Source organism: Momordica charantia, assembly GCF_013281855.1.
Source record: "Momordica charantia cultivar OHB3-1 chromosome 7 unlocalized genomic scaffold, Mcharantia_2.0 BLBB01000007.1, whole genome shotgun sequence".
Lineage (NCBI taxonomy): Eukaryota > Viridiplantae > Streptophyta > Magnoliopsida > Cucurbitales > Cucurbitaceae > Momordica > Momordica charantia.
Window position 1 is genome coordinate 4,947,465 of NW_028275165.1, and position 72,089 is coordinate 5,019,553.

The 72,089-nt window shown below is 40.4% G+C and overlaps 3 protein-coding genes and 1 long non-coding RNA gene across 4 annotated transcripts in view; 2 read left to right on the forward strand and 2 right to left on the reverse strand.

Annotated features, from left to right (window-relative positions):
- The first annotated feature begins 14,504 nt into the window (after window positions 1–14,504).
- Window positions 14,505–22,246, forward strand: LOC148210049 (uncharacterized). The gene is made up of 2 exons (XR_015792157.1): window positions 14,505–18,385; window positions 18,850–22,246. It is a non-coding gene; the product is annotated as an uncharacterized LOC148210049 (long non-coding RNA).
- Window positions 22,247–31,968: 9,722 nt separating this feature from the next.
- On the forward strand, window positions 31,969–37,220 carry LOC111021841 (uncharacterized). The gene is made up of 10 exons (XM_088126801.1): window positions 31,969–32,185; window positions 32,309–32,388; window positions 32,981–33,115; window positions 33,561–33,728; window positions 33,860–33,965; window positions 34,561–34,743; window positions 35,255–35,420; window positions 36,201–36,472; window positions 36,553–36,642; window positions 36,918–37,220. Exons 3-10 carry the CDS (start codon window positions 33,101–33,103, stop codon window positions 36,983–36,985), a joined length of 1,068 nt encoding a protein of 355 aa, XP_087982927.1. The 5' UTR covers window positions 31,969–32,185; window positions 32,309–32,388; window positions 32,981–33,100; the 3' UTR covers window positions 36,986–37,220.
- A 1,715-nt stretch (window positions 37,221–38,935) lies between these two features.
- On the reverse strand, window positions 38,936–42,683 carry LOC111021840 (uncharacterized). Its single transcript, XM_088126812.1, has 3 exons — window positions 41,945–42,683; window positions 39,373–39,862; window positions 38,936–39,253 (listed from the first exon to the last, which is right to left on the reverse strand). Exons 1-3 carry the CDS (start codon window positions 42,586–42,588, stop codon window positions 39,107–39,109), a joined length of 1,281 nt encoding a protein of 426 aa, XP_087982938.1. The 5' UTR covers window positions 42,589–42,683; the 3' UTR covers window positions 38,936–39,106.
- A 21,900-nt stretch (window positions 42,684–64,583) lies between these two features.
- LOC111021836 (uncharacterized) overlaps window positions 64,584–72,089 on the reverse strand; it is a 7,746-nt gene continuing 240 nt past the window's right edge. The window contains exons 2-6 of the mRNA XM_088126727.1: window positions 72,088–72,089; window positions 71,737–71,886; window positions 65,255–65,316; window positions 65,091–65,149; window positions 64,584–65,012 (exon numbers count right to left, since the gene is read on the reverse strand). The exon at window positions 72,088–72,089 is cut by the window's right edge and continues 72 nt beyond it. Of these exons, the coding sequence (XP_087982853.1) occupies window positions 64,995–65,012; window positions 65,091–65,149; window positions 65,255–65,316; window positions 71,737–71,813 (216 nt within the window). The 5' untranslated portion in view covers window positions 71,814–71,886; window positions 72,088–72,089 and the 3' untranslated portion in view covers window positions 64,584–64,994. The remainder of the gene's footprint in view (window positions 65,013–65,090; window positions 65,150–65,254; window positions 65,317–71,736; window positions 71,887–72,087) is intronic.

The window sequence follows — 72,089 nt, forward strand, 5'->3', positions numbered from 1 at the left end:
CTACTTCCACTAGGACGACGGCCTCCAACCCGAAGGCTAGGCCGTATGGCGTCTCGCCAGTAGATCGGCAGGGTGTAGTTTAGTAGGACCACAACACCTCTGGTAGCTCTTCTGCCCACCGACCTTTCAGAGATTCCAGCCTCGTCTTCAGACCACGCTTGATGATCTTGTTGATGGCTTCAACCTACCCGTTTGACTACGAATGGGCCTGAGACGAGCTGAGGTGGACTATGCCGAGTTGTTGACAGAACTGATTAAACCGGGCACCATCAAATTGTTTTCCATTGTCGATAATGATGGCGGTCGGTATACTGAACCGACATATAATGCTCTTCTACACAAAACTGACAACCTTCTCCTCAGTAATAGACGTTAGAGGCTCGGCTTCCACCCACTTGGTGAAATAGTCTACTGCTACCACGGCAAACTTCAACTGCCCATTCGCCGTCGGCAATGGGCCGATCAGATCTATCCCCCACTGAGCGAAAGGCCAAGGGCTTGAGATCAGCGTCAGCATCTCCGAGGGTTGTCTCAAGATGCTCGCAAAGTGTTGGCACTTGTCACATGTCTTGGTGAACTCCTTGGTGTCGCGTTCAATCGTCGGCCAGTAGTAGCTCTGGCGGACGACCTTGGCAGCCATAGACCGAGCTCCTCCGTGGTTTCTGCAGACTCCTTCGTGAATCTCGCAGATAACATACCTCGCCTCCTCTGGGTCGAGGTACCGCAGCAATGGTAGGGAATATCCCCTCTTGAAAAGCTTGCCTTCATGCATCAAGTAGTGAGTCGCTTGACGTCGAAGCTTTCTGGCCTAGCTCGGATCGTCAGGAACTAAGCCATTGATCATAAAGTTCTTAATTGGGTCCTTCCACGTAGGCCGAGCTGACTGGACCTCCATTACTTCAGGCTGGTCGATGGACGACTCGGCAAGTATTTCAACTGGAATCGTTCTCAGCAGGTCGGTCTCGTAGGCCCAGGCTAAGTGAGCAAGTGCGTCGGTGTTGAAGTTTTCGGACCTCGGCACCTGTCAAATCACATAGTCTTCAAACTGGGCGAGGAGCCCTCGTGCCTTGGCCAGATACTTCTCCATACGAGCATCATTCACTTGGTACTCCTCGGTAATCTAATTGACGATCAGTTGGGAATCATTGAGGATCAAGAGACGCTTCACACCCATTCCCCTTGCGACCTTCAGACCATTTATCAAGGCTTCATTGTTCGAAGCTCGGAAATCGAACCGGAGTGCGTACTCGAACCGAAGACCACATCGGCCGAGGAGTAGCATGCCTGCCCCACAATCCTTCTCGTTGGACGAACCATCCACATAGAGTGTCCACTGGTCACGGACATCGCCCCTTGCCTGAGTGGGGTCAGCTCGGCAACAAAGTCTGCAGCTGTCTGACCCTTCAACGCGGTTCTCGGCTCGAAGGCGATGTCATGCTCACTTAGCTCTAGGGCCCACTTCATCAGCCGACCTGACGTTTCGGGCTTGTAGAAGATCTACCTCAAGGAGAAGTTCACCGGAACGATTATTTTGTGCGCTTGGAAGTAAGGTCGCAGACGTCGTGGCGATGTGACTAGTGCTAGAGCCAGCTTCTCAACACAGGGGTAACGAGCCTCGGCCTCGGTCATCGACTTGTTCGTGTAGTACACAGGGCTCTACCGACCTTCTGCTTCCCGCACTAGGACTAAGCTCACTGCATTTTCTGACACGGCTAAGTACAGGTAGAGAACGTCACCAGAAGTGGCTTGGACAGCAATGGGGCCGTGCTGAGGTACTACTTCAACTGCTGAAGTGCTGCTTCGCAATCGTCGGTCCATTCGAACCGACCCTTTTTCCTTAGCGTTTGGAAGAAATGGTGGCACTTGTCAATGGAGCGAGATACGAAGCGATTCAAGGCTATCAGACGACCATTCAACCTCTGCAGCTGCCTAATATTCCTCGGTGCCTCCATGTCGAAGACTGCTCTTATCTTGTTTAGATTGGCTTCAATTCTGCGTTCGTGGACCATGAACCCGAGGAGCTTTCTTGACGAGACCCCAAAAGCGCACTTGCTTGGGTTTAGCTTCATCCAATACTTCCGAAGCACGCTGAAGGCCTCTGCGAGGTCGGCCAAATGTGAGCTCGTCTGCTTGCTCTTCACCAACATGTCGTCCACATATAGCTCCATGTTGCGTCCGATCTGTTTGGCGAACATCATGTTGACCATCCGCTGGTAGGTCGTCCCGGCGTTCTTCAGACCGAAAGGCATGACGTTGTAGCAATACTGCCCTTGGTCGGTAATAAACGTGGTGTGCTCTTGGTCGGGCGCATGCATCCGAATTTGGTTGTACTCGGAGTAGGCGTCCATGAAGAAGAGTAGCTCGTGCCCTGCTGTTGCGTCGACGAGCTGATCTATCCGAGGTAGGGGAAAGTTGTTTTTCGGACACGCCTTGTTAAGGCTCATGAAGTCAATACAGACACGCCACTTGCTGTTAGACTTTTTAACTACATTGGACGGCCACGCGGGGTAGTGAACTTCTCTTATGAAATTAGCTCGTAGCAACTGCTCGACTTCTTTACAAATTACATTGCTTCGCTCGGCGTCGAAAGGACGACGCTTTTGCCTCACAGGCCTATAGCTAGGATCTACACGAAGTCTATGCACTATTATACTTGGGTCGATGCCCGGCATGTCGTCGTGAGACCATGCGAACACGTCGAAATTTGCCTTCAGAAAGTCGACAAGTTCTTCCTTCACCCGAGCCCTCAGTCTGCTGCCGACGCTGACTTGCTTATCCGGCCCCAGCAAGGGGACAAGTCTAGCTCCTCGGTTGGGGTGCCGCGGCTAGGCTCTACTTCGTCGGTATGTGGTGGCGCGGTCGCTTTTAGCTCCATGATTGCCGCACAAGTGTTAGTTTCTTCCATCGCAGCTGTGTAGCATTCTCTCGACGTCTTCCGCTCTCCTCAGATTGTTGCGACTCCAGCCGGGGTCGGATACTTCAACACTTAGTGGTAAGTGGACGAGACTGCTTTGACGTCGTGAATCAGAGGCCGACCAAGCATGGCGTTGTACGCCGAGCTTCGATCTATTACCACAAACTCTGTGACCTTGGTCACCTGCTGATCTCCTTCGCCGACGGTGACAAGGAGCGAGATGCATCCCTCTGCGCTAACTGACTCCCCGGCAAAGCTGACCAAGGGTGTCGGGCTGTGCTTCAAGTGCTTCCTCTCTCACCCCAGTGCCGTGTAGGTCGAGAAGGACAAGATATTAGCCGACGCTCCACCGTCCATAAGAACTCTTCTGACCTTCACGTGATCTATTAGTGGGGCGATTACTAGGGCGTCATTATGGGGCATGTGCACTCCTTCACCGTCTTGGTCATCAAATAAGATCGGCACAACGGGCTCCCTCGAGTACGAGGTGCAGACCTCGTGCGCGGCTTCTTGGGCCAAAGCTTTCCTCTTCTGCCCAGACTGCCCCTCGCTCGGACCCTTGTGGATGGTGTTTATCACCGCAGGACTGTTGGGTGTGTTGCCCTAAACTTGTAGTTTGTATTTTGTAAAAACAAATATCTATTTAATAAAGTTTTATTCAATAAATTTGTTGTTAAATCATAGCTTTGCATTATCCAAATCCAATAAACTAAACATCCAAGGTTATTTGTGATGTAATCGGGACAGTATATATACTGGGTATATAGTTGATATACGGGGTATATATTTGATATACCGCTGATATATGAATGAATAATGTCCCGTGAATAACCTAAAGGGTCTATAGTATATGGATAAGGCTGGGTACCTTATCCTGGCAACACTATGGATACGGCCCACTCTGTAAAGGTTACAGACGACTCGATCCAGGTCGTTCGTGTGGAGACATGAGAGTGGGGGTATCTTATACAATGAGTTTGTATAAGACGGGACCACGAAATAGGCAATCTTTCGATGTAACACCATTAACTAATAGGTTGCTATTTCTTAGGATGACCAGGCAACTCATTCTCAATCCTTAGTAAGTTATGGACTCCTGCCCGTGAGGGCTCGTCCTTTGATCTGTATGGGTGAGAGTGGCCCGAGTCGCCGACTCAACATTCCTACCATTTTGGGGACGAGACCGAGTGGAGAGTTGGGAACATAACTTCACAAGATGGAATTCACTCCTCCCCGACTTTAGGGGAGTAGATGAGTGTTCCCTTAAATGCTGACTCCGGGACTTGAACAAGGGGCCCCACCCTCTCATTGGCCGAGAGGGACTTCCGGTTATTGGTTGGACCATAACCGGGTTGTTCATTAGAGGAGCAGTGGTGTTTAAGGAGTAAGATGTAACTCAGAGGTAAAACGGTAATTTGACCCAACTTGAGTTACGAACACTCGTGAAGGATTGACTCGTCATTAATGGTCGTACATCCATGGACACGAAAACATTCTGCAGTGAGAAGAGTGCAACTGCGGGTCTTTAGTAGAATGACCCGTAGTTAACGAATCTAGATTAACTCGGTCAATGAGTTTGACCGATTAATCTTGCATCGTTGGAGCTTCGGATCTGTAGGTCCATTAGGTCCCCTTGCTAGCTCATAACGGGTAAAACGAGGATCAAGGTTTTGGAAGAATTTGAATTGTTCAAATTTCTTAAGGGATTATATGTATATTGATACATTATAATATATAGTTAATTGTAAATTAAAACTATATATTATGAGAGAAATTATTTGAATGAGATCCAAATAAAATTAATATGAATAAGATTCATATTAAAACTATAGGTTAAAAATAATGTGCATAAGATGTACATTATAACTATAGGTTATACGAGAGAAATGTTATAGAATATGATTCTATTTTTGTGATAAATAATTAAGTGTTAATTATTTATTTGATTTATATATATATATATATATATATATATATATATATATATATTAATTATTAATTGGATTAATAATTAATAATTAATAATTAATTAATATGATTAATTAATAAATTAATTTTATATTTTAATTATATTATATATATATTAATTATTTATATAAATAAATATATATATTATTAATATTAATAATATTACACTCCCTGCAAAATTGCAGGGGAGTGGGAGGTTAGTACCCCACGCCACTGCTTTTGTTTTTTGGCAGTTCTGCAAAAGTTACAGAACACAGAACAAAGGTGTGGAATTCCCAGATCTCTCTCAAGGAAAAGCTCTCTCCCTCAAAATTCTCCCTTACGTTCCAAATTGACGCTCCCACAAGCACGATCCCGAGACCCAAGAGGATAGCTAGGAAGAAATAGTGGTGGTGTTCGAGGAAAACTAGTTGAAGAAACGTTCTTCAAAGGTTTGGAATTTCCCTTGTATTTCCTTCTTTAAAATTCGGTTTTGTATCCCGAAAATCAGCAATGAAAATCCGTTTCCGCTCCGGGATTCACATCCCTTCAAGGACGTTCCTCCCTTCGCCTAGGCAGCTATGATCTTTCTCTCTTCTCCTCCCGAGCTGATCCTTCTGGCTCAACTTTTTCTCTGTTGCCGACGTACAATAACCTCTCCGGATCAAATCCTCGACTTGCTCCTTTAAGTGGAAGCAACGAGAAGTGTCGTGGCCGTGATCTTTATGGAATCGGCAGTAGAGGCACTTGTCTCGCTTCCCAGAACGTCGGCAGAGCTTTTCTGGGGCTGTGAACAGCTCTTCCAAGTCGGTATCTTCAGCTACCGCGTAGATATCTGTAATTGAGGCGTTCAGCGGAGTGAACCTGTCGAACTTCGGCCCTCGATGGTCTGAAGAGACTCTCTCGTCGCGACGACCTCTATTCTTGTTATCGTAGGCCCACCCAGACGAGCTCCGATCATCACCACGTTGCTTCTTGGGAGGAGGGGACTTCTGGTCCCGATCTTTACCGTGGCTGCTCCGCCTGGCTCCATTGGCCTTCCATAGCTCCAGACCATCAATGTACTAGCGAGCTCGGGCGAGCATCTCGTTCAGGGAGGCCGGCAGAAGGCTTCTGAACTCTACCGTAAAATTCCTGTCGTCTAAACCCGTGGTAAAGTACATCATGGCGATGTCGTTGGTACAACTCACCACCTTGACATTCTCTTCCATGAATCGAGCGATGTACTCCGTCAGGGACTCATTATCCTGTTGCCTCATTGTTCCGAGGTGCAAGGGCGGCAACTTCAACAACTGCTGAGCTGAGAACTGGTTGATGAACAACCTTCTCAGCTGTTGATAACTGTCTATGGATCGGGGCCTCAACTGTCGGTACCATAACCTGGCCAAGCCTTTCAAGGCTATTTGAAATGCTCGGCACTTCATAGCATTACTTGCGGCCAAGAAGTCCATCTTTCCCTCGAACACCTCCGCGTAAGAGACTAGATCTCCAGACCCGTCATAGGAACCCATGGTCGGAGCTTTGAACCTTGGCAGGATGGGCGCGTCCAGGATAGCTTGGGAGAAAGGCGGCTCTTCCTGCCCGACCGGCTGATGTGGGTCTACAGGTCTGCACTGCCACTTGAGATCTTCTATCTCCTTCTGAAATTGGTCCCGGAGGAGGTCCACCTCGGACCGAAACGAGTGATCACCCTGGGAGGACCTCTCTCGATTGTTGACCTCCGGGCTTCCCTCCTGGTCGTCGATCCGGTACTCCCGATCCTCGGGTGCCACCAGTCGTCGTCTTGATGGCCCCTCACCTCGGCCCTAACGGGCGTGGTAGCTATCATATTATATTTCTCGACTCCCGAGAATGCACAAAGTTTTGTTATTTTGTTTTATTGAATATATTCTGTGTTACTGGCTCGTAATTGTCGTAAAGCTTTTCTTTAGGTATGAACAATTAAATTAAGGAAAATACTTGGCTTCTCACTAGTAAGGAAGAATCTTGTCCACACCACCATTTAATATTTGACAATTAAGAGAGACAAATACAAAAAAAAAGTGTTTTTAAAAAATGATGAGTTGTCAAATATTAAATGGTGGTGTGGACAACATTCCTCCCTACTAGTGAGGAGCCAAGTATTTTCCTTAAATTAAACCCAAGTGAATATTAGCACGAAACATTGAAGAAGGCTCAACAAGGAGGAGAAAAATGAAAATCTACTTCTGAAGATTCTGTCAGGTCAGTATCTTATACTCTCATACTTGGAACTACATTTTGGCTAGGAAAAGTTTCCAGTAGTGCGGTATGTTTCGTGGAACTGAGCTTTGGGCTTGGGCAGGTGCAGGTGCCTCTAGATATAAGGGAGCCAATTAACAAAAGTATAGTAGTAGGGTATATTGGATTTGTTGGGTTTTGACAAAATATTTGAATGGTAAACTCTAGTATATTAGCTATAGTTAACTGAGCGGTATTTAGTTTGAAAGAGTGTTTTGTGTAATTGGGGTCGGGGAGAGAAATTTGTGTGATTGTAATAATTTTTCACATAGTAGATTTTTTCCTGTGGGTCGTGATTTTTTCTCCGATTTGGAGTTTTTCGACGTTAATTAGAAGCAGGAGATATTTTTCCCACCAGGATTTGCTTAGACAAGTAGAGCAAGCCGTTTAATGCAATCAGTATCCCCAAGGATTAGGCATTAATGGTTTCTTGGAAAGCCATTAGCCATGTGTTTTTTTTTCTTTTCTTAATACCTTAATTGCCATTCTACATGGATATCAATTTAGAGAGAGGGTTTCGAAAGCTGTTTCATGGACTGGACAGAAATCAACTGCATTCAAGGCTGTGGGATGGGATCAGCTCAGCTCAGCAGTCATCCGTGGACAATAAGTGGGTCATTTACGGAATCATGTAAGTTTTTTTTTCTCCTCATTGTTGAGCTCGTGGATATAAAATAAAAAAAATAAAAAAATAAAAAAAGAGAAAAGATGTTGGGCCAGGAAGGCCCAACTTATTGTTAACCTACAAATATATGCAAATGCTGTGTTGTTTTTGGAGCAGCCGTGAAAACAGAAAAAGGGAGCTTCCAAAGAATTTTTCCAGCAGCAATTTTGGAGTATTTTTTTAGCAATTTCGGGGTAATTTGTTCTCGTGAGTTTTTCATTCTTGTTCCTAAACAAGATTAATGAATTACCCACATTTGAGTGGAAGACTGGACGTAGTCATTAGTGAACCAATATAATTTGCTGTGTCGTATTCTTGTTCTTTACTGTTTCTTCATATTATTGGTTGTGTTGGATATTTTCTGTAATAATTTTCCAACACTTTTCTTCCTTTGAATTAAATTATAATTGCTGACATTTTAGTTGAGGAACTATATTTTGGAGTGAATAAAAAACAAACTTCTCGTTGATAGATGAAAAAGATGAAAAAATATATATATATGTTAATTTCCAAACTTCAGAGGGACGGAAAAGAAAACCGAAAATTTTCCAAGTAAATCTCGACAAGCAAACGGGCCATATCCTCTCATAAACTGCTAAAGTTGCACACGATGCTACTACTTTAGAGAAGGAAAGAATACCTAGAAGCCTATAATGAGAGTTCAAAGTCGAATGAGAGAATGACCAATAGACCTTACTTAATTGACCAATAGATCTGTTCTATAGGTTGTACAACTGTTTCCTTGAGTTCTAAAGAATTAGAGAATGACCATTGCTCTAAGTTTTTTTTCCAATGATAAACCAAAAAGAGAACACAACATAACAGGCAAAGGTCGAGGAGGCCCTCCCCTAGAGAATTACCACATTACAGCTTGTCAATCATGGGACAGTAAAGCTAGACTGTAATTATAAAAGAGTAAGGTACCAAGTGGCCATAGTAATTTGTACATTTTCACAAAAAATATCAAAAGGGGTAGAGGTATCATTGAACGCTCTTTGGTTTCTCTCCTTCCAAATACTCCAAAGACACATCCTACTAACGCAGAACTCTAGTTTTTCCTTTTAGAGAACCTCCCTAGATAACTTCAAGTATCCAAATTGGCGGAGAAAGGCAACCCGAAAGGCCGCACTCTCTCATTAAAAAAGACCAACACCTTGAGGCAAAAGTACAATGGAGGAATAAGTGATCAATTGTCTCCTTATTTCCAAGACACATGGAACAGACCAAGGAGATAACCCTCAATTTTGAAGTTTTTTCAACAACTTTTCGTACATCACTCTAAATTAAAAGACATTGTTGGCTAAAAGGCTCTCTTTTTAAGATTATTAAGACAATTATTAAAAATGCATGGTTAGGGGTATTACTTGGTTTAATACCTTGTCTTATTCTATTTTAGTATTGGTTACTACAGGTTAAAAAAATGAATGTAGTTTGTCTGAAGTTAAGGGATTTTAATCAAACTTTACTTGTAACAGGATCAAAATATAGAATAAATGACAAAATCTTAAAAGAATTTAATAATAATAAAGAAGGGAAGATTATTATTTTTTAAAATCTAAATGCAATTGGGTTACTCAAATTTAATCTTAAAGTTTCAATTTCATAATTCTGAATATTAATTAATACTATTCTTGAAACTAAGCCATCAAATGGCAACTTGAATGGCAATAATGTGAGGTTTCTTGATCATATTGACTCAGAGATCTTAAGTTTAATATCAGAAATTCTTGATGTCTTCCGAGTCTAGGCTTTGTGACAGGCACGGGCGCCCTTGGACATAGGGGAGCAAAGCTCCGACTTTCAATTAACAAAATATAAAAGAAAAATACACATGTATATATCTACATCCAATCAACACAAATGCCGAACACAATCAAGAAAATAAGTACTTCAAAAATAATGTCGTTCAAGAAGAGCAATTGTATTTCGCCTTCTTAAAAAAACAACTTTGGCTAATCAAAAGTATTAATTTTAGGTTAAAATACTATTTTGGTTCTTGTACTTTCAGTTTTGGTTCATTTTGATTCGTGTGCTAGTCATTTCGATTTCTATACTTTTAATTTAGGTTTATTTTAGCCCCTGTACTTTTAGAATATTCATTTTAATCCTTGTACTTTTGAAAAGTGATCATTTTATATCTCTATTTGCAAAATTTTAGCACAAGTTCTACACATAATGGAAACCTAATTGTTGCATTTTAAAAAATATATTGAATGTGTAGTATCAAATTGAAATTGTGATAGAAAAATGAGATTAAAAGTAAAATTAAGGGACCAAAATGGTCACTTTTTAAAAATATCAGGACCAAAATAAAAAATTTTGAAAGTACAAAGATTAAAATGAAGCAAAATTGAAAGCATAAGAACGAAAATGAATATTTTGGAAGTACTAGAGTTCAAATAAACCAAAACTAAAAAGATTGAGAACTTATTTTAACCTTAATTTCACCGGTTTAAATTGGGAGGTTATTGAATAAAACTTTAAAAGTTAAATTTGTAGGCAAAAGATAAAAGTTTTGTCTATATATAATTCACATGAAAAGAATCACTCTTGGATCAGGATATAGCCAATCATAAAGTAGGCCAGCTAACCTAGGTGGAAGTTAAATTAGTGTACTTGAAGAGCATATTTTAAAATCATTCTGTTGTGGTCCCATATATATATTTTTTATAGTCGGGTTGGAGTTTTGCTCCCCTATATGTATTAAGCTCACCAGACGTAGGTTAGAATTTGAGACCTTTAAACCAGTATGACCAAAAGATCTTAAATCCTTGTAAATTGGACTGCCCCTTTGAACTTGTGATCCTATATATATATATATGTTTACGTACCATTTGTAATTAAGAAGGGACTGACTATTTAATGGTATTTTAACTTTTTCGGTCGGTGATATATGTTTTAACCAATTGAACTATGCAATACATATCGATTAATGCTGAGTTACAATTATAGTTATATGAGTGACTCTTATTTCACTCCCCACGCTTGCTATTTTTTATAGTAATGCGTGGATGCGAAGGTTGACGGTGAGTGAAAGAAATAGCCATTCATGTATTGAATTGCTATTTTTGATGGTAATGTGTCCAAAAAGTGATGGAAATAGAGGGTTGCAAATTTAAAATCAATGTTACTCCATCGATCTCACTTCCTCTCTCTTAGATTAACGAGACAATTCTCTCTCATATTTATTAATCTTGTATGTGATTATTTCTTATTTACATCTTTCACTTCTCTCATTCTCAATTTTTATTCTTTCTTCAAATTAAATTTCTTCATTTTGTTTCATTTTCCCCTTTTCACTGTTATTTATTTTATCTTATTTTTTTGACACGGTAACTTTCTTTTTTTTAGTATAACATGGATATGGATTCAAACTTACTTTTTCATCGGGATATATATCTCAACCAGTTAAACTATGCTAAATTTACATTTGATATCACCACTTTCTTTTCTTAATGTAATTCTCTTTTCATTTTCTTCTCTTTCTTCAAACCAATAAAATTTATATTTGAGTAGTTTTATATCTTATTCTCTATATTCATTTGTAGATTTCTAAAATTAAAAAGAGAGTCTGTTTATTTTATTTTGATATTTTCATTTTGTTTGTAATTTTATTTTCAAATAGTTAAATAATTGTTTTGTATCATTTAATCAATATTATAATTAGATTTTATTTGTTACCTATTTTGGTATGTTGTTTTTTATTTGTAACTTTATTTTCAAATAAAAACAAACACTTATAGATACTTAACATAACTTAAAAAGTAAATACAACGATTTTATTTGTTACCCATTTTGTTATCCAATTTTTTTAATATACGTATAATATCGAATACTAAAATATGATTAATTTACATATATTAAAAAATATGTCACGAACTTATTTGAAAATTCCATCCTATTTAATTATATGCTATGAGCTAACCATTAATTTCAACCAAAATTTTCCATCTTTCTAAAAAAGAAAAAAGAAAAAAACAAAATTTTTGGTTAAACTAAAGTTCAACAATATTTTTACTCAAAATGACCAAAAAGTGTATTTATAATCAAATAATAAAAATTCATAAAAATGATGAATTTAAAAAATGAAAAAAAAATTAAACATAGCGTACTTAGAGATTTATTTTTTTACGTGGGGATAAATACATCTAAATGTTTTATGGATTCAAGAAAAAATAAGAAAAAATAAAAAAGATATAAAATTATTAGAATAGATCAGAGAAAAAAAAAAGATAATAAAGAACCAGAAAAATTAAAAATAGATTGAAAAGTCATACATAATTTAAATGGTGAAAGTAAAAATCGTTAAATGGGAGGAGTATGAAAGTTCTCCGTCGTACTACCGGAGGACTAGACATTTTCCCACAGAAAGGCCCATGTCTCTAGTTTTATGTTATTTAAATGGCCAGACGAAAAGTGTGCGCCATAAAGTAATTTTATTTTGTTTTATTTTGAACTTTTTTATTTTCAAAATGTTCGTTTTGGTTCTTATACTTTCGACTTTTATTCATTTTATTTATGTACTTTTTAATGTTTGTTGTTGGAGGTGATTCTTAACTCACACGTGGCAATGGGTAATTGGATCATATGAGGCGCATGTGGCTTATACTGCCAAGGCAGAAGTTTCATCACCTCGACCAGAGAAATCATGGTCGAGTCGATCTCTTCGGTACCCGAGCCGACCAAGCTACTTGGAATCTTGTTCCCCTACTTTGGATAAATCGATTCCTCCTATCTCGACTCGGCTCATCCTCCGACATATTCCACGACATCATGCCACATTTCACGGATACCTTAAAGAGCCGTTGAGGCCTTGTCGGGAACATGATTAGAGATTTCCTCTATAAATAGAACTCATTTGCTCCATTCAAATGTACGCGAATACTAAATTCTCTCTCAAGTTTATTTCAGCCAGCTACTGACTTTAGCATCGGAGTGTGTTCTGTTTTGCAGGTCACCCGTCCAGCTCATCCTTCGAGCAGCTCTCAGTCCGAGCCGAAGTTCGCAAAGTTGGTCATTTTCCTTATCAAACATTTGTATTTTAAAAAATCTACCACTTTGGTCATTTCATGTTCATTTTTCTCATTTATTTTGATAAAAACTTTAACATGATACTTCACCTACTATTATTATTGTTTTTTATCTTTTGAAATGGAGTCATAAATTTGTATTAATGGGTTTCCAGTGTATATAAAATTTGCGTTAAGATTTTGCAAATAGAGACCAAAATAATTATTTTTTTTATAGATAAGGATCAAAACAGATGTTCTGAAAGTACATTAACTAAAATGAACAACGGTTAAATTTAAAGGACTAAACTGAACCAAAATCGAAAGTAGGACAAAAATAGTATTTAAATATTGATAAAAATATAAAAGTTTGGTGTTTATTTTATACTTTTTGATAAGTTATAAATCTTTGAGTTAATGTTTTTGGAGGACTGTTTTAGAAACTTATTTTCACAAATGGCCTAAAGTTTTTCAATTAGATTTCTGTACGTAGAATTTTTTTATAATATCGATTTTACCCTCATTTATTACATTGACATTTATCATAGTTATTTTTTAAAAAATCTAAAAGATTTAAATCCTTAAATTGTAATCATATTCCTTTAATTATCGTGGCCCCATACAAATTTCCAACACTAATCTCTTCCTTCATTTATTTTCATGATTTACCAATATTATTAATTACGAAAATATCCCAATTCGTCTCTCTTTGTGTAATTTCCCACTGGTTGTCAGAAGCCACTGTCGTTCGGATACACCCATTGAGTATATAAAAGAGTTCTCACAACTACTTAAACATTATAAAATATATCCGACTAAACTTTTTGAGTTATAAAATACATCCGGATATAATCTAAATCTCATATAAACTTGGATATCATACAATTATCTTCAAATTATTTGCAACTATCTCCTTTAGTTAATACTCTAATTCAAACTAGTTAATACTTACAACTAAATGATTCTAACTCGTTCCATATTTTATCCAATACTCAAGCTCGAGTATCGTATGAGTAAGGTAACTTTCAGTGGAGCAACGAGAAGGAAAATTTTCAGTGGAGCGGTGAAATGCATGAAATATAATAAAATTCAATCGATTACCATAATTTGCTCAGTCCCATGTCATCAAGATAAACTATTGTATCATGGATCATATTTGCAGCATTCATAAATAACTTTTATAGGAGTATAGAGGTGAATTGAGGTTTAGTTTACATCATGTAGTTAGTAATTAAAGACAACAAACTTATGATATAATTATGATTCTTTTTTTCACATTGAGTGAGATACAAAATTAATCACCTAAAGAAAAATTTTATTCAACATCAAAAATCATTGTAAAAAATACATTTTAATATATGACTAGACACGAAGAGATGTTTAAAGAAGTTTAAACGGGTACTTTAAGGTTCGTTTGGTAATATTTTTATTTCTTATTTCTTGTTTTTTCTTTTTCAGTCAAGAAAAACAGAATCGTGATTGGTAATTGTTTTTGGTTTTTTGTTTTTTTTGTTTTTATTAAAAAGAAACAGAAAATGTTTCAATAGTTATGGTTTCATGTTCTCTAAAATTTAAATTTAAATTTATATGAAAATTAAATATTTAAATTTTTTTACTTTATATATTTACTTTTTGTGACGTTTATTATGCATTTTATTAGTTAAAAGTAATAAAACAATACTTTTATCTATATTTTGAAAAAGAACTGAAAACTGGAATAAGAAACAATAAATTTGATTTGTTGTTTGTAAAATTTATACACAATTTAGAAACTTTTCTTAAAAAATAGGAATAATTACTAAAAGATTAAAAACGAGAAACAGAAAACAAAAAACAATAAAAAATCATCGTGGGTGGCTCATTGGTTACTAGGATTAATTAAGAGTAAATACATCCAAATTCCATGATTCTACCTACCTTAGGAACTAGTAATTTGGTATTATAAGCTGGTCCAGATATTCACGAATATTAAAAAAAAATGAAAAACAATAAAATAAATTGAGTTGATGTTAAGTATATTTTTATTAAATCAACTTTTAAAAAGTATTAATAACATTTCTTAAATTTTAGATTATATTTCACTTTAGTTTTTGTCATTACTATCATTAATGGTCATAAATGGAGTGCTGATGTAGACTTAAAAAAAGATTAATGGAGTGCTGATGTGGCTTACCCAAGGGATACCTTTTAATTGGGGTGGCGTAGAAAAAAAATTATATAGGTCCACTTTTTTAGTTGATTAGTCATTATAGAAAATTTTCTCTAACTAAAGGAAATCCTAGAAGTTTTCTTCTTTTTAATAATGCTAAATTGGGAACTCGTTTGCAAAATATATCTCCACCAAAATTTATTCCAAAAATAGAGTTTTGGAAAATATAGCTATCTCTAGGGAGTAGATGTGCATCTACATAACACTTCTTCCCTCCCCTAAATTTTAGAGGAAGGTTTTAATGAGATCATGTCTCCCTAAGAAGGAAGGGAGATAATTAGACATTAGAGATTGATGGATGACCTCAGAGGAGTGATAGACCTTTGCAGTTTGGTTGGTGCGACTACTCTGGCGATGATTTTACTTGGTGTGATGGTCATTTTCGAACTCAGCCCAGATGGGAAAGACTTTATAGATTCATTGTCAATTATGAGATGAATTACTCAAATATTGAGACGAGACACTTGGACTTCTTAGCTTTGGAAAGCAGACAAATTCTTGCAAGTTGGTATGCGGATGATCTAAGTAGACACGATGGTACTGAAAAACATAGGTCGCTCCGCTTTCGAGGAGGGTTGGTCCTTATTAGAGGAGTGCAAACAACTAGTATCACAGGTATCGGCACAGGCAGGAAGGAGCGGAGAGATTGGTTTTAAAGAAAATTTAGGATCGTATCTCTTAAGCTGTCAAGATAGAACAAGATTAAAAAAAGGAAGTTCTCTCAGAGTAGCAATCACCAAAAAGGAAAAAGAGATTTAAGATATAATTCATTCCAAAGCTTAGATGAAAGATTATCAAAACTGAACACAAATTGAAAAAACTCCTAGAGGAAGATGAGATTTATTTGAAGCAGAGATCAAGAGAAGATTGACTTATAACAGAATTATAGGCCTTTGCGACAGCAACGAAGTATGACAGAGAGGGTAGAGGATACTGGCCATATAGCTTCCTCTTATTTTTCAGAACTTATTCTCTTCCAATAATCCGAGGAAATGACCATAATTCTAGAGGCCATTCCATACTCTATAATAGAGGAGCAGAATAGGAAGTTAGTTAAAGAGTTTACACCGGGAGAGTTAAGATTGGTAGGGAAAAATATTCACCCTAAAGAGGTTCCCAAACCTGATGGGATGCAAACCCTTTTTACTAAAAATACCGGTGCATACTTGGTGCAGAGACGACTCGGCTATGCCTCAGGTTTCTCGATGATAAAGGTAGCGTGTCTTAATTTAGTGAAACATTCATTTCATAATCCCTAAAATAAAGGAGCCTTAGAACATGAAAGATTTTCGGCCAATTAGCCATTGTAACGTGTTTACAAGGTTATAGCGAAAGTATTGGTAGACAGATTAAAGTAAGTTCCGGATGACATTATCTCTCCGAAATAGTATGCTTTTTGTTCCTGGAAGGATAATTTCTGACAACACGATTTTTGGGTTTGAGTGTATTCGTGCCTTGAACAACAAACGGTCGAGGAAAGATGGTATAGTTGGAATGAAACTTGATATGACCAAAAGCTTATGACAGAGTTGAATTAAGTTATTTAAGAAAAATTATGGGAAGAATGGGCTTCCTTAATCATGTAAATGTGTGGATTCAGTCAGTTTTTCAATCCTTCTCAATGGTAAGGTTGGCCCAAAATTTAAGTCGAACAGAGGTCTATGAAAGGGAGATCCCTTATCCCCTCACTTTTTACTTTTGTGTATAGAGGGGTTGTTTACTCTTCTTAAAAGGGAGGAGTAGAGACACATTTTTACAGGCTTTCGTATTAATAAATATTGCTCTTATATAATTCATTTCTTTTAGACTCATTTTCTTCGAAGCATATAGGGAGGATTGTCAGGCTTTGAATGAAATCTTCAAATCCTATGAAAAAGCCTCGACCAAACAATCAATTTTGAAAAGTTGCTGTTTGTGAAAGGCAAGAACACCAGCCAGGAGATGATAGACAACACTTAGGGAGAACTCCATGTTCCTTTTACTAATCAACTGGGTTGGTATCTTGGGCTCCCTTCCCAAGTATCAAGAAGCAGATGTCGAGTAGTTAACACAATCAATGATAGAACTTGGAAAGCTCTACATAGATGGAAGGATAAATTGTTCTCCTTAGGAGGAAAGGGAGTGCTTGTCAAGGCAATTGATCAGGCAATCCCTAACTACACTATAAGTTGTTTCAAACATCTTATGGGACTTTGTAAGGATATTATTCAGCTTTATGCAAAGTTTTTGTGGGGATCTACTGAAGAGATGAGGAAAATCCATTGGTAGAGTTGGCAAAGAATGTGTACCAGGAAAGATTAGGGGGCTTAGGTTTAAAGACCCTCAGTATGTTCAATCAAACTATGTTAACAAAATAGAGTTAGAGGATCCTGAAAAATCCGAGTAGTATATTAGACAGGGTTCTCAGAGGCAGATATTAGGGGTGCAAGAAAAAACCGACAAGGCCAATTAAACCAACAGAATCGATCGAAACTAATAGGCGGTTCGATTTTAGAGTCGATTCAAAAAATAATCAAACCAAAAATAATCTGTCGGTTTCGATTTTGGTCCAGGAAACCCAAGTAAAACCCAACTCGACCGATTATTGCTATATATAAGAATATTTTCAATAAAATAGGTCCATCTAAAAAGAATAAGGCCCATTTGTTAAAGTAGTAATTAGTAAAAGTCCAAGCCTAGGCCATTCACATTCAGCCAGTTGCAAGCCACTTGTCTTTTCATTTTGTGCAAACCTTTTCTTTTTATGCAAATCACCTGTCTTTTCTGTCTTTTGGTGCCCTTGCATCTGCTATCAAAGGTTTGAAAAAAAATTGTTGTAGAAAACCCACGGAATGCGAACTCAAAGCTTATCTTCTCCAACTCTCTATGTCTCCGACCGTCACTGACGATCTCTATTGTCACACTCCAACTCTCTCCGTTGTCTCCCTCTGACTTTCTTTGTCGTCTCCCTCTGACTTTCTTTGTCGTCTCCCTCTGGCCCTCTCCACCGTCTCCCTATGACTCTCTCGTTGTCTCCCTCCGACACTCTCTATCGTCTCCCTTTGTCATCTTCCTTCTACTCTCTTTGTAGTCTCCTCCATTCCATCTACATCTAGTCTGTAACTGCTTGATACGAGAAGGAAGACGACCTAAACTGACGAAAAAGTAGCATGAACAGCCCTAATCGGGTAAACAGACAAGTTTTTGGTTGGTGCAGTTCGGTTTTGATCTTCTGGTGGTTTGGCTTTGGTTTTGCTTCTAAATCGAAAACTTAGCCAAACCAACCCGCTTACACCCCCAACATATATCAAAACGAGCTGTTATATGAATGATAAGCTAATGAATAGCCCATCTTTCACTTGGCGTGGTATCCTATGAGGTCGTGATTACACTTGTTTACAAGGGTTAAAAAGAGATTAAGATTAGAATGTTTTACTTTATTTTATTTAAAAGCTAGTATGTTTTAGCTTGTTTAAGTGCCCAATTGAGGTTATAATCGTGCACTATGATTAATCGTAGTTCATTTATGCATAAACTAAGTTTTAACATCATTTAGAGGTGAAAAAAATATAAAAAAATCGAAATTTGTGCGCCAAGGGGGGTACCAAACACTATGAGAAAGCTTATTTTCTTTCGTTTCTGCCCTAACGTGTTTTGGCTACTTCTCAGCTTCCATAGTGATAACTCTCCTAAAGAGAGTTAATGATGTCTTAAATGCATATAAGATAGCTAAATATGGCCTCATCTAGACCTCCCCCTCCCCCTCCCCCATACTTGTTGAGTTGTGCCTAAACTATCATAGAATTCAGATTTCTCCTTTATAATTCTATCATATATAAATGATCTAATTTTGAGCATTTCACTATAGCTTTGATGATGCTACAACATCAGGTCCGAAAAGAGACATAAAGCAGCTAGCTGACAGTGAAAAGACTTTTCAATAGAAATTACTACAGTAACTTGAGGTTTTACCTGGAAATGAGAGTTGGGTCCCACAGGGCTCGTTTTGTTGCCCTAAAAACGGAAGGAGGTATAAATGCCACAAGAAAGAGAAGCCTCCACACATAATATACAACACCTTTCGTTCTTGTATTCACTCAACCCTCACTTCAAGAAAACCTCTCCAACCGTTCGAATAAGTTAAGAGGAGAAGAAGGCTTAGACAACCGTTGCTGAACAGAGACCAAGACCACTTGTTGGGAGTTGACCTTCAGCTCCTTTTCTTCATCTTTTAAACTCTTTGTATTGTTTTCATTCCTATATTTCTTAACTCCCCTTATAGATTCGCGTAGCGAATCACCTTGTGTAAGGGGGAGATGTAGTGAACTCATTTCAAGAGCTGTAACTTTGCTGTTCTATAATAATGATAGTGAGTTTTAAGTTGAAGTTGTTTTATTATTCCATTTTCAATGTGCTTGATCACCATGTTGAAATATCTCTTTATTAACTTTTGGAAAAATGTAATAGAGAGCGAAAAACTTCGTTTCGAGCTAGATTTTACTTGACTTAGAAAGTGGGAACTTAGGGATAAGAACCACCTGGCTTGGTTATAAACTGTTCGCATATGGTGTTATTGTTTGTCTAAGAACTCTAATAGCAGAAAATATAGGTGTCTTGTCTGTTTGACCACTATTTCACTTCATTAATGCTGCAGCATCGTTAGAGTAGTCCAGAAAGAGTCACCGATTCTCTCCCTCTTGCACCCTCAGTTTAGAAGAAGTTATTCGTTTGTTGTTCATGTTTGGTATTTTTGGCGATCATTAAGTGCATGTATACATCTATCTAAAACTCCTGCATTGATTTTTATTTCAGCATGTGTAGTAGAAGAAAATTGTTAGTTTAATGCACTGATTTCTTGGGTAATTATTGAGTGTTTGGTACTTAGTATATGTGGATTCGAACTTTTTTATTACTTGTAGCGACGATTGTATACTTGCATGTATAAGAATTGGTAACCTAAATCGAACCAACACATACGTGTCAAGCAAGTGTAAAAGAGGATGTTTTAGCAAGATTTGGTCATTCAAAGGAGTCCAAAGCCTAAGGTGGAGAGTGTTTTTCTCACCTACCTAACCAACTGTGGGTTGCCTATAAAAACCAGCTTTCACTCCTTCAATTCTTATTAAGCTTTAGCCTTTCCTTTATCATTTGTAAGCTTCCTTAGAGTTCTTTTCCAGCACAAATTAGGATTCATTAGTTCTTTAAGTTATAGCTTTAATTTTCAGCGTTGTTCTCTTTTGTAAGCAAATTTCTAGCTTAATTTTTATTACTTTTGAAACCTCAATTTATAAAATTCCAGCTTTGTTATCATTTATATTTTCGTTCTTTTGTTAAGAGAGACTTGTGATCACACATTATTGTGGAATAGAACGAGTTTTACTCCCCTAAGCTCAAGAGATAAAGGGTTACGTTCATTCAGATTACAACTTCTTGTTTACATCTTGTCCTTCATTTTTTTTTTCAAATCATGTCTTCATTTTGTAAATCTTTTACATTCTGTTTTTACTTTAAAATTATGAGCTAAATTTGTTTTTCCTAACTCGGTTAAGGATGATTAGCTAATTATTTGAAACAGGACAACAAGGATAATTTAATAATTTCTCACTTCTTCATCACTTAAGATTGCTTTTATAAAGTTTAAGTTTAATCTAGCCAATTAAGATCTGAACATATACTGAGAAGGTTGACTTGTTCTTATAATTTATAGGCCATTTGGTTGGAGGGTTTCAAAAAGTAGCCTAAGAATTAAAGATAACTGTGTTTGGTTGGTATGTGGAAATGTTAACAATAGAATTTTTTGGAATAAATGATTAATTTGCTTGCTGTTAAGAGGAATTGTGTCAGATTTGTTTTAAAATTAATCAAAATAAGCTTTCGACCATTAATTTACATTAGATAATTTTAAATAAATAATTGGTGGTTAATTATTTTTGTTAAGTTAAATCATTCAAAAATTATTAAAAAATAATTCTAAATAATTTATTTTTTAAAAAGAAAAGCTGCTTCAGCTCTTCAAATTTCCAGTTCTAAAATTTTCTTTTGAGTTTTTGAAGGGGTAGAGTTAATTTGTTGCGCAGCCAAAGCTGCCCAAGTGATCGATCTCCCTCAGCTCGACTAGAGACCAAGACTCCTTACAACTCGCACCAGGTTGGACCAGACATGTGTAAGTAGCTTGACTGCCTTACCGAACTAGAGGTGCTTGAGGTGCAATAGAAGGGACTAACTTATTGATGACCTTTCAGCAACAGAACCTGCTCATACTCAAATATAGCCCAAGGGGACCTATGTGGCTGGTCGGTGTATGATACATTGCTCTTTGTTAAGGGTAGTGGACAGAAAAGGCCTTGCTGTACCTCACTCTCGTCTTCAGTGAGGTCTTCAAAGTTGGCCGACAAGCCAAGCGAACGGGGACCGTCGAAGAAGTGCCTTGATGCATCGTAACTGTAGACTCGTTACGCTGTTCAACTGAACTTGTTGGCTCTACGTCACGGAAATAGCTTAATGATATAGCCTTGCCAAGAACCTCAATATCCTACTGCTTATGGTGTTTCACGGGGTCCCCCTATGGTAGAACCTGGTGAATCAGGCATACTACTTCTCGAGTCGCATCGATCGACAGTGCCGTTAGTCCATCTAGCGTCGCAAGGTGTGAAATCTCATTCTATTCGATGAGTCAAGGATTTGCTGGGACTGGGAAGTGCCAAAGAAGGAAAAAGCAAGCAGTTGTGGCAAATGAGGGATGAAAGCAGCTTGCTGGAAGTGACTCGGGAGGAGAATGAGGAACATCTCAGGTATGGTTCGGAGGTCGAGCCCCAACTTGTGTAGCGAGGGATTTGCCACGGCAGAACCTGTCGGTGCCTTACCGCACCGCAGGTAAACGAGCGGCCAGCTCGCAACCACAGGGGCTCAAGGATCAGGTCCTTGATTTATGGTTAGAAAAGAACTTTAAGTTTTTCATAATAACCAAATAAAACAAACAAATAACACATGGGGAAAAAAACTAACGAAAAAAATAATAACAAAGCAACAAGAAAAAACAAATAGCATAAAAAAAAAAAAGCACAGGCCAACGGAAAACCAAACAACATAAAACAAAATAAAGAAAAGAAAGACAGAGAGGCGATGTATAAAGAACTCTCTCATTTACCATGTTAACGATGCCTGAGAAAAGAGTTTTCCCAAACAAATTATTTCAAACCTCCAACCAAACATAGCCTTTATATATCCAAGCTCATTCCCACCTCTTAAATAACCCTCCAACCAAATGGCCCCTTAACGGATTAAATCTAGGAGAGGAAGACTTTTTAGATATAAAGATTTCGTTCAAGTAGTCTAGATATAGGACATTGACTCGAGGTTATGATTATTTTTAAGCAAAACTAAGGGATTTTCAAATAGATATATTAGAAGAACTTAAAAACTTCGAGATCACTTAGATATAAGCGGATTAAGAAGTGTAATCATTAAATAACAAGAGAGATGTCAGACATATCTCGAACTTGTCCCAACATTTTCTAGCTAATTTGAAGTAACTTAGGGCTAGGTTTTATTGCATTGATTTTTAAAAACCAAACTAACAATCATTCCCTTGAATTATTTGTCACCTTAAAATCAATTACAACTTCTCCGGTTATTATTATTTTTCTCAAAAAGTCTATGTTGTCCATAAGTATCAATACTCGGAATACTCATTCCACTTATTGCTTGTGGCAAGAGTACAATTGCGCTCTTCTCATTTATTTCAAATTCAAAATCCCAAATAGGTCGCGACATCTTTGAACAGGGCTATAGATAGGGATAGGAAACAAATTCCCAATATCAATAGGTTTGGATGATGGGATGTGAATCCCGGAGTGGAAGCAGATCATCGTTTATGATTTTTTGATAAAACAAAAATAAAGGTGTGAAGAAGTGAAATACAGGGGAAAAATGTTTTTATCTTTGAAGAACTCTTCTTCAAGTCAATTTCCACCCGAACACCACCACCGAATCTTCCTTGTTATCCTCTTGGGTCTCGAGATCGTGCTTGTGGGAGCACCGTTTGGAATCTTAGGGAGAATTTGATAGAGAGAGCTTGAGAGAGATTTTGGGGACTTCTACTACTTTGTTCCCCACGTCACTTAACTGCCCACCCCTGCAAAATTGCAGGGGAGTTAATTATTAATATATATATATATATATTAATATTATTAATTAATAATAATAATTAATATATATATATATGCATATATATATATATATATAAATTAAATAAATAATTAACACTTAATTATTTATTACAAAAATAGAATCATATTTTATTAAATTTCTCTCGTATAACCTATAGTCGTAATGCAAATCTTATGCACATTATTTTTAACCTATAGTTTTAATATGAATCTTATTCATATTAATTTTATTTGAATCTCATTCAAATAATTTCTCTTATAATGTATAGTTTTTATTTAGAATTAATTATATATTATAATGTATCAATATACATATATTCCCTTGAGTAATTTGAACAGTTCAAATTCTTCCAAAAACTTGATCCTCGTTTTACTCGTTATGAGCTAGCAAGAGAACCTAATGGACCTACAGATCAGAAGCTCCAACGGTACGAGATTAATCGGTCAAACTCATTGACCGAGTTAATCAACATTTGTTAACTACGGGTCACTCCACTAAAGACCCGCAGTTGCACTCTTCTCACTGCGGAATGTTTTCGTGTCCACGGATATACGACCATTAATGACAAGTCAATCATTCACGAGTGCTCGTAACTCAAGTTGGGTCAAATTATCGTTTTACCCCTGAGTTACATCTTACTCCTTCATCTAATGAACAACTCGGTTATGGTCCGACCAATAACCGGAAGTCCCTCTCGGGCCAATGAGAGGGTGGGGCCCCTTGTTCAAGTCCCGGAGTAAGCATTTAAGAGAACACTCATCTACTCCCCTAAAGTCAGGGAGGAGTGAATTCCATCTTGTGAAGTTATGTTCCCAGCTCCCCCCTCGGTCTCGTCTCCAAAATGGTAGGAATATTGAGTTGGCAACTCGGGCCACTCTCACCCATACAGATTAAAGGACGAGCCCTCACGGGCAGGAGTCTATAACTCACTCAGGATTGAGAATGAGTTGTTTGGTCATCCTATGAAATAGTAATCTGTTAGTCAACGACGTTACATCTAAAGATTGACTATTTTGCAGTCCGGTCTTATACAAACTCATTGTATAGGATACCCCCACTCGCATGTCTCTACACGAACGACATGCATCAAGTCGTCTGTAACATTTATAGAGCGTGTCGTATTCATAGTGTTGTCAGGATAAGGTACCCAGCCTTATCCATATACTATAGACCCTTTAGGTTATTCACGGGACATTATCCACTTGTATATCAGGGGTATATCAAATATATACCTCGTATATCAGGGGTATATCAATTATACCCAGTATATATATTATCCCGGTTACATGAAAATAGCCTTGGATGTTTAATTTATTGGATTTTGGACAATGCAATGCTATGAATTCAACAACAAATTTATTGAATAAAACTTTATTGAATATACATTTGGTTTTTACATAAATACAAACTACGAGTTTAGGACAACACACCCAACATTGGATGCTTGGTTGTCGAGGGACACCAACTACACTCCTTTATTTTGCAAGGAAGCATTACAAGATCAAAACGGTGTATCCTTAACGGAATCAAGAGGGATTTGGAATGAGAAGACAACTCAGGTCAATTTCATGGAGTGGCAGATAGAACTTATATTGTAGATTCCTCTGCCCAACAGAGATATGGATGATGAGATCATTTGGGGCCCAGACAATAAAGGTGTTTTCGATTAGAAGCGCCTACGACCTGGGAATGGATGTTATCCTTAGGATGGATACCTCCTCCTTAAACACTAATCTCATCAACATAACATGAAAGTGTTTTTGTAAGGCCAAAGTCCTTCTGAAAACTCAAATTTGTTGCTGGGAAATTACAAATGATAAACTCCTTAATAAGCCTAATTTGGTCCTGAAAGGTATTAAAACTTATATTAATTGTGTCTTATGCAGGAAAAGAGAGGAGACTTCTACTCCTCTCATCTAAGAATGTCAGGTAACAAAATTTCTATGGTCTTATTTCTTACATTCTAATTTGTATTTGGTTATATGGACATGAGAGGTTGAAAAATTCAAGAATGTTGGGACTAGATGATTGACAACATGAAGAGCAAAGATCTAGAAAAGACTTTGATCATTATGTGGCAGATTTGGGATCATAGAAATAGAGTTGCTATTGTTGGGGTTATCTCAAGCAAACAAACACTCATTTCTCAAATTCACAAGTTAGACAACCACAATACAGTAATTCATTCAATTTCAGACAACTCGAATCTAAGTAATCAAATTCAAGAGCAATGAAATTTGAAGTGGAACCTCTCCCCCCCCCCCCTTCTCGAAGAATGTTAATAGGGCGGCTTGGGGTGGGTGGTGTGAGACTTGCAAGGAACAATCATTCAAGCTGGAAACAAGATAGCTCGAGAGAAGCGAAGCATCAAATTTCTAGAGACAATGGCTATTCGGATTGGACTACAACTTCTAGAAAATAAAGAGGAAGTTGAAATATACCTTGAAACAGACTTTCTTGGAGTGGAAAGAATGGTGAAGGTTGAAGAAACGTACGTAACAAAGATTTTTTGGCTGGTGGATGAAATTTGTACACCGATGAAGTTGAAGAACGTGACTTCAATTCAGCACGTTAAATGTGAGGCAAACTCCAGAGGTAATCGCCAGAGTGACCTAAAATTGGGAGTGCCAATGAGATTTAACTTGTTTCTAAGAAACTTGTTAATCTAACATTTTCTGGTAACACTCAATATGATAAATTACTTTCGTACCCCTCATTTAAATATTCATTTTAGAGAGAATCACTAAAAGATTAATTATCTTAAAAAAAAAAGACAACTCTGCCTCCATTCAAGGAAGAGAAATTAGGAAATCAGAATCACAGCACATAAGAAAATTCTCTAAATTATCGTTTGGAGACTTTCTTCGAACCAATTTTCCCTCGGCTCCTCGTCGCTCAAATCCCCCAACCTTTCTTTCTTTGTCCCTTAGAAGGTCGAATATGTTGCATAGCTCTCCAATCAAGCCCTCACCGTCAAGCTTTCTAGCCATTCAGCACTAATTGGAGCCAATAACATGAGGGAACAGTGTTGATACGCTGTGATAGCGTCTCAATGCCATTATGATGCAGCCAAGCCACAACACTCGAGAGGGTAGCGTCTCAATGCTTCGAAAACATGGAGGTTTTACATACAAGCAAGTTCGAAGCGTCTCAATACTCCAACTGGGATTCCTCACCAAATTAGGGTGCAGCATTTAGATGCTGCCCCAGCGTCTCAACGCTGCCACGAGTTTATAAATATATCATCTAGTCGCCGCCAGAAGGACTTTTGGGTGGATTTTGGAGATGTTTAGTATCGAGAAGGACGATAACTCAACCTTGGAGGCCGAGGAGACTATTTTGAAGGCTCGTGATCGTGAGATTGAGTTGGAGACGATCAATCAACACGACAGATTTAGTTTATTTCCTTTCCATTATCTTTTTTTAGTTTGATCATGAACTTCTCATTTGGATTTTGTTATACTTTCATGAACATGAGTAGCTAAATTTCTTTTCTTAGGAGTTGATGTAGCAGCTGGATTTATGAGTTAGATTAATTTATTATTGCTTTGATTGACTTGCTTCCAATACATTTGTGCATTTATGTGCTTAACGCCTTTAATCTCTTGATCTTGGATTAATTGTTATCAATTTGAATCTTCTTCTCTGGAGAGGTGGTTTAGATTGGAACTTGAATGCATGATTGGAGTAGTTCTAAGATCGGGAGATTTATAATTACTTGTTTAGAAGTTATTAAAAGAAGTAGACTTAAGGTCCTTACTTGTTAACAAAAATAGACAAGGATATTGGTTACTTAACAAGTAAGAGAATTAATTGTGCTCAAGAGGGACAGTTATGATATGTGCCTTCTTGACTTATAGATTAATTGCATATTCAATCTTGACATGTTTAATTTATTTGCTCGTAAATTCAACTGGTGAAGTCAATTCCCTAGGACCCGTCTCCATAGAAGTTCTCTTAGACTTTATTAATCGCTTTATTATGTATTCTTTGTGTTTAAAAATAAAATCCATGATTGTTTCTTAAATAAAATCGGGCATTAGGATTTGTGGTACTTGAGTGGACTAGAAACCCAATCCAGTGGATGAAATCGGTATTTACTTACCATTTTTATTAAAACTTTACCCGTACACTACGGTAAGCAATTTCTGCTACAAAATTCGAGGTTGAAGAATGTATCGAGAACATTTATGAAATCCACGGCAAAAGACTCCAACATTTGATTGTCAGATTGTTGGCATGTGCGTGTGTGTATGTATGATGGTGTTTTCTACAGAATTGAAATATTATTCCTCAGAGCTTAAATGTTACAGCATGAAGTTAAATGATTGTGCATTTAAATCACGGTAACAGCAGTGAACTTGAGGTTGAAGAATGGATTGAGAACATTTGTGAAATCCACTGCAAGAGGCTCCAACATTTGATTGTCGGCATCAACCTGGAGAAATTCAAAGGGAGTCTAGCTATACTGTCCCTCTACGTGGGACAAAACTGCCTTCTTTTCCAACTCGCTCAGGCCACAGCTCCTTTTGAGGGGACCCTGCATGAATAAACAAAAAATAACTGAAAATTAAAAGAAATAATGAAAACACAAGAATTTACATGGAAAATTTCAAATCGGAGAAAAAAACACGACCCACAAAGAAAAAAATCCACTATGTGAAAAATTATTACAACCACATAGATTTCTCTCATCGGCCCCAATTGCACAAAACACTCTCTCAAAGCAAATATCATTTAGTTTACTAGAGCTAATATAGTAGGCTTAAAATGTTTCAATTGGGATGAATAAAACCCAAAGGCATGGGCCTTCTTATACCTTTTCGATGTGGGACAATTTGCTCTTCTAATATTTTGCTAAAACTCTACAAATTCTACCTTGGCAAGATGTTGAAGAGTTCACAATTTCTAATGCACTCATTGTCTTTGTCGACAATCACAATTCTCAATTCAAAGAACTATAACCTACCTCACCATAAAAGTAGACCACTTAAAATGTCGCATTCCAAGATTTTTCTTCTTTTTAATATGTCGATAAATCATGTTAAAATTTATAGTGCAACTTCCATCTACTTGGCTCACCTAGAAGTTCTTCAACCATAGATATAACTAGCTTCCAGCTCATACATTTTGCATAACTGCCAAGTCAATGCCCATGTGTAAACTTGTGGAACCGCTAACATCACATCCTCTATCATGGTAAAGCAAACATACCATGAGAAAATGAGAGAAATATTGTCAGCTGATGAACCGACTCTATTAGGACAATCCTTCTTCATGTGCCCAAAATTGTTCGTATCCCTAGCAACTTTTCTTTTACATGAAGTCTTTCTTCTTCTTCCAATTGTTAGCTATCATTGTTGAGGTTTCATGTGAAGTACGCCCTTCACTCTTCAATCTTCTTTCTTCTAACAAAAGCTTACTAGTAACCTCTGTGAAATTCAAAGTCTCCTTCCCGTATATCAAGATCGGCTTCATGTGTTCATAAGAATGTGGAAGTGATAAGATGAGTATAAGTGCCTTATCTTCGTCATATAACTTTACTTCGAGCAACTACAGCTCAAAAATGGTGTTATTGAGAACACTTAGATGATCTGAGATCCTCGTACCATCCTCGATTCATAGCGTGTGAAACTGCTTCTTCAGGTACAATCGATTTGAGATGTCTTTTGCTTAATACAACACTTCGAGCTTCTCTCAAAGTTCTTTGGCTGTCAAAATTCCATGTACGTTTTCACGGATATTTTTACCCAAACCTATTCTTATCGCATTTGGAGCCCTGATCCATTTCCTCCCAATCTTCATCACTTATGTTGGACTTCTTAGAACCTTTGCAGGAACCATCTCTAGACTCCACTGGACCACCATCACTGCTTAGCTTTTCAGAAGTACCATCACTCGGTCTTCTCATCAACGCCTTGTGTAACCCAAATTGTATAAGCACATCCTCCACTTGCACTTGCCACAAACTGAAGTTGATCATTCCGTTAAATTTCTCTACGTCAATCTTCATTGGCCTCATGAATAATGACATATCTGCTTCACACTTCTAATGAATCTGCAAATAGTGAACAACCCACACTATTCATATAACTATAACTTGTTTTAAGAAATCTTTTCTGATGTGGAAGTTCATACAATGTTGCAATCATATAGTATATAGAAATTCAAAAAACTACAAACTTAAAGCTCTAATACCACTTGATGGGAAAAAATCTTATTTATACCACCGGAATAAGTAGAAAATAACTGAGAAATTAAAAGAAATAACAACAATAAAAAACACAAGAATTTACGTGGAAATTAACTCCAAACTAGAGGAAAAACTATGGCCCACAAAGGAAAAAATCTACCATGTGAAAAATTATTACAATCTCTAAGATTTCTCTCCCTGACTCCAATTACACAAAACACTCTTTAAAAGCAAATACACTCAGTTAACCAGACCTAGTATACCAGACTTAAAGTTTTTCAATTTGGATGAATAAAATTCAAAAGCATGAGCCTTTTTATAGCACTTGGAGCATGTCCCTTTCCTGTACCTTCATTATATGAGACAATTTGCTGTTCTAATATTTTGCCAAAACTTAACATCTCTCAATATGTGGTTGAATATAATATACTTTCTTAAGCATCTCGATCTCTTTGTTTTCAATTTTGTTTGTTTTACTTTCACAACTCAGATTATGATGTAATATAGATTAAAGTTTCCTTAATTATTTTGTAATGCCTTAAAAAATTTATTATTATCATGTTTCTAAAATAAATTTCTAATTGCGAAGATAAGCATGTGGTTTCGAATTTTTTCTTAAAAGTACTAAAAAAATATATATTTTCTTAAAAGATTCCATATCTTATTATTAGTTGAACTATTTTCTATTGGGTAGTTATAACTAACATGATGTAATATTTATTCAAAGTTAAATAAACAACTTACTGGAAAAGAGAAAAAAGAATCAATAATCATGTTATATTTAAATAAAATAAACAATGTAACCTATTGAAAATTGACATAACATTAAAAATAAAAGTAGTAATGATATTAAGTTGACTACAAAATAATCTAAAATTAAAAATAGCAATGCATGAGATGTTGAGGACAACGGTACCCTTAGTATCCCCACAATAGTGTAATATTGTTCGCTTTTGACATAGTTCTCACGGCTTTGCTTTTGATTTCACCCAAACGCATATGAGAGATAATTGTCATATCTTATATACCCATTATAACCTCCTTCCTTAGCTCATGTGAAACTTTGTTTGTATTCACCTAACAAACTCAACACTTTGGTGGGTGCTATGTGAAAGACTTCTTTGTTCTCTTTTGTTTTATTTTTTTACCTATACTTCAAAAAGAAATAGCAATAGTGAATGTCAAAATTAGAAAATGCTATGATTTTCATAAAATAAGATTATTCTTATCGATGTTTGAGATCAAACTAGCAAATGCTTTCAATAGAAAACGATCTACAATTGTTAAATAATGGTGTCTACAACTTAAAAAAATATTGAAATGTTAGTGTCCTATTCTACTAAATTTAAAAACCTTAAAAATAATGAATCAAGAGAGAAAAATAAGTACGGAAGAAAGATGCAATTAAAATAATTGGTACAGTAAATGAGTAGAAGAAAACCATTTTGTAGTTGTATGAAGTAGAGAAATTACATAATTTTTCAGATTCTAACACATCTCATTTTCCACCATTAAACAATGATAAAAAGTAAAAACTTTAATTTGTCAAATAAAAACCTTATTTCTAAAATATATTATATTTATGTGTATTTAAATACACATTTATAAGAATGTATGATTAATGATTAATGACTCTTTATTTGTCATTTTTACTAACCACAAATTTTTTTCAACACTAACCATAAACATTTAGTAATTAGAGATAAATTATAATGTTTAATATTTAATAATTAATGCTAATGATATGATTGTAAATTTAAAAAATAAAAGAGATATAATAGTCTAAAAATATTTTTCCAATATCCTTTCTTTTTAATATAATACAGATATGGATATAAATATAAAAATGATAGGTTATACGTATTATACATAGTGATTTTGGATTGATTACTAATATCTCGTTTTTAATTAAAAAAAATCTGATTTGATATTCCAAAAATATGGATGAAAAACTAGTATAGTTAACTACGTGATCGTGAGTTCGATTACTAACACGGCATCGAATGTTGATGTGTAGGACTCTGTTTGAATTATTGACGTCGGCCATGTGATAATGGGACGAGCTGACAAGGTGCGACCTTAAGTAAAAGGGACTTGCAAGAAGGAATAAACATTTCAACGTTCAAGTAAGTAGGGCGCGAGCTTAGGTAGGTCGTTCTCGAAGTAAAATTGCATAGCTGAATGAAGTGGCGGAGTGTCCCTTTTGTAGACAGTGGAGGACAGGGTCGTTGGAACCGCTCTGACCAACGGTTACGGGATGTTGGGCCCCAAGTCGGTTGTTGGGTCTGAGGTAAGAATCCTCAATTCGGTTGAAGAGAACTTGGATAATTCTCCGATTGTTTCATGGTCTTTAGTTCGGTCTCAAGAATAGGTTTGGTCTTCTCCATTGACTTAATTGGACAAATATGATAATATCAAGTTGATTTCGTTAGTCCATCTATCATGTTGTATTTTTTTTTTCCAGATTAAAACATGTATCTTCGGCCAAATTCAATTCCAACGTGACCCCACGTGTTAGGACTAACAAAAATTAAAATTAACAAAATGAGATGAAAATCTTCAATTCAATTTCAGTGGTGCTGTAGATGCACAAGCCGAGCCGACAACAGAGAGGAATTTTTTTCACTTTTAGGTTTGTTCTCTTCGGTTTCCCTTTCTATTTCTAGCATTTTCTTTTCCACCATTTTCCCGGAAAATATTCGAAGCTATAAATGCTAAAGCCTTGTCCTACTCCCACTTTCCCAAGATTTTTTCCCCTCTCTTCACTCTCCAGCATCGTTTTCTGTTCTCAATAATCCCATTTCCATCACCATAACATCCAGTTTGCGACATCTGTTTCAATGTGAGTTTCTTTCATTGCGTCCTCCAATGGAGTGTATTCTTTTTGAAGTAATTTTCGATTGTGAGCATTTTCTTCGAGTGTTAATTTTTGAAGGGTAATTAATGAGATCTTCTTTTCTGTTAGATATTTGAAGATTTTGAGCTTCGTGGAGAAGCTTCGTTGAGATTGGGTGTTCTTTTTGAGTTCCAGAATCTTGGTGTTAGGTAATACTGCCAGATCCTTGCTACCTTTTTTCTTTTTCTTTTATTCTTATTCATTATTGAACTGTTTGTTTTGGGTTTTTTGCTTTTGGAATTTTGGGATTTCTATAACCCTCGAGAAGTTGTTCTGTGTGTAGTGTTCGTTAATTGGTATTAAATGTGAATGGTTTTGAGCTTGATTTAGATCTGGGAATCTGATTGTTTTTTAAATATTATTTTGACCTTTGGTTGTATTGGAAAACAGTTCTTTTAGCTGAAATCAAGGCATTTTTATACTCGAATTGCGTGCCTTTAAGGATCAATTCTTTATTAGGAAAAAAGGGTGGAAAAGTGGAGTTTAGATCTTTATTTTAATTGTCGATTACAGAATCTTGAAGAACATCCTGGGCCATCTTACTTTTTTATTCTTTTTGGAACATCTTTTAGGTATTTGAAGCAGCGCATTTTTTGAGAAACCATGGGATTAAATTAAATTCCATTAATCTTTTGATTGAAGTACAAAACTATTTGCATTCATTTGGTGTTGTCTCTCTCACTCTAAATTGTATGCTCATCAACCAGTTTCAGAGGGATTGAATAAATTTTCTATTTTCAGGTTGAAACTTTGCCACTTCATGTGTGCAATATGTACAATTGCATAAACTTCATTTGAGAAGTATGTAACCCACAAAAAAAAGAAAAGAAAAAGGATGTGGTTATCCTGCGTTTTGATAATATGAAGACTACACAGGTTCTTCTATATCTCTTGATTGCTAGTCATCCTCTTACAAAGTTACTTTAATTTATTCACTTCATCTTATAGACCTATTTGATCTATGATGTAATATAGTTTTCGAAAATTACTTGTAAAATACGAGAATGTTTCATGTTTCTAAAGTGGATAAATCTTGGCAATTTTTCCCAGACCTCAGAAGTACTGAAGGAGGATATATGCAGCATTATAGCAAGCTAGTATTTATATGGATATGGGAAAATGTGAAATTGGAAAAAATGCATGTCTAATGCATAAACCTCTAATGATTTTCATTAAGTTTGTGAATCATTATAAACATGTCTACGAATGCTCTTTCTTAACTCTTAAATGCTAGTTTCATCAAACACAAACCTGCAAATAAGAGGTTTTTCTTTCATATATTGCCTACTGCTATATTCTAAAGATATTTGGGAGTTCACAGGGCACTAAAGAATCAACTCAAGCTTCTCGTGATTCGACGACAAATGAAAAAGCGAATGAGAAGGCAAATGATAAAATAAATACAACTGAGGCACCTATCACAGATTCAAGTTCTGTATCCGCAACAAGCAATGATAGCAAGAGAGTGTCACCTCAAGATATTGAATTTGTGAGATAAATTATCCTCAGTTTAGAAGCAATGTTCTTTTTATCCTCCTGTTTCATTACCATCTTTCAAGTTATCCATATTTGTGATGATGCCACGATGCGTTGACAAATTCTTTAAAACGGTTGTTTTAGGTCCAGAATTTAATCGAGCGGTGCTTACAGTTATACATGAATAGAGATGAGGTGGTTAAAACACTCCTGACTCGTGCAAGAATAGATCCTGGATTTACAACTCTGGGTATAATTGGAACTTACTTCAATGATTTCTTGATTATTGTTGTTTTTCTCAATTAGATATATACTTCGTTCTTTATCACTTTATATATATACATACACAGAATGTTCCTGACTTAACTTTTGTACTTAGTTTCAATTTTGTCCTTATTGTTTTAGAACAATAAAAGTTTCAATTCTAGCATTCAACTTTTAACTTATTTCATAAGAATCCTCTATTAGCAAGTTTTGTTAAAATGCCTAACAAATATCAAACAATTTTAGAGTAAAATTGAAATTTTAAACAAAACTACATATGCAGGGCATTTTATCTGATTTAGTTAGCTATAATTTTGCCTTTATCCATGCACTTGCCACTCGGTTTCAATTTTACTATGAACAATTTAAAAGTTCCAATTATAATACAAATTGCTATAAATTTAAAGATTTAGGGTAACTTTAAAACTTTTAGAATGTTATGGGCTAAATTTTATATAGACCAAGGGCATTATGTATAGTGTAGGCTATAAATGATCACTTTAAAATTCACTTATCTTTTGTTTGCAGTAAATACTACATGGTTTTCATTGGAAATATAATTTGGCATGCTCTTAATTCAGTATGGCAGAAATTGGAAGAAGAAAATGCGGACTTTTTCCGAGCGTATTATATAAGGTTGAAACTGAAAAAGCAGATCCTCTTATTCAACCATTTGCTGGAGCATCAATATCACCTCATGAAGTATCCTATGCCTCCCAAGGTTCCTTTGGCTCCTATACAGAATGGGATTCACCCTATGCCTGGTAAGTTTGTTCCTTTCTACAATATGATTATTTACATTCATGCTAATACTCTAAAAAGTACATATATAGACACGAGACACGGATATGACACGGACACGGCAATGTGCTATTTTCTAAAATTTAGGACATAGACACGGCAACTACGAGGATACGTTTATTATATTTCATTTTTTATACAAGGAAATTCAAAATTAATAAGTTTATACTTTAAAAAATGAGTTTAACATATTTTGCTCCCAAAATTTACTGTTTTGCCCTATATTCCTTTTTATGTTTGTTTCTTGTGCTTAACAAGTATTTGTATGTGCCTAATAAGTGTCAGATTCATATTCACTTTGTACAACTAGCATATAACACCTTTATTGAGCTAATAAGTGTCCAATACATGTACAATAAGTGTCGTAGTGTCCGATACAGACATATTACCTAAGCTGAAGTGTTTGTGCTTCTTAACTTATGCTTAAGTGATCAAATTACTTTAGTTTATAAACTCGAACTTTTTGCAGTGCAGTTAATAACTTACCTATGGGGTACCCAGTCCTTCAGCAACCTATGGCTCCAGTCCCAGGTCAACCCCATATTGATACTATGAGTAATGGAATATCAAGTTGTCATATAGTCAATGGAGTCCCTGCACCAAAAAATTATCATCCTATTCGGATGAATTCTGGGAACGAGTAAGTTTTCACGATCTCTTTGGTCCGGTCCTTCCTCTTTTCTTATCATCTATGACGTGATATGCTCTAAATGGTTTGAGCTTTACCGCCTACACAGTTAGTTATGTTCCTTCTAAATAAATTAAAAAAATGTAAACCTGTTGAGGTTCTAACAGTTGATAATAATAAGGTTTAAATACTGTTTTTGACCCAATGCTTTCAAATGGTTCATTTTGGTGCCTATATTTCCAAATGGTTAATTTTGGTCTTCTGTATTTTCAATTTTTGTCCATTTTAGTCCTTGTACTTTTTGAAAAGTGACTATTTTAATCCCTATTTAAAAAATTTTAACAATGAATTCTATACACTGAAATCCTTCAACACAAAGCTATATTTTTCAAGACATTTATCACAAAGCTATATTTTACAAGACATTTATTGAGTACACTGTGGAGTTAAAATTGTGATGTGGGATAAAAAAGAAAATAAAATGACCAAGGTGATCACTTTTTAAAAGTATAGGGACCAAAACGAAAGTTTTGAAGGTATAGAAACTAAAATGGATAAAAGCTGAAAGTATTTGGATCGTTTTGGAAAAGCAAATGAACGAATGCTGAAAGTATATGAACCAAAATAGTATTAAACCTAATAATTATAACCAATATGAGGAGTTCATCCACCTAGTTTTATCCATTTCCCTGTGTATATTAGTTGATAGCTATGGTCATGAATCATAGTTTCCATTTTAAACCTTGCAAACAACAGTTCTGCTGACGTGGTTTCTGTTTTTCCAACAAACAGTGCATTGTCATCCATGTCCGAGATTCCTATGAGTCCTACATCTGTGGCATCAAGTGGTCATTTCCCATTCTCAGCATCAGAAATCTCCGGAATTGGAGCGGATACTTCAACTCTCGAAACTCCGTTTACATCAGATGTTGCAAATTCTGTGGGTTTGCAACTTCCACCAGATGGCACGGATGGAAATTCCCGGGATTCTTTCAGATCATTGGATCAAATTCAATGGAACTTCAGCTTGCCGGATCTAACAGCAGATTTGTCAAATTTGGGAGGTAATTCTTTTGCTTTAAATTCATCATATTTGATTCTGTGGTGTTATATTAAACATATTTTCATTGTTTTTATCCTGCAGATTTAGGAGCTTTGGGGAATTATCCTGGTTCTCCATTTCTCCCCTCTGATTCAGATATTTTGCTCGATTCCCCAGAGAATGAGGATTTAGGTACCCGACCCGATCTACATATTCTCTCTAATATCACAATTCTTTTAACATTTAGTAATCGTAGAGACTTAATAACTACTGAATCCAAAAATTCCTTTCATCTCTAACTTAGCTTCAATACTTCTTAGGTTCTTGTCCCCTACCTGCCGTCTAAGTTAGTTACAAGTTACATTTCTATTAACACGTCGACTTTCGGGGTCTATCAAATCCTGCAGTTAAACGTTTATGTTGTTGTGTACTGCTTGACACTTAATAACTGGTTTATCTTGTCGCAGTTGAGGAGTTTTTCGTCGATTCCGTCCCCGATCCATCATGCTCGCAGTCGGATGAGGAGAAATCTTAGATGCAAGGTTAGGCAGTCGGTGTTTCTTTTTTCACTTTGATTAGTGGTAACTAATAAACCTTTGCTAGAAATTTTGTGGTGAATGTTATCTTCGGATTAGAGCATATCTCGGACATCGATTGCGGTTAGCTCGTATCCTTGTATTATTCCCGAGTAGAAAAGTAGACATGCCAGTGGAGGAATTTCTGTGCATTGTTCTTTTGGAAAGCTCTTAATAGTTTGAAATCTTCTTTTACGTCTTCTTGTTGGCTGTGTTTCGTGGATTTCTCTGTTCAAATTCATTTCCATTGTCCAGAATAGTCTCATATTCCATATTGGCATGTTGTCGACAATTAGAAATTGAGTTCGGGATGTTCAAAACTAGATTTTAAAAATCGTTTTATATTTGTTATTAGTACAATAAATGGGAGAATATGAGATTGAACGACTTCTTGAGAGAAAGAGAAAAATGACTTAGTTGTTGAGTGACTTCTTGAGAGAAAGAGAAAAATGACTTAATTGTTGAGTTACGTTCATGTTGGCAAAATTGTGTCGGCGAACTTTTGTTTTGTTTTTTCTTTTAAATATTATTTTTAACGAGTTCTTCATATTAGGTCTGTAATCTTTCCAAAACTATAGAGTCGTGATGAGTGATTTTACAAATTCATTTAATTTTGAAAATAGAAACAGAAAATTGCTTCCCGGAGCTCCTTATTTATTAATTTTTTATAAGCCAAACTGCTCTCAAAACTTGTAGTAATATTTGTTTAGAAATTCAAGCATGGTATTAAATTTTAATCATGTTGATATTTTCACATTTCAGGCATGAGAGATGAATCAAAATCATCGATAAAATATAAAAAATATCAAAATTATATTACTAATTTGGACATAACATTTATATTAACAATTTTTAATTTTTAACTGATTTAAAGGTTGTGAAATGCATATTTGTTAATTTACGCATTGATATCTATTGATATCGATATTTTTATAAATTTGACATTTCTATCGATGTTAACAATTAACATTAAAAATAAGAAATTTCATTTGATAATTATTAGAAATTTCATTTGATAATTCGTAGATTTGTGTTTTTAAGTCATTTTTTAATTGGCATCATATTTGAAAATAAGAATCATAAGATTCTCGTCAAAATACAATATAAAAATTGAACCAGAAGAATGCTCATGAAACTTAAGATCTTAACAAAATACAATATAAAAATTGAACCAGAAGAATGCTCATGAAACTTAAGATCTTAACAAAGTAAAGTGAAGGTAAGATCTCAAGAGCTAAAATAATATTTAAACCGAATAGAACGAAGCCATTCCATTTTTTTTTTTTCCTAATTAGCGTTATGAATAAAATAATATATTTTTTTATTTTTTAGTTGGTAGAAATTATTGCATATAAACCATAAACAACAGTTATAAAGAGCACTTGCAAGTAGGGGCGTAATAGGATTGGGTCGATTCGGGTTTTGAGGGGAGGCGGCACTTTAACTTTAAGAAAATAAAGGTGAAAACCCTAATCAGTTAAAAACCGAATCGAACCAACAATTATCGGGCCGATTCAGTTTTGTTTCGGTTCGTATTTTATTTAAACCGAACCGACCCAAATCAATTCGGTTCAAGTCGGGTTTTTTAGTTGGTTTGGTTTCTTTCACCCTTACTCACAAATCATTTATACAAATATTTTCAACATTCCAACCACAACTCGAAATACAATATATACGGAGATAAACATAAAATTAATTATTGTTTTAAAAAAATAATTAATTTTAACAAGTATGATAGAACAAAATGGAGGTATGACACAAGCTAAGTTTAAAATCTCATGTCGAGGAGTCTGATGTTGGATGGGGAAGTGTCGTTCTTCCCCGATGTCGAAGATATATCGTCAACGACATCTCGTCGAAGCTACAAGCAAAGCGGCCTTTTTGTAACTATCAAAAGAACGTAGCCCACCTTATATTGACATAATAGGTATAATACTCATTTATAACTATCAAAAGTGTATGAATACACACAACCGTGCAGACCACAGTCAGTTAAAAAGCCACACTACAGTAACTTAATTCTTCCTAATTTTGGTGGCTGTGTAAGAGTAAAAAGTCAGATAAGGAAAATCTACAGTGAGTTACTTTCTGGCCAGAAGCTTCTTTGGAAGGTTGTCCAGAGGGGTAGACTTGAGGAGGAAAAGCCTGGCTGCCCTCTCTTGCAAAGTACCTCCACATTTTAACCCTCTTGCTTGCAGTTCACTCTTTAGCCTTTCCAATCCAACAACCTGTTGATAATTAAGCCAAAATTATTTACTATTTTATTATGAGAATTATAATGCTACAAAGACGTTAAAACCGTTGGGGGTATGGGAAAATTATAATTGAACTTGTTGAGCATACATACCTCCATTTCTGCAGCAGAACTAAAATCATCAAAATTCAGTGTTGCTTCTTCTGAATTGCATCTACTTGCAGCTGTTTCTTTGGTATCAATCAACTTGGACACTGGAGAGCCATTTGATAAATCTTCAATAGTTTCACCAATATTTGGACCTGACGTGTCTTGACGGTTTTCTGAGTTTACAATTGCAACCTCGTCAGCATCCTGTTTTACAGCCTCAATTTCTTGATCGGCAGAAACAGCAACAGCCTCTGCACAAGGTACATCTGCCATGTCTTTTTCTTCCTCGGAACCGCTTTCGCACGAGGCTCCACCAGAAACGTCGCCTTGTTTACCACAGCTAACAGAGTCTGAGCTCCCTTCGGTGCCATTGTTTAAATCAGGTTGACAACCACTGTTCAAGATGACTGATTTCTCGCTTTCCTCTTCATTATCAATGTCATCCTCATCCGAATCATCGCTGTCACTTTCACCCAATTTCCTCTTGCCCATCCTGGCAAACAAAAATATATGGCACAAAGCTAATAAGAAAATACTCAGTTAATATATGGGGAATGTATATATTTAAGTTCTCCCGTTCCTAAAAAATTCTTCAATACTTGACAAATAGAAGACAGTGATGGTATTGCTAAATTATCTCATTTTTTAAATGTTTGAGAACTGCAATAAAATTTGTTTCCAAGGAACTTTTCAGCTTGTGTTATCCCAATTTATAATCTCTCTTTCCCATCCTCACAAACAAAAAATAACTCAACATTTTAAAGAACATGCCTATTTTCAAATTTCTCTTTCAGTAAGGTTCAGCCACCACATAACTTCTAATATAACAGAGTTTTCTAATTCAACCACCTTAGCAGTGCCACATAGGACGTTTCAATCTCTTCTTTTCAGTAATCCAAATAAATTACAAATTGAGCAAATAAATTATCAGGGAAAGAAATATGAAGAAGCAATTGAGGAAATCAAAGAACAAATAAATAAAATGTTGAAGATTATAGTCTTCTCGCCTAAAGTTACAAATTGTAGTCTTCACTTCTCAATGGAGTTTTTTGGCATGCAACTCTTCAGCATGGGTTATATAGGAAGGAAGCTCCAATGCAAAGGAAATTCATGGGCTGGATGTAGATATTTCAAAAGGAATTTGAGGGGGCAAGTTCAACAGAAAACTATAAAAAGGGGTGATTAAAAGGAAAGTCATGCGAAAGGAAGCAAAAAAGAGAGTAATTACAAGTTTTTTTTTTTCAATAAACCATGCTTTCATTGAGAAGATATGAGAACACATACCAAAGGCGCAAAGCAGCCCAAAGACAAGAGGCATACAAAAAAACAGCCCACCAACAGAGTCTGAAGGCTAACTATAAAGGACCCCAATTCAAAGAAATAAGACTTAAAGAGTAAGAACACAATTCCTTAGTACCTGATTCCCAAACAGAGGCATTAAACCTAGCGATAGGCCACAGTGCCACACCATTTTCGGAGCCCTCTTGTGATCCTTGAAAATCCTATTGTTCCTAACCAAAGACCCCAAATCACCGCAAGAAGAACCCGCCTACCAAAGTATTTGGTCATTGTAACAGACTCACCAAAGGTAGGATTATGAATAACTTCCTCCATCGTATTTGAGCAAACACTAGGAATGGCTAAACTGAGCTGAAAAACTGAAAGAAACTATCCCAAATAGTTTGAGCGTACTGAGAATTTCACAAGATGTGGTTCAGGTCTTCAGCATCCTTACACAAAATACACCAATACGGCTCCACCCCACCACCACTGAAGAATGCCACAGCACATGGTCCAAGGTTTTCAGTGTCCACTATGCCAAGCAAACTGGCCAAATAAATGGTCTAACCTTCTTTAGGATGCTCACCTTCTAAAGCAAGGACAAGGTGGGACACTTTCACAGGAAGACAGATCGTCTAAAAGATGGTAAAACAACTCACAAGAGAACCACCCACAGGAATGGGAGTCCAAAAATGAACATCCCTACCACTTGAACTCACTACCCAATCATCTAACAAAGAGATAAGAAGTACAAGCTTTGCTGCCTCTCTATCGGAAAGGGGCCAACTAAAGCCAAGGGATAAGGAAGAGGAAGAACCCGAAGCAGAAATGACAAAAAGCATAGCAGCAAGTGGTAAAGACAAGGAAAGCCTATCGCTCAACCAGAAATCCTCCAGAAAAGTGAGAAAAAAGGACTCCCACTTGCAATCTCTATCCAAAAAATTTCTGAATGTGCCTTTTAAACCCCCACTTGAAACCTAATCATAGGGAGGAGATCCATACTTACTAGCAATAACCTTGTGAGTTATGCCACAAAGACTTAGTCTCCTCTCTCCAGAGAGAAGGGCCACGACCATTTTGCCAAGGAGGGCCTTCTTTCGTCGTCTTATGTTACCAATGGCCAAACTATCTAAAGCCATTCGTCTAGACACTACATCCTAACTAACAAATAAAGTTTCATGCCACAAATTCAATGAAAAACTTTCAGTAATCAAACAATCTAGTAACGCCAGCTAGCAAACTAAAACATAATGGAACACAACAAAGAAAAGCAATAGATAGATAGAATACAAACCAGATCTTGATCTTTTTGGGATCTGCTCCATTTGCTGTCATCAAGCCACAGCCACCCTTCCTTTTCCGATTAGCAGCGTTGATTACAGCATCTCTGACGGATTCCTCGACCTCCGCGACGCAACGAGCAGACTCCTCCCTGTACTTGTCGACGTAGATTTGAGCGGCAGAATCCCCAACCCCCTTCTTCCCAACCTTGGCTTTGTTCTTGAGAAACTGGTGGGCGATCTTCTCCAATCTCCTCTCCTCCTCCTCCGCCTTCCACTCCTCCAATCGCTTCTCGGCATTCACATGCCTCAGCCTTCTCCCACTCATATCCCTACACGCGTCGAAATTGTTCGTCTTCTTCTGCCCTGCTTTCGTTGCCGCCCCACGCAGCAGCGATCCGAATCCCCCCTTGCCTCCGACCAGCCGAAGCAGAAGATGAACAGTCGGAAATCTTCCGGAAGAACATGATATAACCGAATGGTCCTCGATCTGGCGAACACCGGTGACGAGACGCTGCTGATTTGGGGGAATTCCAGTGCTGTCGAAGAGACGGCCCTTGAGTTCATGGCCGTCTACCGAAGGGGATGTCAATTTCAGAGTTAGGGTTTTCCCGTCTAACAGCCTCACCAACAGGTTCGAAATCGGAGTCCCCTCCATTGTTGTACAGATCTTCAAATTCCAACAAACTTCAGACTCAAGACTCAGAGAGAATTCGAAAGAATTTCTAATTCTGTAGAACAAAATGAATTATTGTTAATCGCATGCCTATTTAATAATCTCAACTTCTATTTTGATTACGATAATGATTTAATTTTTGTGATTTGGAAAAGTTCAAAAATAGGATCTCTTCTTCAAAAAAATTAATACAAATTTAGTTTTTCAAATGATTATTATTTTAAATTTCAAATTTCTATTTGTATTTCGGCTTATTTTTCACCTAAAATTTTGAATGTGTTGGATGTAAATTTTGACCCGCCACGTGTCAGGATCGAAATAGTGGGAAGAATTAGCATCTATGCAAAATATGGAAATTAACCTAAAAACGTTGAGGTCGGCAGTTAGGGTACGACCTAAGAAGTCGGGCCGACCTTCAGTAAAGTCCGTAACATTGTCTCTTCCGAACTCGACAACACGCTGCATTTTTAGGGTGTGTCAGAGTTCTTGTCGGGCCCAGTTTCTATAAATAGAAACTCTTGTCTTAAATGCAAGGTACGCAAACCCAACTATTACTCGACAAGTTAGATCGGACTAAGAAGCTAACTTGCTCGTCGGATGTTGACCTTGTTTTGCAGGTACTCGAGCACCCAGGAGGTTTTTGAAAGAAAGGAGATCGTCCAGTCCACTCTGACCTACACTCTAATCCGAGCTTGGCAATTTTGAGCTCAAACATTTGGCGCCGTATGTGGGAAACGACATATTTGAAAGTCAGTCTCGCTTCTGCAATTTAAGCTAATGGCACAAACCCGCTCCCAACAGTCACGTTCTCAGCTTTCGTCGATCCGCTCTCCAAGGGGGGATGCCACCACTCACAATGCTCATCCATGCCGCACGTACTCTCAGGTGGCAGGAACCTCGGTGGCCGAGTGTCAGCTCTAGGTGGGGGCAATCAGAGAGATTGGAGGTCGGCTTGCCACATCTGACCCCGTAGTGGCTTGGGACTTCCACCTTGCCTCAGATCAGTTCCCACCGCTGCAGCCTCAGAGGAACGGTCTGCCACTGCGTGCTCCTCGTCTTCACAGCTAGGGGAACACGAGCGCGCGTTCCGAGGCGAGCGTCGACGTGGGCGTGGACCTTGTCGTTGTAGCTAATGTGGTCGCCGAGCTTACGGAGGTCAAGGCGCAGTTAGAAGCAGTCGAAAGGGGCAGCGAGGTGTCCGATTCTTCTGTCTCCAGAGATCCCGCTAGAGAAAACGGGCTGCTGCATCCGACCAAGAGAACAGAGTATCAGTTCCGACCTTGTAAAGATGCCCGAGTTGGAGCACCCTCGCAAAAGCCTCAACGCCCAGGGTTGGGCGGTACCCCGGGGGCACAGATGCAAGGCCACCCTCAGTAGGACGACCAGGTGGAGGACCAACACCCGAGGGTCCAACTAATTCGGACCCATCAGGCATCGATCGATAGCTACAACGCCCACCAGGGCCGAGGTGAAGGGCCACCGAGACGACGATGGGTGGCACCTGAGGATCAGGAGTACCAGGTTGACTTACGACGAGAGAGAAGCCAGAGGTTGATGATCGAGAGAGGTCCTCCCAGGGCGATCACTCATTCCGATCCGAGGTCGACCTTCTCCGAGATCAGTTTCAGAGGGAGATGGATGACCTTAGAAGGCAGTGCAGACCCTTAGATCCACACTGCGATCAAGCAAGAGGAGCCACCTTTCTCCCAAGCAATCCTAGACGCGCCCATCCCGCCGAGGTTCAAAGCTCCAATCATGAGCTCTTATGATGGGTCCGGGGATCCAGTCTCATATGTAGAGGTATTCGAAGGAAAGATGGATTTCTTGGCCGCGAGCGACACTATGAAATGTCGAGCGTTTCAGATAGCTCTGGAAGGCTTAGCGAGATTATGGTACCGACAGCTGAAGTCGAGGTCAATCGACAGGTATCAACAGCTGAGAAGGTTGTTCATCAATCAGTTCTCAACTTGGCAATTGTTGAAGTTGCCGCCCTTCCGCCTAGGAACAATGAAGCAACGGGATAACAAGTCCCTTACGGAGTACATCGCTCGGTTCATGGACGAGCATGTCAAAGTGGTGAGTTCGGGACGATGTACTATCGACGACATAGCCATGATGTACTTCACGACGGGGTTGAACGACAGAAACTTGACGATTGAGTTCGGGAGCCGCCCACCGACCTCCTTAAACGAAATGCTTGCCCGACCTGCCAGTATATTGATGGCCTGGAGCTGTGGAAGGCCAATGGAGCCAGGCGAAGCAGCCGCGGTAAAGATCAGGACCAAAAGTCTCCCCCTTCCAAGAAGCAGCGTAGTGATGATCGTAGTTCGTCTCGGCGAGCTGACGACGACAAGAATAGAGGCCGACATGACGATAGGGTCCCTTCGGATCGCCGAGGGCCAAAGTTCGACAGGTTTACTCCGCTGAGATCCTTAATCGCGGAGATCTACACGGTAGTTGAAGATACCGACCTGGAGGCACTGTTCACAGCCTCGGAAAAGCTCCGCCGACCTTCGGGAAAGCGACACAAGCGACTCTACTGTCGATTCCATAAGGATCACAGCCACAACACCCCCCGTCGAGGATTTGATCTAGAAAGTTATTTGAAGAAATATGTCGGTAGCAGAGAACGAGCTAAGGCAGAGGGATCAGCTCGGGAAGAGAAGTGAGAAAGGTCACAACCGCCTCGAGGAAAAGAAGATCGTCCCGCTGTTATAAACACCATTCACGGAGATCCGAGCGGGGGACAGTCAGGGCAGAAGAGAAAAGCTCTAGCCCGGGAGCAGCACATGAGGTCTGTACCTCGTACCCCAAGGAGCCCGTGATGCCGATCTTATTCGACGAGCAGGATGGTGAAGGGGTGCATATGCCCCATAACGACGCTTTGGTAATCGCCCCCCTAATAGACCATGTGAAGGTCAGAAGAGTTCTCGTAGATGGTGGGGCGTCGGCTAATATATTGTCCTTCTCGACCTACACGGCTCTGGGATGGGAGAGAAGACACTTAAAGCACAGCTCAACGCCCTTGGTTGGCTTTGTAGGGGAGTCAGTTGGCGCGGAACGATGTATCTCGCTCCCTATTACCATCGGCGAAGGAGAGCATCAACTGACCAGAGTTGCCAAGTTTGTTGTAATAGACCGAAGCTCGGCATACAATGTCATACTTGGTCGGCCTCTGATCCATGACCTTAAGGCGATTCCCTCGACCTACCACCAGGTTCTGAAATACCCCACCCCGGCCGAAACTACACCACCATATGCCGACGAGGCCGAGCTCAACCGTAGCACACCAACAGAAGAGCTAGAACTTATCCCCTTGCTAGGGTCGGATAGGAAAGTCAGCAACCGCAGCAGGCTGGGAGCCGAGGTGAGGGAAGAGCTCATTGGGTTTTTGAAGTCAAACTCCGACGTATTTGCATGGTCCCATGACGACATGAGGGTATTGACACAAACATAATGGTGCATAGGCTTAATGTAGACCCTAGTTATAGGCGTACAAGGCAAAAACGTTGGTCTGTCGATGCCGAGCGAAGTAATGTGATTTGTACGGAGGTCGAAAAATTGTTACGAGCTAAATTCATAAGAGAAGTTCATTACCCCATGTGGCTTTCTAATGTCGTTTTAGTTAAAAATTCCAACAGAAAGTGGCACATCTGTATTGACTTCACGAACCTCAATAAGGTGTGTTCGAAAGATAGATTTCCCCTACCTCGGATAGATCAGCTCGTCGACGCAACAGCAGGGCACGAGCTACTCTCTTTCATGGACGCCTACTCCAGGTACAACCAGATTCAGATGCATGCACCCGACCAAGAGCACACTTCGTTTGTTACCGACCAAAAGTTGTATTGCTATAACGTCATGCCCTTCAGTCTAAAGAACGCCGAAGCGACCTACCAGCGAATGGTCAACATGATATTCGCCAAGTAGATCGGACGCAACATGGAGGTATATGTGGACGACATGTTGGTAAAAAGCAAGCAGACGAGCTCGCATTTGGCCGACCTAGCAGAGGCCTTCGGCATACTTCGAAAGTATCGGATGAAGCTCAACCTGAGGAAGTGCGCTTTTGGGGTTTCGTCGAGAAAATTCCTCGGATTCATGGTCCACAAGCGCGGAATTGAAGCTAATCCAGACAAGATAAGGGCAGTTCTCGAGATGGAAGCGCCAAGGAATGTTAAGCAACTTCAAAGGCTGAATGGCCGTCTGGCAACTCTGAATCGCTTTGTGTCCCGCTCCACTGACAAGTGCCATCATTTCTTCCAAACATTAAGGAAAAAGGGAAGGTTAAATGGACCGACGATTGCGAAGCGGCACTTCAGCACCTAAAGCAGTACCTCAGCACGGCCCCGTTGTTGTCCAAGCCACTGTCTGGCGACGTTCTCTACTTGTACTGGCCGTGTCGGAAAATGCGGTGAGCTCGATCCTTATAAGGGAAGCAGAAGGATGACAAAACCCTATTTACTACATAAGTAAGTCGATGACCGAGGTCGAGACTTGCCACCCCTGTGTTGAGAACTGGCCCTGGCATTGGTGACGTCGGCGCGTCGTCTGCGACCGTACTTCCAAGCGTATAAGATAGTCGTTTTGACAAACTTCCCTTTGAAGCAGATTTTCTACAAGCCCAAAACGTTAGGTCGGCTGATGAAGTGGGCCCTGGAGCTTAGTAAGCATGACATCGCCTTCGAGTCTAGGACAACATTAAAGGGTCAAGCAGCCGTAGATTTTGTTGCCGAGCTAACTCCGGCCAGGCCTGGGGCCGACGCCTGCAACCAATGGACGCTTTACGTAGATCTTCATCCAACGAAAAGGGCTGTGGGGCAGGCATGCTGCTCCTCAGCACCAGTGATCTTCGATTCGAGTACGCACTCTGGTTCAATTTCCAAGCTTCGAACAATGAAGCCGAGTACGTGTCCTTGATAAATGGGCTAAGGGTTGCAAGGGGGATGGGCGTGAAGCGTCTTTTGATCCTCAGCGATTCGCAACTGATCGTCAATCAGGTGACCGAGGAGTACCAAGCGAAGGATGCTCGTGTGGAAAGGTATCTGGCCAAAGCTCGGGAGCTGCTTGCCCAGCTCGAAGATTACGTGATTCGGCAAGTGCCGAGGTCAGAAAACTCTAACGCCTACGCACTGGCACGCTTAGCCTCGACCTATGAAACCGACCTACCGAGGATGGTGCCAGTAGCAGTACTTGGTGAGTCATCCATCGACCAACCAGAGATAATGGAGGTCCAGTCAGCTCAGCCCACATGGATGGATCCGATCAAAAGTTTCCTGACCAGTGGTTCAACTCCGACGGATCCGAGCCAGGCCAGGAAGCTCTGACGTCAAGCGGCTCACTACGTAGTGCAAGAGGGCAAGCTCTACAAGAGGGGGTATTCTCTACCATTGTTGCGGTGCCGCGACCTAGAGGAGACGAGGTACGTTATTCGCAAGGTTCACGAAGGAGTATGCAGAAATCACTGCGGAGCTCGGTCAATGGCTGCAAAGATCGTCTGACAGGGATACTATTGGCCGACGATTGACCACGACACCAAGGAGTTCGCAAAAGCGTGCGACAAGTGCCAACGCTTCGCGAACGTCCTACGGCAACCCCCGAAGATGCTGACGTCGATCTCAAGTCCTTGGCCTTTCGCTCAGTGGGGGCTAGATCTGATCGGCCCACTACCGAAGGCGAAGGGGCAGTTAAAATATTCCATGGTAGCGGTAGACTATTTCACCAAATGGGTAGAGGTCGAACCCCTGGCGTCCATTACCGAGGAGAAGGTTGTTAGTTTTGTGTGGAAGAGCATAGTATGTCAGTTCGACATACCGTACGCCCTCATTACCGACAACAACAAACAGTTCGATGGTGCCCGATTTGATCAGTTCTGCCAATAGCTCAGCGTACGTCACTTCAGTTCTCCAGCTCATCCGAAGTCGAATGGGTAAGTCGAAGCTGTCAACAAGATTATCTAGCGCGGCTTGAAGACAAAGCTTGAGTCCCTGAAGGGACGGTGGGCAGAAGAGTTACCAGAAGTACTATGGTCCTATCGAACTACGCTGCGCCGATCTACAGACGAGACGCCACACGGCCTGGCTTTCGGGTCAGAGGCTATCATTCCAGTCAAGATCGACATGCCTACGCTTCAAGTTGAAAATTTTGACAAGCAGACCAACAGCGAAGCTCTCCTCTTGAATCTTGACCTACTCGAGGAGAAAAGGTCTCACTCCCAGCTCAGGCTAGCAGCATACCAGAACAGTATGGCTTGGTACTACATCGCCAGGGTAAGAGTCCGAACGTTCAAGCCTGGAGACCTTGTCCTCAAGAAGGTAATGTAGCATGTCGGAGCCCTCGAGCCGAATTGGGAAGGCCTGTACAAAGTCTTAAAAGTAGTTCGTCCCGGAGCTTATCTACTGACCGACCTCAATGGGAGACAACTCCCCCATCCGTGGAACGCTGAATATTTACGAATCTATTATAAGTAAGGCAAAAGAGAATTTGTATAATCCGACGTGTAAAATTTCGTTTGTTAATGAAAGTCGATCTCCAATGACTTGTAAAAAATTTGACTTTATTCGTTAGTGTCGTCTACTACTACGAGCTACATCAAATTGGGGTCAAGGAAGACTACGTGGTATGACCTATGCTACGCCGTTGTATTTTTTCAAACTTTGGAAGTATTGGTCAGCTCGTTGGAACCTGGCTATCCTTAATACTTTGAGCACACCGCCGAGCTGAGTTGCCTCGACACGTGAGTCGTTGCGCAGGAAAGAGATTACCCAGACTTGAGAAATGCAAATAGTGGAATTAAGATTAAAACCTAACCAAAATTTTATAAGTATACAAACATCAGAAAAAAGAAAAAAAACGAATCAAGTCTGGACAAAGTCTCATTTCATTAAAAACAAATTATGGTTAGAGCCGAGGTATATATGCCTCGGCTCAGTACATTGTTTGAATTCAAGAAAGAAGCGATGATAATGATGATGATATGAGGAAAACAACGGAAGGAAGGAAGGGGCGAGCTACTCCTAGGGAGGGTCGGCAGGCTTGCTGGCTCCTGCGTGGGCATCAGTTGCCTCGGCTCCTTTACCAGCATCGACAGGACGATCGACCCAGATGGCCTCATGCTCCTGCTCGATAGCAGTAATAGCCTCCTCCGAGCAAGCGGTCTCGAGCCTGTCGATGGCGTAGTAGAAGCCCTTGTTAGCCAAGTCATGCGTCAAGCCGTCGAACTCAAGAAATTCCTTCACCCTTTTCTCTAAGTAAGCCCAGCTCACCAAGTTCTGCTGAGCCTCCTTCCAGCCCTTCTCCGCGGTCTCAGCTCGTCCCCGAGCGTTCTGCAGGTCAGCACGAGCTTGAGCAATCAGGGCCCTCGACCTATCGACCTCAACCTCCTTTTCAGCTCGAACTTGGTCAACCTCAGCTTCAAGCTCAGCGATCCGCCGCTCGTCTGAAGCGTGGGTTTCCTCCTCCTTCAAGTCTCTATCCTCGAGCTCCGAACTCATCATGGATGCCGATAGGCAGACATGATAGTGCAGCTGCAAAAGCTTGAGGTTAGATTAAAAGAAAGAAAGAAAGGAAGAGAGGAAAAGAAGAGACTGCACGAGCGTACCTCTGCACCAAGAGCTATAGTCTTCCTCACCGCCTCCACAGGGTCCTCGAGCATCTGGACAGATCGTTCCACCCGATGAGAGCTCGAAGACCTCACCTTCGACGCGGCCTCATGAATGTTGAGGCGAGAGAAGGCGAGCCTGAACGGGAGTCAGACCTCTTCGCACGATTGCCAACCTTGTTGGGACCCTTCCTCCGAGTCAACTACGATAGGAGGAGGCGGAAACCTAGAGGTAGCCTCCTCGGAGTGGAGCATGTCCCTCGTACGCTTCTTCTGATGCATAGTGGTAGCCGACCCCTCACCTCCTGCGACGGTTTGCAAGGGCTGAGCTTGAAGGGCCTGGAGTTTGGCCAGATTAGCTAGCCTGGGAGCCGGGACATCGGCACTGCTCGTGCGGTGACGAACTTGAGGGGGCGCTGGTGGGGCAGCTGAGGTCGAGGCGCGCCGCCGCTTTGTGCTGTTGAGTGCAAGGAATTTGGAGGCCATCTCTGAAAAGAAGCTGATGTTAGTTAAAGAGGTTACAAAGATGAGCCTAAGTGCCGAGCCGAGTTTACCTTCTGGAGCCGAGTTTAATCAAAGTTTTGTCTAAGGCCCGTATCATCTCAAGCTGCCCCTGCCTAAATTCAATCGATTTAATAATAACATCAAAATTCAATTTTGTAATCTTTAATTCATGATTTGCCTTTAATCCAAATCAATTTAAAATTTTGTTTTAAAATGTTATTTGAAATTCTTTTTAAAATCAAAATTCATGCTTAAAATTCATTTATATATATATATATATATATATATATATATATATATATTTTAATTAAAAACCAAAAAACATTTTAAATTATTTTTTTATTCTTCTCTATTTTTTTTAATTTGATAAAGATTAAGCCAGAGCAAATACGATTATGTACAAAAACAAAAACAATGATTGTGAACTGAATATCAAAAATTCTTGATACCTCCCAAATCTAGATCTTGGGGGAGGTGTCGTTACTCCCTCTTAGGTGGGTTAAAAAGCCAAATAACTTCCATTCGGAGTTATTAGTTTGGCAAATAGTGAAACTGAGTTCGATCTGTTTGGGGGTAAACATACCCAAGACACGTGGAGGACCCTCATTAGTGTTTTGGGGGAACTGAATAAAAAGGACTACCTATGTCCACCTCGGCCCTACCGAGGAGACCAGGTTCGCCCGTTATAAAAGACTAAGTATGGGCACTAAGGTTCGACCTGATTGGGGTCCGACCTGCTCGGAACCTAACAGGTCCGATATGAGAAAAGACATATAACCACCGGTCGTGTGTACTGTCGGATCCATCACCTATAAATAGAGGGCTTCATTTCACACTCAGGTATCGAATCTCACCTCGAACTAAATACGGAGTTCGATCTATACTGACTTGAGCGTCGGAGTGCTTACCCTCTTGTGCAGGTCCACTCTAGTTTCAGGTCGGAACCGGAGACCGGGTTCGAGCTCAATTCATGAAGAACCGTTGTGCAAATACCTGCATAAACATTTGGCGCCGTCTGTGGGAATCGATCTAAGTCATCCCGATCTAAGAAACATACGCAAAGATGGTGCAACCAGCAAACTCTGCTAATACGACAGAACGGAGGGGTGTGAATGCTGATAATGGCACTCAACGAGACCTCGACGCAAGAATAGTCGAGGACCAGGTCCGAGCAGGGCAAGAGGGAGATCTGCCGCGTAGATCTGCCCGCCATGCGAACCAAGAGTTACCCCCTGCTCACCCAAAACCCTCAAAGGCCAACCGAGGCCGAGGTGGGACCACGAGAAAGACCTCCCAAAGGGCCAGCCAGGCAGCAGACCCTGAAGCTTTGTCTACTCTTCAGCGCGAGCTGGATGATATGCGTCATCGGTTGCGTACAATGGAAGAAATGTACGCCGAGGCAACGCGTGCTAACCGAACTGCGTCTCCCTCTAGGGTCTCGGGCGCACCCGGTGAAAAGGGAGCTCCATCTATCCAACCTGGCGACCGCGAGCCCATTCCCAACGATGAAGGAGTGGATTACAGCTTGCAGGATAACGATCTGAGAAAGCATCTCACTGAAAAGAAGAAGAGAGCATCTCGGGAGCCGGAAGACTCTCCTTCCTACTCCCGAGAGTTCTCGAACTCGAACCTAAAGGCTCAGTCAAAATACAAGCCTCTGACGCCAGAAGTTGTGATAACTAGAGAAGAGTTCGACCTGATGAAGCACAAGTTCGATGAGCAGGTCGAGGCGCTTAAGGCCAGGTGCGAGAAGAAAGAGTGCTCGTTCGACGATGGCGACTTGGGAGAATCGTCATTCACCTCAGACATCTTGGAGGCTCCAATCCCTCCGAAGTTCAAAACTCCCACGATGAAGTCTTACGATGGGTCTAAGGATCCAAAAGATTATGTTGAGGTCTTCGAGGGCCTCATGGACTTTCAAGCGGCAACAGATGCAATTAAATGCCATGCCTTCCAGATCGCGCTTACCGGCAGCGCGCGCCTGTGGTATCGGAGACTGCCGACTAGGTCGATCTCGACCTACTCTCAGCTGAGAAAAGAGTTCATAGTCAATTCTCTTCTCGGCATTATGATAAGAAGACAGCGACTCACCTCGTCACCATCAGACAGAAGGAGGGTGAGACGCTGAAAGAGTATGTCACAAGGTTCCAGGAGGAGCAGCTGAAGGTTGTGCACTGCTCTGATGATTCGACCATGTGCTACTTCCACACCGGCCTGGCCGATGAGACCCTCACCGTGAAACTCGGAGAGGAGGCTCCAGCAACCTTCACTAAAGTCCTGCAGAAGGCGAAGAAGGTTATTGATGGGCAAGAGCTCCTCCGAACCAAAACTGGCCGACCTGAGAAGCAGATCGACCAGAAGAAGTTGAGCCAAGAGAAGAGGAAGGCTGATTCCAAGTCTAGAGATAAGGGATCGTCCTCTTCCGCCAGCAGAACAGAGTACCGTAGGTCGGAGAGCGGCCCCAACCGGAGCCGACCTTATGAACGGTATACCCCAACCACAATCCCCATCTCCGAGATACTCACGAACATCGAGGAGAGCGGGATGGAAAAGCTCCTCAAGCGACCTGAGAAGCTCCGAGGAGACCCAAAAAAGCGCAACAAAGATAAGTACTGCCGTTTTCATCGCGATCACGGCCATAATACGACAAGTTGCTGGGAATTGAAGCGCCAGATTGAAGACCTCATTCAAGACGGCTACTTCAAAAAATTTGTGGGCAAACCGAGGTCTAACTCGGTCGAAAAGAAAGAAGAGAGGAAGCGTTCAAGAATGCCGCCTCGCCGGGATGACTGACCTGCGGTCATCAACACTATTTTTCGGGGCCCAAGTGGGGGCCAGTCCGAAAACAAAAGGAAAGTGCTAGCTCGCGAGGCCAGGCGCGAGGTATGTATCATTAGGGAGCAGAAACCTACTTGCTCCATCACCTTTGGCGATACCAACCTAGAGGGGGTCCACTTGCCCCATAACGATGCACTGGTGATCGCCCCTCTGATCGATCATGTCCTGGTCAGAAGAGTGTTGATAGATGGAGGCGCGTCTGCCAACATCTTGTCCCTCCCAACATATCTTGCCTTGGGGTGGACCAAGTCTCAGTTGAAGAAAAGTCCAACACCTTTGGTTGGATTCTCTGGGGAAACGGTCTCCCCTGAAGGGTGTATCGATCTACCAGTCACGATTGGACAAGATGCTACCCAAGTAACGCAGATGGTTGAGTTCGTGGTAATCGACGGCAGGTCGGCCTACAACGCTATCTTCGGGAGACCCATCATCCACTCATTCCGGGCCGTCCCCTCCACATTGCATCAAGTCCTGAAGTACTCAACCCCTAATGGAGTGGGCACGGTCCGGGGTGAACAAAAAACTTCAAGGGAGTGTTACGCGTCCGCGCTTAAAGGATCGTCAGTATGTGCCCTGGAAGAGCAAACCAGTCAAGACGACCTTCCGAGGAAAAGCAAAATCCAGTTCTCTCCACCAACAGACGAGCTCGAGCTTGTTCCCTTACTTAGCCCTGAAAAACAACTTCCTCAGGTCTAACTCGGACGTCTTCGCATGGTCTCACGAGGACATGTCCGGCATCGACCCAAAGATCATGGTGCATCGCCTCAACATAGACCCATCATTCTGACCTGTAAAGCAAAAAAGAAGACCTGTAAATAAGGAGAGGAGTGATGTAATTGTTGAGGAAGTAAACAAACTTTTAAAAGCTGAATATATATGAGAAATTATGTATCCCGAGTGGCTCTCTAATGTAGTATTAGTTAAAAAGCCCAACGGGAAGTGGAGGATGTGCGTAGACTTCACAAATTTAAATAAGGCATTCCCAAAAGATTGCTTCCCCCTTCCGAGGATCGACCAGCTCGTAGACGCAACAGGCGGGCACGAGCTGCTCACCTTCATGGATGCCTACTCCGGATACAATCAAATTAAAATGCACTTGCCAGACCAAGATCACACTGCGTTCATAACAGACCAAGGTCTGTACTGCTACAAGGTAATGTCTTTTGGCCTAAAGAATGCGGGTGCGACCTACCAAAGGATGGTGAACAAAATGTTCGCCAAGCAGATCGGTCGGAATATGGAAGTGTATGTGGACGACATGCTTGTCAAGAGCAAGAAGTCAAAGTCGCATCTTTCCGATCTAACCGAAGCCTTTGGAGTCCTGCACAAATACCAAATGAAGCTCAATCCGACCAAGTGTGCCTTTGGAGTCTCCTCAGGAAAATTCCTTGGTTTCATGGTAAACAACCGTGGGATCGAGGCTAACCCAGAGAAGATAAAGGCCGTGCTCGAGATGGAGGCGCCCAAGACTCTAAAACAGCTTCAGTGCCTCAACGGTAGGATTGCAGCCTTGAATAGGTTTGTGTCAAGATCAATGATTACGCTTGTTTACATGCGTAAAAAGAAGGTTTTAGATGCTGTTTCTACTATGTTTCAGCTTTGTTTCGGATTTTTCTCGGTCGTTTGAGTTCCAATTCATGCAAAATTCATATATTATGGTTTGTGGTTGGCTTATATTGTATTTATGACATTTTAGGACCATTTGGGAGTGCAAATTAATCAAAAGAAGCAAAAAGACGGAAAAACTTTCATGGGAGGCGCCAGGCGCCTGGGAAGCCTGCAGAAAAACTGGTTTTCTTCCAACTTTGCCCTTAATGAAATGCGTCTTCCAATGCATTTTGGTGGTTCCAACCGATGCATACGTGTAGAAGAAGTGTTCCACTATCAGTTTGAGCACGATTTGGTCAGTCAAAAGAGTTGGAAATGGGTGATTCACCATCGTTTTAGGACCTACCTAACCAATTCTGCACAGCTATAAATTCCAGCAACTTCTCCACCAAAATCATCAAGCCTTGCTTCCTTCTCTTGATCATTTTTAGTGTTTCTTTGTTGCTTTCTAAGTACTTTTGAGTTGCTTTCATTAGTTGCTTTTGGTTTTTAAATCCCGAGTACTTTACATTCCTTTATTGAGCTTTGTTTTGTTTCCATTTGTACTTAGTTATTTTCTACTTATTCAAATATATAAAAATCCAGCACTTTGCTTCTCTTCTCTTTGCCTTTACTTTATTTTTAGTTAAGAGAGTTGTGTTTTTGGAGGAAAGAGCACGTGACACTCCCCCTTGCTTGAAAGAGAATGGCGAAGCTCTCAATCCCAATAAAAACCCTCCGTTAGTTAACTTTTGTTGTTCACACATGCATTCCACATTCAACCATTTTACTTGCTGTATTTTCTTCAATATGTCTTTCTAAATTCCCGTCTCTAGCTCGGTTATGGATAGTTAGCCTTTTATGTCTAAAAAGGGTTGCTAAGAAGTAGTGTTTTTGCTTTCCATTCATTGCTCAACATGTTTTCCCAAAAAGTTAGGATTTAGAGAAGGCCACTGTAAGTTTTAACAAGTCAATACTGAAAAGGTTGCTTATTTGCATTGTTGAGTGGTTAAACCGAGGAGAGGAGTGCCTTAGACATAAGGGTTCCACTTAAGTAGCCTAGACATAGGACCTTAACCCGAGGTTGCGACTATTTTCATCCTAAAACTAAGATATCTCTCATAATAGACATATTAGGGAATGTCTTAGGACTTTGAACTTGCTTAGACATAAGTCAAGTGAGAAGCGTACATAAGTCAAGTGAGAAGCGTAGTCGTTGGTTTCTAAAGTAAAATGCATATTGTCATTAGCATGTCCTTGATTCCTTGTTGGCTAACTTGAAGTAATTCGGGCTAGGTTTTATCATTATAAGTCCAAATCCCAAATCCAAAACCATTATTTGTGACCACTTCCCATTTTACAAGAATCACTCATTTCAACATTCACTATTCTTTAAAACTTTAGAGTTTGGAAATTATTTAGAAGTCCTTGAGGATCGATACTTGGATACTTCATCCATTTTATATTACTCTGACAGGTGTGCGCTTGCATCTATATAATTGTTACCACGCTTAGTGTGTGCGTTCAGCACAAACCACCAGTCAATCAACAGACAAATGACTTCCTTTCTTCAAGGTTTTTAGGAAGAAGGGACCATTCGAATGGACGGTAGAATGTGAACAGACGTTAGAGCAGTTAAAAAACTATCTCTGCTCAACACCTTTACTCACAAAACCATTGCCAGGGGAGAAGCTCCACTTATACCTGGTAGTGTCTGATAGTGCCGTCAGCTCGGCCCTAATCAGGCAGGAGGGCGCATGCCAAAGTCCCGTTTATTACACCAGTAAGGCCATGACTGAGGCCGAGACCAGATATCCCCAAATGGAGAAGTTGGCCCTCGCTTTAGTCACCTCGGCCCGAAGACTTAGGTCGTACTTCCAAGCGCACACTGTCGTAGTACTTACAAACTTGCCCCTGAAGAATATTTTCCTTAAGCCTGAAACACCGGGGCGTCTGATGAAGTGGGCATTGAAATTGAGCGAGTACGACATCCAGTTCGAGCCCAGAACTGCGTTGAAAGGGCAAGCAGTGGCCGATTTTATCGCATAGCTCACTCCACCACCTCAGTTGGCCAAGTCCGACCTCCCGTGGACGATCTACGTTGATGGATCTTCCAACGAGAGGGGGTGCGGGGCAGGAATCCTTTTGCTCGCACCAGGAGGTGTGCGTTTCGAGTATGCTCTACGATTCAACTTCCGGACGTCGAATAATGAGGCCGAGTATGAGGCACTCCTGGCAGGCCTGCGCGTTGCCAAAGGGCTGGGGGCTAACCACATTAAGGTCTTTAGTGACTCCCAGCTAATCGTAAATCAGATTAAGGAGGAGTACCAAACGAAGGACCCCCGAATGGAAAAATATCTTAGCAAGGTCAGATCGCACCTCGCTCAGTTCGGGACTTACGAGGTGAGTCAAGTTCCAAGATCTGAAAACTCTAATGCGGATGCCTTAGCCAAATTGGCATCAGCATATGAGACCGACCTGGCTAGATCGGTCCCGGTCGAGATCTTGGACAGTCCTTCAATCTTGGAGCCAGATGTAATGGAGGTTGATACTCCATCACCCTCTTGGATGGACCCAATCGTGGAGTTCATCAAAGGAAACTCACCGCAAGATCCGAAGGAGCAAAAGAAGATGGCTCGGAGGGCAGCTCGGTTCACACTCCGGGAAGGAGCGTTGTACCGACGTGGCTTCTCCCTACCCCTGCTTAAATGTGTGACTCCCGAAGAAGGCCTTTACATTCTCAGGGAAGTCCATGAAGGGGTGTGTGGAAACCACTCTAGCGCTAGGTCGTTGTCGGCCAAGGTGGTTCGACAAGGGTACTATTAGCCCACTGTCGAGCAGGATGCAAAGCAGTTTGTGAAAGCTTGTGACAACTGCCAACGTTTCGCAAACATTATCCATCAACCTCCCGAACTGCTCACCCCCATCTCGGCCCCGTGGCCATTTGCGCAATGGAGGGTAGACATCATAGGTTCTTTTCCCCTGGGCAGAGGACAAACAAAATTCGCCGTTGTCGCTGTAGACTACTTCACCAAGTGGGCCGAAGCCGAGGCATTATCCCACATCATAGAGTCCAGAGTCACATCTTTCATATGGGTAAACATTGTATGCCGCTTTGGCATACCCAATGCTATTGTGACGGACAACGGAAAGCAGTTTAACAATGCAAAGTTCAAGGACTTTTGTAGAAACCTGGGCATAAGCCACCTTAGTTCGTCCCCTGCACATCCAAAAGCAAATGGGCAGGTTGAAGCAGTAAACAAGATTATAAAGCGAGGACTCAAGCTAAGGTTGGACTCCAGAAAGGGAAGATGGGCCGAGGAGCTACCTGAAGTTTTGTGGTCATATCGAACCTCCCCAAGAGTGTCAACTGGCGAAACTCCGTTCTCGCTAGCTTTTGGCTCCAAAGCCGTGGTACCAGTAGAAATCGGCATACCAACAGACAGGGTAGAACAGTACGAGCCAACAAAGAACGAAGACGAGCTACTCCTTAACCTGGACTTATTGGAAGGGAAAAGGGAAATGGCTCAGCTGCGCTTAGTAGAGTATCAGAACAGAATGGCCAGACATTACAATGCCCGAGTTCGACCTCGAAGCTTCCAAGTTGGACATTTGGTCTTAAGGAAAATTCAGAGTCATGTCGGCACCCTTGACCCAAGTTGGGAGGGACCGTTCGAAGTCAAAGGCATAGTCCGACCTGGAACTTACATGCTGGCCGACCTGGAAGGAAGAGTGCTTGCGCATCCATGGAACGCGGAGCACTTGAAGCGCTATTACCCCTGAAATGTCAAAATAGTCCCAAAATGGGCTTGTAAAAATTTTTCAATGGGCGGAACTTTCAATAAATGGGGTTATTTAATTTCATAACTCCGAGTTCGATTAGAAATTAAATGGGGGCCACGGACTCCCATAAGACTTAAAATCGGCAACCTCAAAACCCACGGGTTCGAGGTGCGATGTCAAAATCAATTACGAGCCACAATTCAATCCTTGAAACGATTAAGTTAAAGGGGCAATGTTGAAGGTTCAGGAAATTCAATCCCCTAAACCCACGGGTTCGGGGTGCGATGTGAATAATAACTATGGACTCAAAATTCAACCCTTTGAACGTGCAAGTTAAAGGTGTGATGTAGAGAGTTCAAATTGCATAAGATTATCTTTCGGACTTCCGAGTTCAAGGAGAAATATCAAAGATTAATAAAAGAAACTCTCAAATTCAAACCTTAGGAAAGAGGTGTGATGTGAAAAGAGTTATCTCACAATCCTTTAAACTTACAAAAAGTTATGAGTTAGAAATGCGAGATGAATTTGTTCCTCCATAAGTTCCAACTTATAAAAGCAAGTTTAAGAAGATTCTTAAAGGGAAAAGCAGTAAAAGAATAGACAGAAATGGAGAAATGGAAGTTTCATTGATTAAAAGGACAGAGCCAAGGCTTATATACCTTGCAGCTCTGCCCAAAGACTTACAAAAAGAAAAAGAAAGAGAAAAGGAAAGAGAGCCTCAGCTACTTCCGAGGTGGGAGGACAGCTCGCCCTGGGACCCCAGAAGGTTGACCTCCTCGGATCCACCCTGCTGTGATGGAGCCTCCTCTTGAGTTGTGCCGACCTCGGTAGGCTCTTGGCTTGGGGCATCCCCTTCCTCCATGTCGGAGTAGTCAGAGTCAAGCTCCCTAACGTACTTGTCCACCAGGGATTGGGGGCCAGGAGTACCGTTAGGCCCAGAAGCTCACTTCTCAGAATACTTCTTCTTGAGATCGTTGAGATCGATCTGAAGATGAGGCATGTCGGCAACAATGCCTTTCATCAGGAACTTGAAGCCAGCATCACTGAAGTCTTTGGCAAACCCGTCGAAGTCTGGGTGTTGCCTGAATGACTCCTCCAACAGAGCTCCATTGGTGAGGCGCTCTTTCAGCTCTTTGAGCTCAGTCGTAAGACGCCCAATTGAGGCGTCCCTCTCCTCAAGGACCTGAGTAAGGTCGTCCTTCTCCTTCAGGAGCTGAAATTTCTCCTTCCCAGCCCCTTGGTGATAGCATGGGCTGCTCGGAGGTGAGTCTTGTGTTTCTCACACTCCTTCTTCAAAAGCTCGGCCTTGGCATCCACCTTGGCCCTTAAAACATCCACCTCGCCTTGGGCCTTTAGCAGTTCACCCTTCAGCGTGGTGGCAGCCTCTAAGGCAGCAGAGGAGTTCTCCCTTTCCTTTGCTGTCAAAGCCTCTCTTCCATCTAGTTCGGCCTTAACCATAACTGCTGAGTGAATGGAAGCGATAAAACGCCTGCAAAAAGTCAGAGAAACGATGGTTAGATCAAGATTGGGAATTGAAAGTAAAAACGTGACACAAGAGCAGGTCTTACCTCGGCAGCGTTGTCAATGGTCCTCTGCAGTACGGACCCAGGATCACTCACGAACTTGGATGCTCTCCTCAGACAGCGGTCCAAGCACGTGGCCGAGATGCGGGACACCTGGTCCTTCACCCCGGAACTTGACGATTCCATCCTGAACCGCATTCGCACATCGGATGTTCCCCCCATCCGAGCTGCGGGGTCATCTACCAAATCACCATGACTCATAGGCAGAGTCCCACGAGCCCCAGCCTCCGAGGAGGAGGAAGTCTTCTTCTTCTTTCTTCGTCTCCTCAAAGGAGACTCTCCCCTCACTTCATTCAAGGGAGATACGTCAAGCGCCTCGGACTCCTCCCTTGGGCGTTTCTCTTCAGATCGACCCCCAGACAAGTCTAGTTCGATCACGGGGGTGGGGACTGCAGAAGACGGCCCAGAGTTACCCTGAGCCTCAGTTCGTGGCACCGTAGGCGTCACTGATTCAGTTCCCACCACAGTTTTGAGGGCGTGAGCACGGCCCTTGGACTTGCGCTTCACACTTCCAGAGAATCCGCACACCATTGCTGCAAAATAAATACGCATAAAATTAGAGATCAGAGAAAAGAAAAAATTGAAGTCGAGATCGAATGCGGCTTACCGAGCTCGGAGTTTGGCCTCGAAGCTTCAATTGGTCGAACCAGAGGGTTGTAGTCAAGTAACCCCGACTCCAAGAGCAGCTTGTCGGTGACCAAGGTTCCGATCTTCCGGCCCTTGGGGAAGGTGTCCTTGTAATATTTGAGGGTGTCGAAGGTGGCTTGAGTGAGCTCAGGAATTGGCTTGATCGATACTGCACAAAGCAAACAAAAGTTCGGGTTAAATGCGAATATCGAGAAATTAAAAGAAAAAGAAAACAAGAAAGACTTCATACCTAGGTTCCCAAACCTAGCAGGCACGTCAAAAAAGAGACGACCTGACTCGTCCTTTGCCAGCCATTCACCTGAGGCAAAGAACCACTTACCTACCCATCCTTTGATGGAGGTCGGCCCCTTAACTATACCACCTGCGCCCTTCCTCGCGCACATATAATACCGACCAGGTTTTTTAGCTATCCTCCTGGCCTCAAAACACCCAAGAAGTTGGTCAACGCTTAGTAGATCGGCCTCATCCTCGTCCCGAGCTCGCAACCAAAAAAGAATGGCTAAGGCAAAAATGACACCCCACCCATTAGGGGCCACTTGTGCCGGCGCCAAACCAGTTCGATTGAGAAACTCTTGAGCAAAAGGGTGAAGAGGAAGTCTGGGGCCGTACTCAAACATTTTTAAGTAAAGAGTGACCCATCCCTCTGGAGGATTGTCAGCTCTTTCCCCTTCCTCCGGAATCCTATTGAGGATGTCATTCGGAATTTTAAACCCCCTACGGAGGGGTCCGAGATAGTGCTCGGGCATCCTAGAAGGGTACTCCAGACCCTAGCCCGAGGTAGAGGTATCACTATCCTCTCCATCATCTGAGAACCTAAAGTTCTCAATTTCTTCTAGCTCGGACTCTAACCTACGAGCTAAGACCTCCCCAGAATCACTTGGTTTGGGGGGTGAACTACTTATAGTCCGACCTACACTACCTAGGCTATCACTACTGGAGGGGGAAGACAAGAAAACTACCATGTTTGAAAGAAGAATAAGAGCAAGGAAAAGTGACTGACCTACACAAAGGGTTCGAGCTGGTTTCAGATCGAACTCCAGAAATTCAGGAAACGTAAGGTTTGACCTGAAGTTTCGGGACTATTTATAGCTAATCGGAAAAACATATGCGTCGTACACGTGTAATCAACGAGCGGCTAGGATCTTCTCGAGATACGCAACGGCGGAATACTTGAGTGCTCCGACAACCTGGCAGATCGAAACGTCTTCCGCAACGGTCACATTCCCTCTACAAATGAAAAGTCGCCACGTGTCCGGAATGGATTCGAACGAACTTCTCTGTCAGGTCGAGATCGAACCTGACAGAGAGGGGGCCAATGTTTGGGGGTAAACATACCCAAGACACGTGGAGGACCCTCATTAGTGTTTTGGGGGAACTGAATAAAAAGGACTGCCTAGGTCCACCTCGGCCCTACCGAGGAGACCAGGTTCGCCCGTTATAAAAGACTAAGTATGGGCACCAAGGTTCGACCTGATTGGGGTCCGACCTGCTCGGAACCCGACAGGTCCGATATGAGAAAAGACATATAACCGTCGGTCGTGTGTACTGTTGGATCCATCACCTATAAATAGAGGGCTTCATTTCACACTCAGGTATCGAATCTCACCTCGAACTAAATACGGAGTCCGATCTATACTGACTTGAGCGTCGGAGTGCTTATCCTCTTGTGCAAGTCCACTCTAGTGTTTAGGTCGGAACCGGAGACCGGGTTCGAGCTCGATTCGTGAAGAACCGTTGTGCAAATACCTACATAAACACGATCTATCAAAGTTTTCAAGATTGGCCATGCAAGTTCGTTCATTTAGAAGAGTACGTGTTATGTTTCTTACATAATTTAAACTTCTCGCATTGACCACTACGCAGTGAGACTTTTGACAGCAAATTCTTTATGCAGTGTAGCGGATAAACCGCTTTAAATATTTTATTTTAAAAACTCAATTTTTGTTTTTGTTTAAATTCAACAAATTCACTAGAGACAAAAACTCAATTTTAAAAAGAGAGAGCTGTTGTGAGTGTGAGGCCCATAATGTTTCTGGACCAAGGCCCACAATTCGACCATCCATTAGTGGAGCCCATAATCGTGTGATGGGCTGCATCAAAGCCCATAATTCTGCTACTGGCTGGATCAAAGCTCTAATTTACAACAGAAAAAAACCCGCCTGTTTACCTACGAGGAATCAGAATGAAAATCAATCGGAATAAGAATGTTATTCCATGATGTTTACAAAAATTTTCTGGAATCGGAATCAGAACTCCTTTGATATTGTTTATTAAAATTGTCTAGAATCGGAATCGGAATCGAATATATGACAATTACTAGTATACCCTCATCTTCTTTCTAACTAATCACAAATCCGTAGTGCCAATTTTTTTAATCACAATTATAATTTATTTTATTACTATATTATTGATAGTAAATATTATTTACCAAAACAATTTATGTAATATTAATATTAATAAATAATAAATAATTAAAATAAAATTACATCTAATAAAATACTATTTTATTAGAACCATCATCCTTTAATATAAAATATAATTAAATATTATTAGTAATAATGTTATTAAATTTTATTATTATAATAATTAATAATAATGAATTATATTTTAGAAAATTTGACATTAATTAATAATAACATAATTAAATTAAAATGTTAAATATTAAATATTTTATAAAATATCACATTAACGGATAAAAGTGATATAAAATTTTATATTATTAATAATATAAATGAAAAAGAAATAAAAAAAAGTATACAACAACTAAATAAAAAATTATGAGTCTCATTAATGAGGATGAATATAATAAATATGTGGGACCCACAAAATAAGAAATAGGAATGAGATTGATGAGGTGTAGGATAAGAATGAGATTGTCCCTTTTTAGGGAATGATAATAAAAAAAGCGGGTGAGTCCCACCCTTTGATAAGAATGAAGTAAACATGGCGATAGTTCAATACTTTTAATATCCAACAGTTTTTATGGTTTCACTGCTTTTTTTCTTTTTTCTTTTTTTCTTTCTTTTTTGAGTTAGTTTCGATACTTCTCTTAGTTCTCTACTTTGAATAGTTTCCATTCTGGATATCAATGTTCAAGTTTTCATTTTTCATATTTTAACCACATACCGTACAACAGTGTACATTAATTAACCTTTGAATGCACAAACTTGTTTTCGCAGAAAGAGTTGGTAGTAATTCTCAACTCTTAAAGGTAGTATCTATATGAATAGCGCAGTATCTTTTCGGTTACGGAAATGCTTTGACATTGATCTCGAAATAAAGACACACACACATATATATATTCCGACATAAGCATAGTGTAACGATAAAAACATCTACTTCTTTGGAAGTTCAAATCTCGACACCAATGTTCCTGTAGTAAATGAAGAATCCAGCCTCACTATCAATCCCGTTGACACCCCGAACATGACCGATATAAAAAAAATCCCCTTGAACATGGTTTAATTAAAAACCATTACAGCCTTGACATGCCAAAATGAATCTCTTCAACGTGGCCTTAGCAAGTTCCGATTCTCATCTGCTACAAATGGCAGAAAAGGCATGTTTTGTTTCGGGATTGAAGGCGAAACTTAATGAATTGCTACTGCTTAGTTGATGACATGTATAAAAGTCTGATCCAAAGTTCTCTAAGTACATATCTAAAGTAATACTGTTATAAATAATTATTCAGTACATGGAAAGAGAAGGCTGTAAGTAAACACTTCTTTGAGGTCATCTTTGGCTATTATAAGAAAAGCTGCTGCATTTGTGCCTACAAGAGGAAACGGATTTTGGATTTTGGAAAAGGATTTACATCATGTTGCGGTAGCGAATTCCGCTCTGCATTACTGGTTCTTGAAAGACTGCAACAAAATCGAACAGGCATTAGGAAATCTCTAGCTGTTCAAGATTTAAAAGTTAAAGATGTGCAAAGCGCTAACCTCAAAATTTTTGGACAGATCTTTCACCTGTTCCGCAAGTTCTTGCTTCTTCTGCGCAGCTGCAAGGCAATTCCAAAGTCTCGTTAGCATAAGTTAAATCAGCTCAGCAACCAACGACAGAAGTTAAATCGATGCAAATGAAGCAAAAAGGGTACAGTTTCTACCCTTGGTAGATATATCCTCGATTTGTTTTGACGTCCTCACAGCAAACCTTTGAAACGTACGGCTGGAAAAGGAAATTGAGAGAATGAAATAATTGCTCAACAATGAACGGTTAATACCCAACTAAACAACATCGTGAGTATAGTTATGTAAACAAATGTCACTTTTCAGTTTTCACTAAGCTTGAACATGTTCAATTCAATGGCATAAATGCTAGGGAAAGAATTCCTCGATGGCTCAACTCTAAAAAATATAATTAATATGATCTGCTCCACAATCATTACAAACCTACAAAGTGAACATTAGCTATGGTTCAAACGGGGGAGTAAGAGAGACAATCGTGGTGAGAGCAGAAACACTATTCCAGAGCCCAAAATAACAACAGTTGGTCGAAGCCGCTTGATGCAGAATTTTGAATAGAACATATAAGTATATGAATATAAATGAAGGGGACGGTGAATAAACAGAATTGTGTAAAGAATTCATAAAATAAAATAAAAATCAGTTACAAAAGTTGGAATCCAAGCAACTGGCAATCTTAAGCTCGTGGGACCCAATTCGTGGTATTTTGTGGGGGATTTGGAGAGAGCAGAATCGAAGGGTCTTCAACGACATCTCTCTCCCCTTTGATTCTCTTTGAGAGAATATTCTTACTTATGGTGTCTAAACTATAAGAAATTCTTTTGTAATTACAGTTAGCTATGCTTTGGTAGGATTAGAAAGCTGTGTGAGCCTAACTTTTGGGGGGGCTTTCTCATCCCCTCCCCCTAGGTTGTTCTTTTATGTAATTAATACAAGTTATTTCTGTTTCTTTGAAAAAATAGCTCGTGCGACCCAAATCATTAAAATATAAGGGAATGCCCGCACTTATTTTCATAATCTACCCATAACATAATGTTAGGACCCAATAGTGAAAACTTACTCTAGAAGGGGTAGGAAAGGAATTGTGTTGGGGGGTAAGTGAGTAATTGAGTATGAGAGAAAAGAATAACGGTTTTGGGGGTGGGGACCACCGTGGGAATGCGATGAGTAGAAAAGGGAGGGAGAATGTAGAGGGAAAGCATCTTGGTTGTTAGTGCATAGTAGGTGTTTAGGGGAGACTACCCACCCTCTCGAATTGGTGGGGTGACTGTACTGCCTGAGGGCTTGTTCTTCCATCGATTATCAATTCCAAAAGTGAGGAGATACCTCACAAATTGGTATCAGAGCAGTATGCTCTAGGAGGATCACCGGAGAATGACGGTGAAGGAGCTGGAAGCAAGGTGCGATGCTACAGAGAAGGAGATGGATGACCTGAAGGGAGTAGTCACGGTTCTGTGTGGGAAAGTAGATGAACAACAGAAGATGACCGCTAAGATCCAGATGATGCTGGAGAGCTTCATGGCCGATATTACCGGCGGAGCTGCTTCGTCGATTTCGCATTTAGGCAAGTCTTCACTGCCGAAAAGCAAGCAAACCGACGATTCCACGAGGATCATCCAGATTCACGAGGCCGGATACGATCGCAACAAATTTAAGAAGGTGGAGATGCCTATCTTCACATGTATGGATCCTAATTCTTGGCTATTTAGAGCAGAGCGTTATTTTGAAATTCACAAACTAACTAATGAGGAAAAGCATATTGTATCTGTAATAAGTTTCGATGATGTCGCGTTGGCTCGGTACCGCTACCATGAAAAGCGGAATCGGTTCACCGGTTGGGACAATTTGAGAAGCCGATTGCTGGAACGATTTCGGAAGGCGAAAGAAGGGAGGCAGAGTGTGCGAGTGTTAGCGATCAAGCAGGAGGGCTCAGTTGCAGAGTATATCGATACGTTTGAAGCTCTGTCAGCGCCGCTCCCTCATCTCTCTGATGAAGTCTTGGAGTGTGCTTTCCTAAATGGGCTCGACCCGGTGGTGCGGGCAGAAGTGTTGGCTACGGAGCCCAAAGGCCTGGACCAAATCATGAAGCGGGCCCAATTAATTGAGGGTGTTGCCACGGCGGTCCAAGAGGTAGGGGAGGGTTTATCAGAACGACAGTCGAAGATGGCAACTATGGCAGGTAAGGCGACTGCTCGACCTGGCGAATTGACTTCGACCCGAACTGTTACCCTAGCCAGTAAAACCAATACTGCCACCCCAAACGTTCCGGCACCAACAATCAGGAAAGAGGTTACCTACAAGCGACTAACGGAAGAAGAATACAAGAAGAGAAGGGAGTGCGGCCTCTGCTTCAAACGCGAAGAAAAATATACAGTCGGCCATCGATGTAAGAACCAGCAATTGAGAGTGATAGTGGTCCATAACGATGAGGAACTGGACCCGAAGGAAGAAGAGCAAAGGATCGAAAAGGAGGACTCTCCCGGAGACAAGGGAAAGGCTGTGATGTGCCACTTGAATACGATTGTGGGTTTATCAACTCCGGGTATGATCAAAATACGAGGAACTTTGCAGGGGAGAGACGTGGTAGTCCTGCTGGATTGCGGAGCTATGCACAATTTTCTTTCGCAGAAGCTGGTCAATGAATTGAACATTCCGCAGTCGGATACATTCAGCTATGGAATCATCACGAGTACTGGAACAACCGTAAAGGGCCAAGGAATCTGTAATGGGGTTGTGTTAGAACTCCCAGAGATTACGGTAGTGGAGGATTTCTTACCGATCAAATTGAATGATTCGGATGTAATCCTAGGGATGAAATGGCTGCAATCCATGGGAAAAATGGAGGCTGATTGGCCATCCTTATCCATGTCTTTTGTCCGAGGAAACAAGAGAATTACCTTGAAAGGCGATCCGACTATGAGGGCTATGTGGTGGAACTGCGAGCCATGACAGCCCAAGGAGGTGAGGCTATTGATGAATTAGACGTTCAGAGTAGAGCTTTACTGCCACCAGTGCAGCAGCTCCTCGCAGACTATTAGGATGCCTTCCATCATACGGATCTACTACCTCCCCAACAGGCGATTGATCACCGAATTCCGATTAAGGACAGGGTGGCTCCAGTGAACGTTCGTCCTTATCGCTATGCTTACACACAGAAGGAAGAGATTGAGAAAATGATCGGGGACATGATACAAAAGGGGATTATCCAACGGTGATACTAGTAAAAAAAAGGATGGGAGCTGGCGTTTTTGCGTGGATTACGGGGCCCTTAACAATGTGACCGTCCCGGACAAATTCCCCATCCCGCTGATTGAGCTACTTGATGAACTAACTACATGGGTCCCGTATCTATTCTAAAATAGATCTTAAGTCTGGGTATCACCAAATTAGAATGGTAACCGAGGATGTGCAAAAGACAGCCTTCAGAACCCACAAGGGTCATTACGAATTCTTAGTAATGCCCTTCGGTCTAACCAATGCCCCTGCCACATTCCAATCTTTGATGAATCGGATATTCCGCCCATTCTTACGTTAGTTTGTGCTTGTCTTCTTCAATGATATTCTCATTTACAGTCAAGATTTACATCCGCACATTACTCATTTGACTGTGGTGTTCAATCGGATCATTTCCTATACGCAAACCTTAAGAAATCTAATTTTGCAAAAGACAAGGTGGAGTATCTGGGACACTGGGTGTCGGCCGAAGGGGTGGAAGCGGACCCTGAAAAAATTTGAGCGATGTTGCAGTGGCCTATTCCAACCAATATACGGGAGCTGAGGGGTTTTCTTGGCCTGACTAGGTATTACAGGAAGTTTGTGATAAACTATGGATCGTTAGCAGCCCCTCTCACTCAATTGTTATGAGAAGATGCCTTCGAATGGACCAAGCAAGCCACGGAGGCCTTTGAACAGCTGAAAACAGCGATGGTGACGCTGCCGGTCTTGGCCCTGCCAGACTTCAGTCTTCCGTTTGTGATTGAAACTGATGCATCTGGGACAGGGTTGGGAGTTGTACTTACCCAGGAGCAACGCCCATAGCCTATTTCAGTCATACGCTATCACGTCAAGGCCAGGCAAAGTCAGTTTATGAGCGTGAGCTCATGGCATTGACATTGGCCATTCAAAAGTGGAGGCCCTATTTGCTTGGACAGAAATTCATCGTGTGCACGGATCAGCAAGCCCTGAAGTACCTCTTAGAGCAGCAGATTGTACAACCAGAGTACCAGAAATGGGTCTCTAAGCTCCTTGGTTATGACTTCGAGATCCAATACAAGTCGGGCCTTGAAAACAAAGCAGCCGATGCCTTGTCGAGAATGCCTCCTAATCCCCATCTCACTGTCATGACTGTTCCAGCCTTGCTCGATGTCGAATTACTGAAGGCAGAAGTCCAAGCTGATCCAACTTTATTAAAAATCTTGACAGAGTTAACCACTGATTTGGACAGTCATCCTAAATATAACCTACAACGGGGAGTACTCTGCTACAAAGATCGCATGGTGATCTCAAGCACTTCTGCCATGAAACCGGCCATCCTGAATTTGTACCACAACTCCATCATGGGGGGTCACTCGGGATTCTTAAGAACCTACAAGAGGATAACTAGTGAACTCTTTTGGCAAGGTATGAAAGTTGATGTCAAACACTTTGTCGAAGCATGCTGCATTAGTCAACGTAACAAGGCCTCCACAGTGTCACCAGCCGGCCTACTTCAACCATTGCCTATTCCCGATCGGATCTGGGAGGATATTACAATGGATTTTGTGGAGGGCTTGCCAAAATCCATGGGGTATGACACGGTGTTCGTTGTTGTGGATCAACTGAGCAAATATGCTCATTTCATTCCACTTACTCATCCCTTCACTGCCAAATCAGTAGCGGCAGCGTTTGTCAAAGAAGTGGTGTGACTACACGGGTTTCCACAGTCGATCATCTCTGATAGAGATAAGGTATTCCTTAGAAACTTCTGGACCGAACTTTTTCGCATTCAAGGCACTAAATTGAAGCGCAGCACAGCCTACCACCTACAAACCGACGGCCAAACAAAGATTGTGAACAAGTGCCTCGAAACTTATCTTCGCTGTTTCTGCAGTGAAACATCACGAACATGGGACAGTGGCTTCCGTGGGCAGAGTATTGGTATAACACCACTTTCCACAGCACTTTAGGTGCCACCCCCTTTCAAGCTGTCTACGATCGCACGCCCCCACCACTCTTATTCTATGGCAGCCAAAAGACGTCCAATGCAGCTCTAGACCAACAATTAGCTAATCGGGACTCTGCTCTTACGGTCCTTAAGGACAATCTACTTCAAGCTCAGAACCGAATGAAGAAAATGGCTGATCGCCATCGTTTAGAGAAGGAATTCCAAGTGGGAGACGAAGTGTTCCTCAAAATCCGCCCCTACAGGCAGCGGTCCTTAGCCGAGCGTCGAAATGAGAAGTTGTCGGCCAAGTATTTTGGTCCCTACTGCATCCTACAAAAGATTGGCCCCGTGGCTTATAAGCTGGACCTCCCACCCGACACCAGCATCCAGTTTTGGCATTCTATTCTTACCACCTCAAGCCGACTTACTGACATTGCTTCAGATAACATTAGTCTTCTCAACATTTGCTACCGTGGTCATCCCTTTGGGCTTCAAGAATAAAGCTAAGCTACCATGGTTAAATATTTAAATTATACTATAGCTTTTCTATTGACATTCTGGTTAGAAATAAGAAATAACAATAGAATTTTTCTTAGTGAAGAGAGACCTTTTCTATTTTCAATTTTGTGGGATCACGTTGCATTAGTGGCTCTATCTTGGTGTAAGCTTTCTGAAAATTTTTGTAGCTTTGAGCTTTCTTCTTTATCTTTAATGAAGCTTTCCTCCCCTGCTAATTTACTATAATTCATACTTCCAATAAAATAACCTTTTATAAAAAAACAATACCCTAACATAATGGCTTAAATTCAGCCTCATACTGATCTAATATGATACCAAAGAAAGAAGAAGTCTTTAAGTTCAAATCTTTGTTATGTTTTCTTTATTCCATTCTATACTAATGTTCTACCTGTTGGAGGGAGCATATTACTAAAAACTGAACTAACCACGCACATGATAAAGGATTACAGGACTAAATTTACTCTAACTCAACTGCTTAAGCTTTCCATTCTGGCAGAGGCGATTTAACAAACATAGATCGATTCAATATTAGAAATAGAAAATGGATCTGCAGCGAAATTTTCTGAAATCTCCTAATGTGCAATCACAGCCATTTTATTTTTGGCAGAAGATAAACTAACTGCTTAGGTTTATAAGATTAAATTTACTCAAAGTCTAACTGCTTAAGCTGCCCATTCTATCAGTGCTTCAACAAACATATATAAGAAAGACATCAAATCTATATAAAACGAAAAAAAAAAAAAAAAGACTGTAGCAAAAATTTATCAAATCTTCACATCTGCACGCCCAACCATTTCGGCAGCAGATAAACACAAAGGAAAATTTGAGGACGTTTTGCTTCAATGGAACGAGGCAAATAGGAACTAATTGGTCCCTCCAGCCAGAGAATGAAGCTTCTTATCATATAAAATCATCATCATCCAATTCAAATACATGAAATTAAGCCTGAACACAAATTACCTGTTGGCAAGACTATCGACAAGCAGCTCATTCACGAGATAAGAAACTACTCTGTGCACGAAATTTCCACCCGCCATGCTCGTATCCACGGATTACAACAAATCAATAGCAATTCAGATGCCTACTTGATGTGTATGCCTGGGCTGAAAGCTGAAAATGAAAGAAGAAATCGCAGAAACTGCTTTTATCTTTCTTTTAGAACCAACAAAATTGGCATAGACTATAAAAACTCGTGAAACGTAAAGCAGAACTGTTTAAGCAAAATTCTTCGATTGATGAAATATAATGCATACAAAGGGATTTGCAATCAAAGAAAGTGGATCGAAAAAGATGAATTATGGAAATTTTTACCT

What these genes read in the sequence shown, in the direction of transcription:
- LOC111021840 (XM_088126812.1), bottom strand. Translation starts at nt 42,588, where the DNA reads ATGGAGGGGACTCCGATTTCGAACCTGTTGGTGAGGCTGTTAGACGGG. An exon ending in CCCAAAAAGATCAAGATCTG is followed by an intron (nt 39,863 to 41,944) that starts GTTTGTATTCTA and finishes TTTGTTTGCCAG; the next exon opens with GATGGGCAAGAGGAAATTGG. An exon ending in GTTCTGCTGCAGAAATGGAG is followed by an intron (nt 39,254 to 39,372) that starts GTATGTATGCTC and finishes AATTATCAACAG; the next exon opens with GTTGTTGGATTGGAAAGGCT.
- LOC111021841 (XM_088126801.1), top strand. An exon ending in TGGGATTCACCCTATGCCTG is followed by an intron (nt 34,744 to 35,254) that starts GTAAGTTTGTTC and finishes TTTGCAGTGCAG; the next exon opens with TTAATAACTTACCTATGGGG. An exon ending in CGGATGAATTCTGGGAACGA is followed by an intron (nt 35,421 to 36,200) that starts GTAAGTTTTCAC and finishes TCCAACAAACAG; the next exon opens with TGCATTGTCATCCATGTCCG.